The following is a 72,089-nucleotide window of genomic DNA, read 5'->3' as shown; positions in this document are numbered from 1 at the left end:
TGTTGCTTTGTGTTCACTCTAATGTTTTCTGTTAGTAATCCCCCTTGGCTCTGATGTTGTATTAATAATAACTTTGTTGTTTGTGTTTGTTTGTTTGTCTTGTTTTGTATTGTAATGTATTGTAATGTTTTCTTGCCTTCATTCAAGGTTAATTAAATAAGGTTAGGAAGCGAAGACGGTGGATTCCATGTTGCTCCCTGGAAGGAAAGAAACATGCGCAATTGAGACCAAGGAAGCTGAATGCGGAAGTGTTGGCTGCATATAGCCCATTGTGCATGTTATGTAATGTTTATTATACTATATTATGTCATTTCGAGGAAGCAATCTGATTGGTTGAAACAGCCTTCTAGCCGTGGTTCAAACAAGCACCACTCCACACCTAATCAAAACAAAGAATTCAGCTGCTCTGTTTTCCCAGAGCGCAGCAAACTCGGTGGCTAGGCTATCTAGTTTCTTGGGACATGTGTGGTCGTAGTGACTACATCTGTCATTGAAACAATACGTTTTTTTTCAGCAATTTTCTTAGTTTTAAGGGTAACTGTTGTATAATTGCAATATTACACTCGAGGGTGTGGTTTAACATGATTATTGCCATTTCAGTGATGCTTGCGGAACTCGACTATGTCTCGTTCCTGACCGCATCACTGTCGTGGCAATAATCACGTTAACCACACCCTCTTGTGTAATATTGCTTAAGCGAACTCGAGCAGGCTGCACACACAGCGTAGCTCCTCCAGCAGGCTAACTAAAAATGTAATACCCGGCCATTAGTCTTATAAAAAAGGAGGGAGGTAACAGGGTGCACACAACTAATAAATGTGCCACCCAGCTTTGGCCTGGAAAGAAGCACTCTCCCCACTCTCCTGAGTGGCATTTCACTTGAATCTAATCAAGTGTGAAGTGTCTAAAGAGCAGCACTGTGATTCCGGTGGCATGGAGAAACCAGACTCGTCCCCGCAACCCTAGCCTCGGGACCACAGGCGAGCCCAGCAGGAAAAGTGGCATAGGAGTGGGAGTGAACCTCTTATTTTTCTATTCCAATAAGAGTTGCAGAGGGGCGTCGCTCCACATTTGGAGCCTTCAGTAATCTCTGTTCTCCTGTAATTTGATGACCGGTAGGAGACTGATCGAGTCTCCTACTGACAGATGACCCGGGCATCAAAATATTGGCTCAGGATGTCAGGAATGTGACAAGAACCAAAGCAATCTCCATGAATTCAAGGCTTCATGGGGTGTGTAATTGATAGAAAATAAGTCATTTTAGGGGTGCAGTGACATAGTTTGTAACGCTGTCGACTCACCGCTAGAAGGTGTGTTCAATTCCCACCAGGGGCGCTGTGGGCAAGTTCATTCCACAACGTCTTCAGCGCCCATACCCTTGGTGGGGTTGGCGAAAGGGCCTTTCTGTGTGGAGTTTGCCTGATCGCCCGGTGTCCCCTCTAGGGTATGTACAGTACCATAACAAAAAACACCCTGGTCTCTATACTGCCTCCCCCTGGTCAGCCTGATGGAGGGGACTGGTTGGAATAACATGTTCCTTCCACACGCTACGTCCTACCGGGAAAACTCCCCCCTGTCAGGTGATAAGAAACAACCTGCTCACTCCTCATGCATTGAAGGAAACTAGAGCTCAGTTCGGGGCTTTCGATCCCCAGGTTGGCAGAGGGAGAGTAGTGCCCCAGAATTACAGTTTAGGCAATTTGCACCGGTTGAAAACAATGGGGTATGAAAATTGTGGGGAAAACATTAATACAATGCTCTTTAGGTAAGGACCAGAGAATGCTTGACCGTGAATTCGCTGCCTTTATACTAGGGGTGCACAATTATGGAAATTATGACCAATCTCTGATTATTTGCAGGGTCATATCTTCCAAGTCTGACCGATTCCGATATTTGCGAACGCAGTGAGCACTAACTATGAGACCTAGCAGAACATGTCTGTCTGTCTGTGTGTCTGTCTGTCTGTCTGTCTGTCACGCTGTAACACCACATGACCGCCACCAGAGGGCGCAGCTGTATCACACACAAAACATACACACACACACACACACACACACACACACACACACACACACACACACTTTACAAGGTACGTTCGCTTCCCACGTTTGCGCGTCTTACTTGTATACAGAGGACCACAATGAAAACAAGCCTAGGGGCTTGGCCCAAAGCCTGTTGATACTGTATTCAATCAATCAATAAATAGCCTATATTATTTTCCAAGTGTCAAAAATGATATGTAGCTTGCAGAGTTAGTTCAGTCAGATATACTCGAGGGGTTTCATGCCGTGCTCAAGGGCGTATTCATATACTCAAGGGGTTAATATGCATTGCCGGATAAACAAGTGGAAGCGATGGCACAAAGTCATGAGCAGATATGAATTATTTTGACAGGACAGGACAGGACAGGACAGGACAGGACAGGACAGGACAGGACAGGACAGGACATGCAGGAAAGGTGGCGGCCAAACAGAGCCTCGTCAGTGTAACCCAGGCCAAGGGGCAAGGAGTAAAGCAACCCAGGGGGTCATAAAAGTCAGGCAGCCCGTGTTGGTCCTGTAAACGTAATCTGTGGAGTGTTAATTACCAGCTGGCGCCTGTGTGTGTGTGTGTGTGTGTGTGTGTGTCACCATCCACAACACCTCTCTCTCTCTCTCTCTCTCTCTCTCTCTAAATTAATTTTAGTTCAATTCAGTTCAACTCAAATTGTCGCAGCAGTGGCAGCCATGGGTTTAGGGTTGGATGTGGTGGGGGGGGGGGGGGGGTTAGGGTTAGGGTGGACCCTCTCTCCACCGGGGGACCCCGGGTAGGTTTGTATGAAGCCCATGACTTTGAAGAGAAACGAAGAGCCCATGCAGGCACAAAATGCTAGTGTTTGTGTCTGTCTCTCTCTCTCTCTCTGTCTCTCTCTCTGGGTTTGGGGTGGGTGAGGGGCGAGTTTGAAGCCAGGATCCCTGTGCTGTTGTTTACTGCCATTCATAGACGGGCTGTGGGGGGGGGGGGGGGGGGGGGGGGGGTGCATGGTTTTAGTGGTTGTTTACCACACACAACTCTCTCAGGGATGATGACACTTGTAGTGAAAACCCTTTAGGGGCCACTTTACGGTGCCATTCATTCATTCTGTGTGCACTGGTCTCAGTGGTCTGGTCTGTGTACTCGGTTGGCACGCCGTGTTGCGGCCCCGGAAATAGCATATCTTAGATCGCACTATTTTTATTTATTTTTTACCCATAATGAAGCTCGTCACCTTCTGGGGCACGAACATTGGGTGACATCGATATATCTACAACTGGGAGAGGCTTAATCGTAATAGAAAAAAAATCACACTTGTGTGAAGTGAGCAGTGCCTTTTATCATGATGATGATGTGTTGGGAGTGGTTAGCACCGCTCAAAAACTCTCTCTCTCTCCCCCCCCCCCCCCCCCCCATTTCTTGTATTTGTAATGGCCCTCAAAAGGTTTGATGGATGTCTCTGCGCAGGTCTCCCTGAGAGTATATAGGACCCCTCTCTATCTGGGCATTAATCTAACCGCTGTGAGACCAGACACGCTTGTTTAGCAGCACAAAGCCCAGTAAGCTGTTGTCTCTGAGAGGAGGAGGGAGAAAAAAGAGAGAGAGCCGGCCAGTCTCCAGATCCACTGGAGGCAGCGATGGCTGGAGCAGAGTAATGACCTGTGAAATCCACCGATAGAGATGTCCTGTTGCACACACAGGTCTGGCCTGGCCGGCACCGGCCCCTCGTTTGTCCTCGGGCCCCGGCCGTCCGTCTGTCCGCTAGATTTATCGGAGCGGGGCCTCCGCCGGTGCCAAGCGAGAGCTTACGGCGGGGTTTTTATGTTTGTTGTTGGCTCAAGAAGGATCCCAGTTCTCGAGGAGGAATAATCCATATTTTTCTCTATCCTCCCCCCCTGTCCAAGTGTGCGTACGTGCGTATCTATGTGTGTGTGTGTGTGTGTGCGCGTGTGTGCGTGCGTGGGTTGGCAGAGGTACCAGTAGCAGGCCTGTGTTTTGTAAGTGTTCCAGCGCGTTGAGGCCGGTTTTATTTGCACAGCAAAATCCTCTGTGTTCATTTAACTATCTGTGATTCAGAGAAAGCACAAATGTAACCTTTTTCTTTGTTAGCCCAGTGGTGTAAATTAACTCATTTTACCCCTATATCAGATGACGCTGCCTGGCACCGTGGCACGGCTGCAGCCGGATGTTTTACTCTGAAGACGCCCAAATTCACACCACAGCAAAATTGCCTAAACTATTTTCTTGGCTATGTCATTTCATATTGTCATCCGAAGTGTTAATATTGTAACCACGAGGTAGCGACGAAAACTAAATTAAAACTAAGCTAAGATTACTAAAACTAAGACTAGACTAAATGTTAGGGAGGGACCTTTGTAGAAGAGAATCCAGTGGAACTAAAAGCCAATTTACTGGTTTTGTCGCCAGGCCCCCATCCAGGCTTGAAGTGGTTTAAACTAGTACATTTACTTAATCGTATAACACTAAAACTGTCACATCATCCCCAAACCAGGTATACCATGTAATATATTCCATAAATAATATTTCTCATCAAAATATATTAAGCAATACATGGCAATTTGAGGTACTCTTCTTTAATATGTCAACATAAAATTTCACAAAACAACACAAAATAGATCATGGGGGGGAGGCAAAATCAGTGAAAAGTGTAATATGTAATGTAATGTAATATTCATGAAATAAAGAATAATGGAGCTGGGAACCTCTCCTTTGGTCCACCCATTCCTGGGACATGTGAGAAAGGTCCAGTAAAAAATATATACAAATAAATAAAAAATAAAAAATAATATAATATAATGCCTATTGAAATTCACCCGAACACCTGCCTGTAGAAAAAACTGGGCAGGGAAACAAACCTATTTTCTATGATATCACTGTGCATCATGAATGTATACTGAAAGACCCACCCACCTCAGACATCAGCAACATCATGACAATTACATAAACATCACCCGGATTTAGTGTTCTATATTAATAAAACATTTATAATCGGTCACGTGACCCAGACATGATGGTAACTATTTGTAAAAAATAAATAAAGCAAGAAAAATGAAAAAGAGACTTTGAGCACAAACTACATTGGGAAGGATGGAGGACTGGTTTGAGGATTTATTGTTTACAAATAGTTACTAATTTGGTATGTGTTTGTTTGCTGCTTGTTTCAACGATTTTGTGTCTATAGAAGTGTACATCCATATCTGTGTAGTAGTACTAATTGCATTTGCACAATGCGTTAAAGAGTAATTTTAAACAATGTATTGTTTATTTAGTTTTAGTTTGTTTTGTATGTAAAGAATGTACTTTAAGTACCAAAGTAGAACTCATTGTGAAGAATATCAAATGGTCAAAATGTATATAGGGCTGAAGTGGTTAATATATGTTTTGATGAAAATGTGAAATTCCCTTCAGTGTATCGCTCAAAATCCTCATACATGGAAAGCCCCCATATATGGTGCCCAGGTCTCATGACATCACTATGACATCTGATGTCATAGTAAATACGATCTGCTGTCGTAATTCAGCCCATATGGAAGCCCATATGGAAGCCCATATGGAAGCCCATATGGAAGCCCATGAATGTCAGAACAGGTTCTGACATTCCATATCTTGATCCTTCCCCATCCATACTTTACTTCCTCTTCGATGTCTCCCTTTTGACTGATACCTGTCCATTCAAACTCTAGACGGGCCTGCCCCAAAGTTATTAGTGCAGCCGTGCCCGGTAGCCGTTCTAAACAGGCCCGAAATGAAGGCCCTCATCAACCCTGTACACAAGAGAATGTCGCCAACCTTAAATCTACATCACCCTTAAATCTCCATATATGGAGCTGACCTGTTCTGACATTCCATATGTTGATCTGACCTCATCAAACCCTGTACACTCAAGACATGCTCCTTATATGGCCAGTACAGAATTCATTCCATGTTGATCTGACCCCCATGCCAAAGCGCCAGTGCTCGCCCAGCAGTCTGCCGTCAACGAGGCGGATGCATGCATGCGACCTCGCCCTTTAGGAATTACTCAAGTAAATAAGGGGACACGGTGGCGTAGTCAGTAGCGCTGTCCACTCAAGGCTAGAAGGTCCTGGGTTTGATTACCGCTGGAGACGCTGTGGGCGTGTTCTCTCCTCTGCGTCATCAGACAGCGCCCATACCCTAGGTGGGGTTGGGAAAAGGGCCTTGCTGTGTGGAGTTTGCATGTTCTCCTCGTGTCCCTGGCCTAGGGTAAGTACTCTCAGAAAAATAACATGCAGTAAACCTGGTCTCTATACTACCTCCCCCTGGTCAGCCTGATGGAAGGGGAAAGGAACTGATTGGAATAACGTGTTCCTTCCACGTGCTACGTCCTACCTTCTCATTCCTCATGCATTGAAGGAAGCATGAGCTCAGTTCTGGGCTCTCCCCAGGTTGGCAGAGGGAGAGCACCACCCAGGATTACAGCTTAGGCAATTGAATAATTGTTCAGTACAAATATATCAAAAGTGTACTTAAGTACAGTACTTAAGTATGTACTTAATGACTTTCCGCCACTGATTCTCGATGGAGTGATGTCACTTGGTCACATGCTGAAAATAGCCGGTCTAGAAGCTGACCGCCATACGCTGCAGTATTCATCCGTCTTCACAGGTATTGAGACAAGGGGAAAAAAAGAAAAATGTGTTTATGGAACCACGATGACATCAGATACCGTGACCAATCAATATGCTCTCTCTCTCTCTCTCTCTCTCTCTCTCTCTCAGGTGTCTGTGAGTGGAGAGACAGTTTGTGTGTGTGTGTGTGTGTGTGTGTGTGTGTGTGTGTGTGTGTGTGTGTGTGTGTGTGTGTGTGTGAGTGTGTGTGTGTGTGTGTGTGTGTGTGTGTGTGGGGGGGGCGGGGGGTCACTCAGCGTTATAAAGCAAAGCCTGGGAATAGGGGAAAATGTGAGCGATGCTGAGGGGGGGGGGGGGGGTGCTCTGTGTGTGTGTGTGTGTGTGTGTGTGTGTGTGTGTGTGTGTGTGAGAGAGAGACAGAGAGAGAGAGAGAGAGAGAGAGAGAGAGAGAGAGAGAGAGAGAGAGAGAGAGTGTGTGTGAATTGTGTGTGCCAGCCAGCCAGTAGTGGTAGGGGGTGAGAGAAAGTAGTTTTTTCGGGGACTGGACTGTCAGACATGTGGTCTCCGGTGCGGTGATGGATGGAGAGTGAGCTAAGACGGATGACATCGTCTGTCTGTGTCTGTGTGTGTGTGTGTCTGTGTGTGTGTGTGTGTGTGTGTGTGTGTGTGTGGAGGAGAGGGGGGGGGGGTTGTCACAGCGGAGGGGGACTCAATATCAGAGGGCAAACCAAAGTTTGTTTACACTGTCGCTCTGGTCCGAGTGATTTAGAAAAAAGAAGGGAGGGGGGGTGGTGGGGGGTCAGTGGGTTATTGGGAGGAGGGGCTACACTCCTTGCCGCTGCAGGGGTCAGATCGAGTTTCTAAACAATCCGACAACCCACTTTTTCTTCTTATATATATATTTTATTGAATGCCGAAGCCCCATCCTCGAAGTGTTAAATAAAAAATAAAAAATATGCCCTGGTTGGTTGTAGGTATGTGAAACACATACATCTAAATAACTTTAAATTAATACCGTGCACAGTTTCAGCATTTCTTGTTATGTTGACTTTACTTTTTTATATCCATTTGTAATAGCTAGTTATTAACAGTGATATCGCACCATTATATTTATTTATTTATGATGAATTGAACATGGTGGACCCTATTGTAAACAAGTGTAATGCTTTATGGTGTTTTCCACAGTTATCAGCTTTGTATTGAGTTGTGCTTGAAATGTAGGCTACTGTAATTCTCCAATCTGTTAATAAATCTTTCAATAAATCTTTCAATCAATCAATCAATCAATCAATAAATGTTCTAATTGAACACAACAAGGCAGGCACTCTGGCTTCAATAATGAGGTGTTGACCCAGAGGATTAGATTGAAACCCAGAGGGTGATGACAGATGTAACCATGCAAATGGACCCTTACACTTGAGGCGGGAAAAGATTAAGAAACAAACTGCCAGTTAAAAGCAGAATAACGCAAACTGTCAGTTTCAGTTTCGTGGATTTGTTCCTGAAACAATAACCTGTCCTGGAAAAAGGTCCCTGGAGATAAAGCCACAGTCATGTCTGCAAAACAACACAATTTGGGAAGGGTGTTATTGTGAAGATGGATTGGAGTCTGGGTTATTTTGCCCCACGAGTCAGGTGTGTGCGTGTACTGTATACTCATTACATTTCCATCTCGGCCCGAATGTGAGGGGCGGGGTGTCTGTGTGTGTGTGTGTGTGTGTGTGTGTGTGTGTGTGTGTGTGTGTGTGTGTGTGTGTGTGTGTGTGTGTGTGTGTGTGTGTGTGTGTGTGTGTGTGTGTGTGTGTGTGTGTGTGCGTGCGTGAGCGGGTGGGGGGGGGGGGGGGGGGGGGGGGTTACACTGTCACACTGTTCATAGTGTTTATGCATACCAGGGCCACTGTGTGAGTGTGAGTGCCTCTTTGTCGCGTAAGTGTTTACTCAGAATGTATTTTGGGAGAATTCCACGGGAGCGCGGGGGGGACGGGACACAGGGGGGACGGACGACAGGACATGTGGAGGGAGGGGGGGTCTCATATAAATTATGGAATCTTTTGTGTGTAATGATAACTTCTGTCAGCTAACCATTCTTCCTGACAGAGTGTTTGTCAAGGGGCGTGTAAATACGTGGGAGGGTATGGGGGGGGAGGTGTTGAAAGGTGGTGGGATCCGAAAGCGGGAGAGTCTCCTGGGTAAGCCATACTCATATGTTGTCAGTCACGCAAAAATAGGCAATCTATAAGCTATTTTCGGCGTGTACCGCCGCTGTGCCGTGCAGTGTCGTCAGGCGTCATCCCAACTTCTTCCCCTTCGACTGAATAACAATGCTTTAAAAAAAGAAAAAAATCATGCAGACCGATCGCACTCAGCTTTGCGGGCCGCCAACGATGCGGTTCTCCGGTGCGGTTCTCCGGTGCGGTTCTCCGGTGCGCGTTCTGCCAGGGCCCTTGCATTTAGTTGCATTTAGTTTTTTATTTCAAAATTGCTGTGTAACATTATTGAGTTTATTAATTGAGTTGGAGTTGAGGTAAATTGCATTGAGTTGGACTTCAGATGAATTGAATTGAGTTCAGTGGGGGTTTATATTAATTGAATTGAGTTGAGTTGAACTCTGTGTGCAGGGCAGGCGGTGTGCTAAACTGCCCATGATCGTTGTCGGTGAGTTAGACGGACGGGCACGCGGACCGACCAGCGCCGGCGACTGAGACTCCACCCCAGACACTTTTATGCCCCCCCCCCCATGATCTATGACCCATAAAGCCGCCATAAAGCCCTGATATACTGGCCTGTGTGTCGCTGTGCCCCTGTGTAAGGAGACTCGCTCTAAGAAGAACACACACACAGACGCGCACACTCACTCACACACACACACACACACACACACACACACACACACACACACACACACACACACACACACACACACACACACACACACACACACACACACACACACACACACACACACACACACACACACACACACACACACACACACACAGGGGAGACAGGGAACACAGCACTTAGCTTATCGGTCTACGTGTCTACAGCTCCCATGCTGCCCCCTTGGGTCAAGTGTGACACTATAGCCACCAAGGGTTAATACAGGGATCCTCAAATGACTTAACCCGAAGGCCACGTTAGGAAAATGGCAAGGGGCCTGTAGTAAATATTATTAGATCGTGAAATTCCGGTGACTGCGATCATAATGGTCACACCGTATAGAGAAATCAAACACAGTGCTAAATGACTGGCATGTGATGATAAAAAAGGGGGGAGTTAGGGGGGAGTTAGATGGTCATTGGGGTTGCGTCTGAGATGTTGGTGAGATTATTCAATTAGAAAGAGCTAAATGCCAAATCAAAAGCAAAATTATTCTGCGGTTTTCCTTTGCCGTTGTCTGGCGCGCTGTTTTCAAGGAAATACTAATACCGCAAGCTTGTGGTTCTTCTCTGGGACTGGGAGGGAAAAAAACATTATTTTGTACGGCCAAGTCATATACTGCACCCTACCCCCTATAGCTACCCTGCCCCCTAGCCCTGCACCCTACCCCCTAGCTCTGCACCCTACCCCTGCACCCTACCAGGGTGGAGTGTATTTTATAATGGCTGAGAGGCGTGGTGAGGCACGAGGCAGAGTGGAGTGTATTTTATAATGGCTGAGAGGCATGGTGAGGTACGAGGCAGAGTGGAGTGTATTTTATAATGGCTGAGAGGCATGGTGAGGCACGAGGCAGAGTGGAGTGTATTTTATAATGGCTGAGAGGCATGGTGAGGCACGAGGCAGAGTGGAGTGTATTTTATAATGGCTGAGAGGCATGGTGAGGCACGAGGCAGAGTGGAGTGTATTTTATAATGGCTGAGAGGCATGGTGAGGCACGAGGCAGAGTGGAGTGTATTTTATAATGGCTGAGAGGCATGGTGAGGCACGAGGCAGAGTGGAGTGTATTTTATAATGGCTGAGAGGCATGGTGAGGTACGAGGCAGAGTGGAGTGTATTTTATAATGGCTGAGAGGCATGGTGAGGCACGAGGCAGAGTGGAGTGTATTTTATAATGGCTGAGAGGCATGGTGAGGCACGAGGCAGAGTGGAGTGTATTTTATAATGGCTGAGAGGCATGGTGAGAGCCAAGGCTCCAAAAACTGACAGAATCCAGCGATACCATTTAGAGGGTTTTATTTCTCCACGATGCAGCAGTATTTACAGTGGAAGGCCTAACAAACAACAAAACACTGAAGACTAAACTCACAAAAAGACAGATGAAAATTAGCTTGAAAGCAAATTAGGAAACGAAAACCCAGAACGTAAGAAACTGTATTAGGCTATAAACCCTTCCAAAAAGGGACCCCTAGCAGCTCTCCCTGGGTGTTACCTGCTTGTTGCCCAAGCCACTACTGAACTGAACTGTCCTCAGCATCCTGCAGCCTCCCTTTTATACTAGGTGAGACCATACCAAGACACATAACTAATTGGTAACAACTTATCTCAAATAAGGCAAACTACGGCCCATGAGTTGATTTACACAATTATATACGGTTTTACTAAACCTATTCCAAATACATTTCAGGCACCAAATCATTGACATAAGAGAACATATAACACAAGAGCTCTTGACACATAAGACAGACACCCCTCCTGCTCTATAGCACTTGGTACCTCCCCCCACTCAATCAAGAGGATCACCAGTACTGCAGGAGAGCCAGGTGCCACGCAATCATTAAACACAATACCCAATCAACAGGAATGCTGTTAAAACCCATGCACCATCTTTGTGTCCTTTTATAATTCATGTTTGTACAAATAATAAAATAAGAACAACATGCACCACTAATGTCCAGTCACACAGTCCTCCAAGCTGTTAAATGGAAGCAGCTGTGTAGTAGTGTATGCCTGTTTGTTCCTCTTTCGTCTATAGGGCACGGCCCCGTGACAGTGTTTGTTGTGTGTGTGTGTGTGTGTGTGTGTGCGTATATATATATATATATATATATATATATATATATATATACATACATACTTCCAATTAAGGAAGGGACTGCACACTCCAGAGAATAGACGGAGCACTTATTGCATCATCAACTTATTTATTAAAAAGATAAAAGAAAAGAAAAGTGATTTATTAGGAGATCTGGATCAAATAGCCAAATCAACAGGAAGTTGACATTTTTGTATTAAAAAGAATACCAAAGTGTCCTGGCCCTTTAAAAAGAAAAGAAGAAGGAAAAAAACAAAAAAAAAAACATCTTCCAGCTCTGCATGTTAAACGTTCCAAGGAGCTGAAATAGAATCAATGGCTTCATATTTTGACGGTTTGGATTGGGTGAGCTGGTCAGAGAGACTGCTTATCAAGATGAACGGAGAGACAGCGGTGTTTGGGTCAGGTGGATTTGGCTTATTGCCAAAGTGGAACAAAATGAGTCGTTCAAATTCTCTGAAATGGAAAATTGGCAGTGGTAGAAAGTAACTTATTCACGTAGCCTATACTGTCGTAGGCCTACTTAAGTACTTTTTTGGGGGTAGGCTAATATTATTATTTATTTTTTATATTGTATATGCTACTTTTACACCACTATAATTATTTGAAAACTTTATTACTATTTTACTTGTCAGATTTTGATTTTTATTACAAAACATACATTTCTATTGTGGATTTATGCCACACCACACACCCAATTGGAGAACAATATGTGTGGCGGGTGTCTTTCAGGATCTCACTGTAACTGCAATACTTCAGATCAGAGGCGACTCACTCCAGACTAGGGCCACATTACATATTGTCGTAGCAAAAATAGACGATCTACAAGCTCAAAACGCGCCGCGGGTCATGTTTGCATGTTTGGAATTGTAACAGCTGAAATCAGTAATATTCAGTATTCTGATATTAACCTATTAAGTGATGGTCGGGGCTTGATTGATTGATTGACAGTTTGCAGAATTACAGTACATTTTAAGCACAAACTAAATACAAAGACTGTTAACTGTGAGTGGACGACCCAATTAAGCATTACACTTGTTTACAACAGGGTCCACCTTGTTCAATTCATCAAAACCTTTAGAGACATGCAGCTACAAATAGACACTTCTATATAGTTAAAGAACAGAACAGGAATTCATCATAAAGGAAGCAAAAAGGGGATTCAGATTTTACAGGGGCCAGTTTCGAATTGCAGCCGTCCGTAGAGCCCTTTGAGAGCCGCCAGGGCCCGGGCCGCCAGTCGCCCATGTAAGCTTCAGATAACCGAATGCACGCCTCCAGTCCAGAGAAAGGTAAATAGTCTGACTATGCTTCATTACAAGTGCAACATCACCATCTAGTGGCCCAAAGTGCATACTTGCATTTTAGTTCAGTTTCTATTGCATTTTAGTTTAGTCTGGGAAATTACAAGCAGTGATGGCAGAAGTAGCCTACTCACATGTATAGACTATTATTTATGTAGAAGATCAATACGATGATGTAGACATACTGTTTCCTGTATTCCTACTTGAGTAAGCTAGATACTGGCATCAGGATTTACATAAAGTAGTAAGTAAAAGTACTCATTATGCAGAATGTCCCATTTCAGTGGTAAAGATTTATAATAATAAGTTTGAAAATAGCAGAAGTAGCCTATAGGCATGAAATGGATAATGTTTGTTTTGTGTGTGTGTGTATATATATATATATATATATATACATATATATATATATAATATATATATATATATATATATATATATATATATATATACGGTATATAAAAAGAATAGGCTGTACAAATATAAAGAAATGTACAAAGCAAAAAAAGTATTTGAATATTTGTAGTGGAGTAAAGGAAGTGCAATATGCCTCTGAGATGTAGTGGGGTAGAAGTTAAAGTACTGAATATTGGAAATAGTACAGTACAGTACTGGAGTACAGTTATTTCCCCCACTGACTATATGCAGCTCTATACTAACCCTTAAAACAGCAATATGGGGACATTAAAAGTGAAATGTACCTACTTGACAATCTAATAGTTAATTGGCTGTTACGGTTCAAGTTTGATATTATGCTTTGGCAATGTAAACGTATGTTTTCTCATGCCAATAAAGCCCTTTGAATTGAATTGAATTGATCATATTACAGTACATATTGTCTCTGTCGGTTGGAAAACTCATATGGACCTAAAGTTTATCATCATCATCCTGTCCAAAACGTTGTCACGTTTCAACCTTGCAGATCTGCTACTTTTCATCAATACGGCGTTAATTAACCCATTCAGGCCTGACGTCAAAATAAATAAAAACGTTCTGAAAGATATACCTATTCAAAAATAGCAGACCTACAAGTTCTACAAGCTATGAGCTTGTAGATCTGCTATGTTTCAATAGCTAACGTATAACAAAATGGGTTAAAGTGTAAAGTCACTTATTTTGCTTTCACACTGAAAAACAAAATGATGAACTGAGAGAAAATGTCTTATAAAATTAAACAAATTGCCTGTAAATGAGCTTATAATGGCAATATATATACAAGTTAGAAAGAAAAAAAATCTTGATGAAAAACAAAAACAGGTATGTTTAAAGAACATTGGTAGTAAAAGTATATCCATAAAAAAGAGGGATGTCATTAAGGGAGGTGGTCAAATGGAGTTGTTTTGGAGTTGTTTTGTAAAAACTGTAAAAACTGTTAAATGCCCGGATGCAAACTGTAACCCAGATGAAACCATAGAGAACCTGCTAGTGGACGGTCTAGAGATGTATGGGGGAAAATGCCACACATCGGTTTTTAACATTAACGTTACTTATAATGCAGTATTGTATGGAGTCTTTGATGAAAAACATGTCTGCTATGGAACAAGACTTTTATTGGGCTGTGGTTTGCACTGTGGTCAATAAGATCTGGAACACCAGGAGTGATCAGGAGGGCCATCTCTGGAGAGGTGGTCTTCATACAAATAGTAACTGAACTGAAAAGACAGAGAACCCTGGACTCAAGACAGAAAAACTGATACCAACACTCTGTGTGTGTATTAAAATTCCTTACTACTGTACTGCCAAACTCAATGTAATAGGAGTGCCATGAATAATTTAAATAAAGCATATTTAAAAAGGAATCGGGTCACAGACAGACAGACAGAAAGACAGACAGACAGACAGAAGGATGAGGCTACATGCAGAGAGAGAGAGAGAGAGAGAAGGATGAGGCTACATGCTTGGCAGGACTTAAGAAAAGGCCTACATTGACAGAGGTGTTGACACAAGCCAGCGTCATATGAACCAACCAGAGAGAGAGTGAGAGCAAGAAAAGAAAGAAAGAAAGAAATAATTATGGCCACGGCGGGCCATGAGGAATTGACCAGTACATAGAGATAAGTTTTGCCGTCAAGCCAGTCATTAAACAATAGCCGTCACAACACACAGCATCTTCAACACACCCACAACACAGCAGCCGCACACTTAGTAACAATAACTAACTATCTACTAACTAACTGTAGTGTAGATGAACATCAGTCTTCATTTTTAAATGATGGCTGTCGTCATGTGAAAGCCCAAAACATCTAGCTTGAACTTAAAAGGCTAATTGAAGTGGCCAAGATCCACATGATAATACTATTCTCTGTTACAACAACTCAGTTTGTTCAGTGGCAAACACAACACAACACAGACTGCAGCATCCACCCAATCCCAGAGCAGACACAGCACAGACTGCAGCATCCACCCAATCCCAGAGCAGACACAACACAGACTGCAGCGTCCAATCCCAGAGCAGAAACACAACACAACACAGACTGCAGCATCCAATCCCAGAGACACAAACAGTCACTGACCGAACATGTTTCATTAATTGCCACCCAATCATTGCGTCCTAAAAAATGACAGCAACAGCTTGAAGTGTACACACAGCTTAATTTGCTTACAACACAAGCAGCAGCAGCAAAGATGGGGAAAAGGGTTCGTACCTTGAGCTGTCTTCTACTTCAGTTGTAGAAGAAGGGATGGCGGCCAGCAAGGTCAAAGTTTGGAACCCACCAATGGATAGAGAGAGATAGAGCAGTCCTCTTTTAGTTCGTCCTCAGATGAGCCCTCCAGCGGGGTCTCCAGTCCTCTCCATCCTCCATACATCCCGACTGTGGCTCAGGAGGTAGAGCAGGTCCTTGGGCAAAATTGCTCCCGATGTGCAGGTTGGTACCTTGCATGGCTTCCGCCGCAATCAGTGTATGAATGTGTGTGTGTGTGTGTGTGTGTGTGTGTGTGTGTGTGTGTGTGTGTGTGTGTGTGTGTGAGTGTGTGTGTGTGTGTGTGTGTGTGTGTGTGAATGTAATGCATATGTAAAGCGCCTTGGATAAAGGCGCTATATAAATGGCACCGTTTACCATTTAATCCCAGTGTCAATGGCACCGACCAGCCTCATTCTCCTCCTCCTGGAGGCCATCTTCTCTCACCCACCCTCGGTATCACTCCATACAGATGCATGTTGGTAACGTGTTCATCCTGATTGATGTTTAGCACTGCACGTAGCATTCTGGTGTAGCACAGTGGGGCCAGGGACGGTAGAGCAGGCTTCAGGGTCCAGCATTCACAGCTATATAGGAGAGCGGACATCATGAATGGTAAATGGTGCATTTATATAGCGCCTTTATCCAAGGCGCCTTACATAGATTGTGCATTACATTCACCCATTCACACATACATTCATACACAGATGGCAGCGGAAACCATGCAAGGCACCAACCTGCACATCAGGAGCCATTAGGGGTTCATAAATCATAAATAATAATAACTTGAATTTATATAGCACCTTAAAAAAAGGACACTTTACATGAATATAGTAGAGTATTATTTTTTTTACATTGTATGGTTTTATTACTGTAAATTGTTTGACATTGACTTAAAATAATAATTATAGTTGAAATACCTGTTCAGTTATTGTTATTTTAGTATTTAAAAAACAACATTTGCACATAGCTTGTAGAAATGCCTATTCTCATACTTTAGTGTGACAGTCAAGTCTTGTATGAAGAAGTATAGGGCATTAATAGCCGCAATTTGCAACTCTAGATTTTTTTACAATTGGCTGAATCTAGAGTTGCAATAACCTCCATCGACTTCCTATGCATGGTTTTGGTTTTGCATTGGTTTGTGATCTCCTGGTCTTAAATTACGTTAAACTCACCAACATTGCAGCTGCAGTCCAAGCTTGAATTATCCTCTTTCAATCTGGTGTCGCTTGTTTATCATAAAAGTCCCCCGTAAAGATGTTATGAGCTACTTTCTGTCCAAAATATTCCAAGAGTGACAATATCGAGCTGCCATTTTGATTTTTGCAACGTGCCATAAAACAAGATGTGAGGGGGAGCGCTTGTTTAATAGAATCTTACCTGCGCAGGTAAGACACCCAAAGAAGAGGCCGACGCCCTAGGGAGGGAGGGACGCTATTAAACAAGCACTCCCCCTCACATCTTGTTTTATGGCACGTTGCAAAAATCAAAATGGCGGCTCGATATTGTCACTCTTGGAATATTTTGGACAGAAAGTAGCTCATAACATCTTTACGGGGGACTTTTATGATAAACAAGCGACACCAGATTGAAAGAGGATAATTCAAGCTTGGACTGCAGCTGCAATGTTGGTGAGTTTAACGTAATTTAAGACCAGGAGATCACAAACCAATGCAAAACCAAAACCATGCATAGGAAGTCGATGGAGGTTATTGCAACTCTAGATTCAGCCAATTGTAAAAAAATCTAGAGTTGCAAATTGCGGCTAGGGCATTAAGACATTTTGGCGCGGGAACCCCTTTTGGTGTTTTAAACATTGAAAAATAGCAGATCTAAAGCTCATAGCGCGCTATGAACTTGTAGGTCTGCTATTTTTTAAAAAATAGTGAAAATTTGCCTCAAATCTTTGAATATATATTCTTTCAGAGTTTCAGTTCAAATCTTTGCTTCTGGGGGGTCTCTGGAACAACATATTTCCAATGGGGGTCGGCGGCATATTACATATCATTTTTGGGGTCCTTGACATGAAATATTGAGAACCGCTGATATAGAAACATGAGGTTTTTCAAAAGAAAAAAATATTTTTTAAATTTCAGGCTTAAATGGGGGATATGATATTTCTGCCTAACAGCAAACAAACACATTATTATTCACTTCACAGGCACAGCACACAAACAATGCTTTATATCCTGACTAGTTCTTTCATTTTACTTTTTGTAAATATAATTAGTGACATGACATTACACACAAACAAACAATTCACCTCTATTAACCATAAATGCTAAAGCAGCTAATTCATTGTAGGTAGTAGCTAGGTAAGCTAACGCACCTGGTCTCTTGGGGAATGGACGATAATTAAACTTCTCCTCCTGCTGTCACCGTCATGTCTCTGGGCAGTTTCCACTGCCTGACAACACTGACAACTCTCCTCATCTTCCATGAGGTGGAAGTTGGTACGTTTTAATTTGTTTATTTCACTGTTTTACTAACAAACACTCGTCAGTTTAGAGAAGGTGTGTGTGTGTGTGTGGGGGGGGGGGGGGGGGGGGGGGGGCGGGGGGGGGGGCTTAGGGAGTGTCTGCCAATAACCTGCATCACAGAATAGAGTGGGCGTCTGCCTTATTACGTTTTTAACTCAAATCTATGCTTCTGGGCCGGGGGTCCCTGGAACAACATATTTTCAGATGGGGGTCGGTGGCCAATTACATATAAGTTTTGGGGTTCCTTGACATGAAAATGTTTGAGAACCACTGACATAGAAACATAGAGTTTTTCAGAAAACTGTCATGATTTAGAAGACATTTTGTAGAATCGTTCTCACGTCTAAATGGGTTAAGACATTTAGGACTGAGGCTGCCGGTTCTACAAGATGTCTTCTAAATCCTGACACTGGTGCTCGAACTATAGTTCATGTCAAGGACCCCCAAAAAATTATAATGTAAAAATGATCTGCCGACCCCCATCTCAAAATATGTTGTTCCTGACCTGCAGGGACCCTCTTCACCCCAGAAGCAAAGATTTGAGTTAAAAACGTTCGCTGTGAAAGAATATAAAATTCAAAGATTTGCGGCACATAATATTCACAAAAAAAGCTAAAGTTTAAAATAATTGGTTAAAGTGGTTAAGAGCTATAAAGGTGACACAGATGCGTTCCAGGTCTCAATGGGTTAAAAAAAAAGGAAAAAAAAGTGTTGGTGTGAATATGGTTTCTGAAAGGATATTGTATACAACATCAGAGTTTTTGTGTTCAATTATTAAAATAGATTAAATTTGTTTATTGCCTTTTTTATTTCATGCAGCATGGGCTGGTGGATTGGTCCAGTGATTATCAACAATTTCTTGTTTGTTTTTTCAGGGACTATTTGGTGTAGACCCCAATCTACTGGATAGATTAGTGTTAGTTCAACTCTGAGTGTACACACAAACTGAGTTACAGACCCATAAGGTTCCATTCGTCCATTTGGTTAACCATTGACCGTTTTGCTGTTCACGACCGCACCTTGGAAACCAGTGCATTTAGATCAGGCAAAGGACCCCTTAGCTGAGAGAGATGAAGCAGTGACCCCCCCCCCACCCCCCCACTACATATTGAATACAATTGTCTTGCAGATTAAACTTTTACAGCTTCACAGACTTGTTTGACAGCACTGTCTTCAGTACATGGGTTCATGTTATTGTGCAATTCCAGACATGTAACTACTGAAACCCTCAATACTTGGTAAACTTGGCCATCTGCTCGCAAAGCCTGTAATTAGTTTGTACAATACAACACAATCATTTCTTTCAACTTTGAAAACTGAGTTTTCATTGTGACATACCAATAAATAGGAAGTTATCATGGTATAGTTTCACTAATCCAAGCCGGGCCACAATAAACATGCTCTGAAAAGGGCATTAAATTTAGTTTCTCGGTTCCAGAGAAATATTGTGAAAATAGCCAAACTATAAGTCTCACAGTTTCGTTGTGAGCTTGCAGATCAGCTATTTTCACAATGTTTGACTCTTGTCAATTTCATATTAAAAAGGCCACAAACACCACAATTATAGGAAGTACACTTTTATTCCAGGAAATTATATGACACACACACAGGAACAGTGGGATTGACAGCAATGTCTTCCCGAAAGGCTCTTCATTTGTAATAAATAGATTGTAAAGAGTACAGCATTCCATTTCAGATGGTTGGTTAGTACCCAAATAAACAAACTAAAAGAAAACCAGAATTATAAGACCACAATTGTAAACAGTGGCAAGAAAAAAGCACTTTCAGGTAAATAATGCTAAGTATTTACTGGTACACACAGCTAAATCCCATGCCTGATTTGTAGTCTTTTAGACGGCGCGGTTCCACGATTTTTTATTCATCCACCTCAATCATTAAACTATTGAAATGGGCATCATAAAGGCTCATACATAGTCTGGATTTTCGGTGGTTAGGTGACCACCGAACTACAACATGACGTCACGAGCCGCAGTGAAGAGCAAACCACCGCCACCGCTCCAGCCCTTCTCTCTGTTTTTACTCACCACCGCTCAACGTTATTTCAGCTCCGGTGGTCACCTCACCACCGAAAATCCAGACTATGAATAGGCCTTAAGTCTATTCAACATTAGTGATACATTAGACCAGTAGTACTCAACCTGTGGATCGGGACCCCTGGGGAGGGGGTCCGTCACAGTAAAGTGACAAATGAAGGACAATTTAATGCATTTGTAATAACTCAAAAAAGAAAAGAACAAAAGACCATTACTGGATCAAACAATCAACAAGTTCCAATTAATCAAGTATTACTTAAGAGGCAAACATTTTGAAAATAGCCGATCTATTTTCACAATATTTCAATAGTTTCAATAGTTCAAATTATTTTTTTGAGGGGTCCCCAGTCCCACAGTTCAAATATGATTATTTTGGGATCCTGTTCAAATTATTATTTGGGGGGGGGGGGTGAGCTGAGATTGAGAACCACTGGATTAGACAACACCCATCACCACATTCACCATTAGGAAACTTTTGCCCTTAACCACAGTCATTTTGACTACAGGAAGGTCCCACCACAAGACGGGTTACACCGCCACACAACTACTAGTATAAATCATGATTCATATAATTTCATATGGTGTGGTGAGAAGTATTTGGATGATTGAACTGAAATCTTTTCACCACCTGCCAGGTGCATTTCTGTAAGGTCAAACTGATTTAGTAGCTCCTCTTGACAGAAAGCATTTCTCACTTTTTTATATTTCGAATTCGGATGAAGCCGACAGAGTCTGTTTCTTTCTCTTTTTTTATGCAGTGCTCGCTCACATTAACTTGCATTTACTAAATATATTTTTTATTTATATATGATGCATTTATGGTTGATCTCAGGAAATATAAGACACCATTTGCAAGAGCAGGATCAGAGTGAGGAGTTCAATGGAAGTGCTTTGTTGCCAAAGTTGTTGCAGCAGAAGATATTTGGTTGTGGCTTTCCGTCATATTAGATAAAGAGAAGAGGGTGGTATGGTTTCTGAACCATTAGATAAAGAGAAGAGGGTGCTATGGTTTCTGAACCAATGCTAGGTAAGTGAAATCACTCGTCTCAACAGCTGCCAAGTCAGATCCGGCATCTCAATGATACACTTTGAACGGCTACAGCTACGGTTAAGCCTGTAGTTAGCTATAATTGGGCTGCCACTGTGGATTATTTTAAGGATTAAGAACATTTTTGTTTCTTATGACAAAGAAACCATGTCAGGAGTAGTCCATTTACCCCGGTATTGATCATACCGATGACCAGTTCGATGGGAAGAATGTCCCGTCATGTGGGGAGAAGTGACCTCGACCCATATGGGACATCTTATCAGATACTGTATCTCTCTTCGCCTTGCCCTGAGCCCCACACTTGGACTGAGGAATGAAGACTCCTTTTCAGCCTACGAGGAGATAATGGCGCGTGCCACAATGCAAACACTGGGCTTCACTGTGTTCTGGACACTAGGGCCTAGCCTCGCACTGGAATTCCTTGCAGTGTGAGGTGTTGCGAGCCTGTAGGTCTGTTATTTTCACAATCTGCGGAACGAGTCAAACTAAATATAACGCCTCAACTCACAGCCTGAAAAGGTTGAGAACCACTGGCCTAAAAAGGTTAGAGAAGCACGCTTGTGGCCAGGTTCCCTGGTTCGATCCCCCAGACCGGCAGGAATAAATCTGGGTGGGGAACTGATTGAACTTCACTTACTCCCTCAACACCACTTCAAGTGCCCTTGAGCAAGGCCCTGACAGACCCAAATGCTCCAGTGGAGATGCTTATTCAGTGGCCAACCGTATGTTAGTAAGGCTATGGTTGTAACGGGCAGTTCCCAGATATTAATGTGTGATTGTGCAGGGCATTGCTGAAAAAGAGCATGTGTGCTCAACATACCTACCCTGGGAAAATAAAAAGCTTGAGGCAAAGGTTGTTGTTCTTTTAACATAAAACAAATATAAGAATGTACAGCACGTGTGAATACAAATAGAGAGGTAGCTAATTTATAACATTTATCAAAAGGAAACTTCACTCGGTAGGTACTACAACAAAAAAACTGAAATGCCTGCACTTATATTAGCTATCGATATGAGATGAGAACCACCAACTTGGTAAGAGCTAACCGAAAAATCAGCTCGCCATGAAAGCCGGCTACAACTGCTCTTGTTGAAGCCTAGCTTTTACGACGGAGGACATTCCTAGAAGCCTGCGAGTCCATAGGCTTGCTTTGTGGAACGTGCCACACAAACAATCTGTAAAACATCACTCTAGAAGGAATAAAGCACTAACAATAGATCACAAAAGCCTACATTAAAAAGAACAGATCTACAAGCTGGCAATGCTAGATAAGAACCCAACGGGATACTAGGAAATTATATCCACAAGATTCAGAGATGAGATTCTGCTGGAAAATAGTGTAATTACATTGTAAATCATTGAAATCATTTTTTTCCCCTTTAGTTGTTGGTGGCTGTTAGTTCTCGTTATTAGCTTGTAGATCCGTGTTTTTCTTTTGGCATATAAATTAAGCTCAATACATTGTAGGAGGAGTAACATTTAAGCCCATCAGCATAGATGCTGAAGAGAACTTTTGAGATTTAGAAATAGAAAATATAATAAAGAAAATATGCAAACGAGGCAAAAGTACTACCAGTCATTGATTCAAAAGAATAATTTTGAAGGACAAAAACAAAAGTACAACCCGTTTCAGCTATACATAGGCACAGAAGCAAATCTCATCCAGAGAAGAACTCACATTCTTCTACATGCCTCTTTCATGCCACTGCTGCAGTTATGACCCGTTCACCTCACCAAGATTCCTTTCACCAGCAGGGATACATGGTGGCTAGAGGTTGCCTGGCTGGTAAGCAACTTGCTGGCTGTAAGTCGCTCTTTTAAGAGCGTCTGCTAAATTGTATTGTAGGCTCACTGTAGCCATTGGAGATCTCCGCCTGACTGATGCAATGCAGGGAAATCTAAATTCAACGTGTAGGCTGGAACAGAGGTTGTCAACCTTTTCTGGATCAGGGTCCACGTGAACATCTCAAAACTTAAGTGGTGGGTTGGTGGGCCAGGTGCATTAGTAGAGCATGTTTATTATAACGACCGCATCGATCCGTTAAGTCAATTGCGTTCTATACTTTAAGTTCATAGTTATCAGTATCACAATGACAACTCATTTCAAGGGCCTAAAGAAAAAATAAAATACAATGGGTTTTCTTTTACGCAATATTTTATATTAATGCTATATTATCAATAAAATCTTAGTCATTTCTTAAATTGTCTATTTCCGCCTAGTTTTAGCCACAGTCATTGAGGTTTAGACTTCTCTCTTCATCTAGACTAGGTGCCTAGTGGCACAGACCATGCATTCCTTCTGATCCATCTAGACTAGTGCCTAGTGGCACAGACCATGTATTCCTGGATGCAACACTGGGGACTTGGGTTCGGACCTGGCCCATGTTATCAGCCCTTTGTTCCGTCTTTCTACACTGACCTATCGGAAATAAACCTGAACACAAAAAACATAGTATATTAAAGCTGCGATCCTGAATAAATTTTAACCCATTAAGACCTTCCCCGGTGGGTTAATACAAAGATTTTTATCAGCCATGGTCTCATTGAGACATTTTACAACCTTGTGTGGAATAAGACACATACTGGCCAACGAGTAGTACTGCCTGAAGATTATAAGCGCCCCCTATGCCTTTTGGATGAGCGGTGGATTTGGTCTCTTACGCAAGGACAGGAAAGACATGTGTCGCAGCTAAAAGAGATAACGTTTACATGGGTCACATCAATGTCCTAAACTACCGTTGCCATTGCAGTCCGGCAGAAATGTCTACGAAAGCGAGCTCCATTGTTGAATCTATCAAACAAGATGACCGGAACTGCCATTTTTCTTAACAAGTAAACTAATACATAACAATAAATAGCAGACAGTCTGTACTTTACCTCTGATCCCCCCCCCCCATCTTCAAATTTCACATTTATACTTAAAAAAAGGAATGGTTTCACTCCCTCGTCCTACATGGTTTCAGCCAACTGCGTTCCCGTTCCTCTCGCACCGACAAACTCGAATTCCCTCACTATAGCCGATCCGATGCCACCCTGTAATTCATGGGGAAAAAACGTCCTCGTTTTGGAAGTTGTGAGTGGGTGAGTGTTGTTGCATGCATGCGTTCAATAGTTGCGGATGCTGAAGAAGCCGACGCTGGTGGGGGACTCCTTGACGGTGACAGTGACCAGGTTGGCTGTCACGTCGGTGACGAACACGTGTTCGATCAGACTGCGCGTGGGCTTCCAGTCCTGGCTGGTCTGCACAGAGATGGACAGGTCCTGCTGACCGCCGCCCGGGTAGGACGCGTCCTGGTCTGAGTCCGAGCTGCTCTCCTCCTCGCCCGCGCTCATCTCGTTCACTCGGCCCTGCTTGCCGTCTTTGGAGGCCGACCTCTCCCGCTTGGCCGGGATGATCTCCGCAGAGGAAGAGTTTTGTACTCCGCCCTTGTCAAACCTCCCTTGGGCCCTGGTGGTCAGCCTGTCTCCGCTGCCGACGCCCGTTTCGGTCACGTCTTTGCCCTTGCTGTCGGCTCCGGGCTGGCCTTTTCTGGGCTGCTGTCCTCCGTGACCCGGGACGAGGTTCTGCTTCTGGACCGTGCCGACTGCAGTCTTGCGAGCTGGATTGACGCCGCTTCTCAGGGAAGGAGACACGGTGCCATTTGCGGGAACGCCGTTGCCCGGTGTTGATCTGGTCGCGCACTGAAGGTTGAGTGGCTGAACGGGGCTTTTGGGGCCATTCTGCGAGGGAAACGAGGCTGAAGCTTTGTTGTTGGCCAACCGCTGTAGTGGCGTCGACGCAGCGGCGGCCTCCTGTTTCTTGTGTCCGTTGGGAGAGCTCAGTGTGTGACGAGTGGCTCCCTGTGTGTGTTTAGTGGTGTTGAGGTTCAACGCCGCGACCCCTTTGGATTTACTGGGCACCGCTTTCAAGTCGAGACCGGTCCCACCGCCACTCGCCGCAGAGACGGACAGCTTGGTGTCCGAGGCATTCCGGCCCTGGTTGGACTTGTTCTGGGAGGGGGAGGCCGGCGGAGCTGAGCGCCCTGTTCCCGCCGCGCTCGCAGAGTTTCTGAGAGCAGCACCCTGGATGACAGACAAGGTAATTGTGGTGAACAAAAACTAGACAAAATAATGAAAACTAGATTACATAATAATAATTTTAACAAGTCTGGACTAAAATAAAACATTTTCCTATTTATATTGATCTGATCCCAAATGAATGGCCATTTGCAGAATTGCCCCCTGTTGTCCAGTTTCCACAGCAGCCCCCACAGCATAGAGTGGAGCCCATAAGCATATCGTGTTGTGGTCAAAAGTGATTTTCTATTTGCATGAATCTGTTACTAGTCGTCATTACACACGCATCCATGCCTTGGTTGTGGGGGCAATTCTTTCAATTCCATATTCTGGTGGGGAACATTAGCCCAAAATATGAAGCGTCATGAGCTTGTAGATTGGCTATTTTTGTCAAAGAGATTTGTCGTAGTGTATACAACCAACCAAGTGTACAACCAAATGCAGTTGCGACTCATTTTCGTTTTACCATGTGGTTCAAACTAAACTGAAATTGACAACAAAAAGTAAAAAACGGTATAAGCACCTGGGTGACGGAGGGGCTCCTGCCCCCCGGGCCGCCCGCAGACCCCCGGTGTAAGCCCATGAAGGTGAAGCTAGCTGGGTGAACAGGCTTCTTGATGGCTCCACGGAGGTCCGCCGTGGACACCTTGGCGACTGCCTTGAGGACCCTGCGAGGGCCCGTCTTGCCCTGCTGGAAGGCCTTCAGCTCCGGGGACAGCGGCTTGCGCCCGCGCTTCTTCGGGGGCTCCTGTTTGTTTAGGGGTACAAGCGTTAAATGGAAGTAATTTAAGCGAATGTTCAGCAATTTGAGGAAGTAATGGATTCAAAACAAAAGCACCAAACAGTGCGTAAAACTCCCATGTTCTTTTCCTACATTACAACAATATACATATTTCAAAAGATAATTTTTATTAAAAAGAAGAAATAATAATAATCTAAGACATTATAATAAGAAGTAGTGAGAATAGCCGTACAAGCTCTGCTATTTTACTAGTCAAACGTCTAATCTCTCTTTTGGGTCTCGCAAACCCTAAAAAGGTTTGGGAACCATTGATTTAAACCATAAAGCTCACAACGCGTTCACATGGCCTGCACCTGTTTGGCCACGACGATCTGGGCCTTCTTCTGCGGGACGGGGTGGAGCTCTCGTGCTCGGACGGCCGGACCCGCCTGTTTGACGTTCTGCTCATCTTCGTCGTCGTCATCTGAGGAGGAAGACGAGGTGGAGGAGGAACACGAAGACGATGACGAATCCGATGACGATGAAGACGAGCCTGACGAAGAGCTGCTCGACTTTGAAGGTTCCGTCACGTCTTCCTAAAAGAGGGAATGTTTAATAAACACCGTCATCATGAATTTAGAAATAAAGATAGTATAAGTCACTGGTCACCGCAACCACTTACATTTCGAGGACCCCTGAATATATATTTTTTGTCTCTGGGATCTACACTGTACAATGTGTTAATTTAACTCAGAGCAACAAATGGAACTGTGAGCACGGTTCCATTTGTACACGCTCAGAAGTTACAGACCCATAAGAGTCCATTTGTTTCCCCAACTACCAATCATTTAGCTTGGAACCGGTGATCCAACACTTAAAAGATGTTTCCTTTAGAATTTCACTTACAACGACTTTCCGAGGTCGACCCCTTGGTCTTTTCCCTTTCTTGCGCATGAGAATCTCCTTCTCTTGCTGCCTGTAAAGATGCAGAAAAGATGCTGAGTTGAGGAAGACATTCGTAATGAATCTTCAGACAGCAGACAAATCATATTTGTTTCTCACATCTGATCTTTAGGACTGACTGTCCACACTGTCATTTGCAAGTGATCAGACACCACCAACAAATCTGCATTGGTTGCTGTGGTAAAAAATAAAAAATGAGTGGTGCAACTATACATTTATTGTTATTAGTTACTGTACTCTACTGTGCTCTGTACTGTATTGTACTGTGCGGGGGTACCCGGAACATCCAGACCCCCAGGAACTCACCCAGAAATCTAAAAAGAAAAAAGGCACATGCACACAACAGGTCACAGTGTGACAACGCTGTTGAGCTCGTCGATTTTCTGTGAGTGACACAAACTTTAAATCAGGCTTTGGTGTCCAGACTGACAAACAGCTTCAGAAATTACACTTGAATCGCCTCAAACCACCTAGGGATCTGGTTCAAAATCTAATTCAGTATAACCCATATTGTCTCGGCCGGTTGACGTGTCCAAAACTGTGCCTTTTCAGGATCAAAATTCAAAAATAGCCAAAGGAGCTTGTTGATACTTATGTGTACTTATTGATACTTGTGTGTATGGCACTGTAGTATGATCGTATGCTCTCCCTCAAGATGTCAGAAATGCAAACTCCCTGGACATTTTTAAGTCAAGGCTAAAAACACATATTTTTTCTATGCACTACGGTTCCGCCTAGCTTTAATCTGTATGATCCATAACTATGCACATTTTACCATGTTTTACTATGCTTTTTACTGCTATGTTTTGTGTCATTATTAGTTTTTGGATGTAATAATGTGCACAGAGACCCCTTGGGGTGATTTTGTACTATAAATAAAATAAACTGAACTGTATGTGTTAATTTACGAACAAACTAAAATATTTGAATATGGAGATAAGAGGTTTCTGCCCGACAGCAACAATGTGTTTTTTTTGCTGTTCAGAATTGATATAACCCGATTCCAGTCTGACTAGGCCAAAATTAGATCAGGCTGCCAATGTGAACATAGCCTAATGATGGGCAAAACGCTGCTATGAGCAGCAAGTCACATGCACCTGCTGTGCATGACAAGATATGGAATATGGAAAAACATTGTTCAGATTACATCTTCATGACAGCTTCAGGATGTATCCTTTGGCTCATTCAGTGGTGAATAACAGAGGGACTCACTTCTTGTTGAAAGCAGCCAGCAATCTTGGGTCAAGGATGTTTTCTTGTGGCTCCCAGCTGTTGTGTCTGGAATACGTATTAGAAGAGGCACAAGTTATTTCCATTTCACCGGCTTTCATTATCCCTAACAAGAAAATAATTTGAATGACAAATAATACATCACAGGCATGGATCAAACATAGACGAAACAATAGCGAAAAAATGTGCTTTAACCCATTTTGGGCGGGAACCCCTTTTGGTGATTTAACTAAGCATTATGTTATACTTTAGCTATTGAAAAATAGCAGATCTACAAGCTCATCTTTTTACCTGTGCTACGAGGTAAAAAGACATTGTCCGTGCTTGTGGTATTGTATTGCGTTTAGCCCAGTATTTCCAGCTAGATTTAGAGGATTAAAGCACAGCAACAACATAACCTTTTTCATCCAAAAATAACAGGTCCTTGATGGTGTTCCTGGGGTCCCCGATTCCCCTCCCAAATGAGCAGTTTAATTTATATTATTAATTTTATTCAGATCACTATCTCCACCAGGGAAGATGTAGACAGATGTAGAATGCTGTACTAAATCCAATTTAACAATAACAGTCTCCTTTTTCTCCCTTTGCACAAATGTATTTTATAAAAGGTGGTTAATTCCACTGCATAATACTTAACGTCTTGGAGGTCCTTGACATGAACATGTTTGAGAAATACTCAAACTGCCATAGTAACCCGACCGTTTCACAAGTGCTTTATTTCATTGAACAGCGTCCAGTCCCCTAAACACTATCTATCTGTCTGAAGTACGAAAAGCTGCAATACCGCTGGCAGCTAGCCAGCAGGTTGAGCAGCCTGCACGGCTCAGTTCACATGGGTGTGATTTTTTCCCCTTCTACATGAGATCTCTTAAGAAATTAATAAAAAAATAGCCGTTGAGCTTGTAGGCTATTTTTCATTGAGGTTAACCAAGAGGAGCTACATACCATTGTGAAATACATGATCTCGACCGTGGTCGAAAAATTATGATGACATACCATGGCTGTCAGGCACAAACCTCTTATCTTTTAAACTTATAATTCTTTCGTAAATTAATGTCTTTCTTCATCCCATACTCCAATATTAAACAAAAGTAGCATAACGCGTTTTGAGCTTGCATGATCAGCTTCTCTCTTCTTTATTTTGTTATATTTTTGGATATAGGTTTCCAACCGTCAGTGACGATATCTGCCAGTATGGTCTTCATTCGCACGTGCGTGGCACCTCTAGCGTGCCATGCACTGCCACTAAATCCCTCAGGGCTGTTTCGTAATGTACCCAAAGTTCCCAAACCCATCCTAAACATCTGAAACACATTGTTGACATTCCAAAGGTCTGCTTGATCTCTGACCCTGGCCCTAGAAAAAAAGGGGAAAAAAGTAGTTGAAAGCGCCAAGTACGGTGCTCCCGTTCCTCCGCGTAATTACTGTGCGTAATTGCTCTGGAATGGGTTTACGACACTAGATTGTTTACATGGCCTGTTTTTCTTTCATATGGTAGGATCTGAAAAGGGCCACAGTTAGGTTTTCAAGATCTGCAGAACTGCTAACAAAATCGACATTAGGATGGCATCAGGTTAAGGGAAACAAGAAAAGCTATTCATTGTGATAAATATATTTACTTTTACTGTAGTGGTTTTAGTTGTGGTTTAGGCAGTACTGATGGTACAATTATTCAAACTAACATCTATAACATCTACAAATATTAAAAAAGACCATCTACAAGCAAATAGAACCCTAGCACAATGTTGTCGTTTTTTTTAAATCTGCTTCTTGATCAAACAAAACATAGTTGATAGCTGCAGAGCAGACTACTATACAATGACCCTAGTAAGCACATTGTGGCTAAATATTCCAGACAGCTGAGCTAAAAGCTCTCAGAAGGCCACTGGACCAAGAAGGCCATTTGTGGGAATGGAAACAACTGCAATTTTAACCCATTTTGGACTGAGGCCGATTCTAAAAATGCCTTCTAAATCTGACCTAGGTTTTCTGAAAAACTTCAAATATTTATATAGCAGCATGAAAAAAATATATTTTTTTAATACTGTACATATTGTACAAAACCCCAAGAGGGTTTCCCGTCCAGAAGGGTTAGAACACCAAAAGGGGTTCCCGCTCAGAATGGGTTGGGGAACGACTTTGACAGGTAGGCCTTGAGCATACATTTTAGGATCGTAAAGTTCTATAATCACCTCATATCCTTTCCCATTTTATCTTGGCCTGGTTCATTCCTACTGGAGTGGCCACGGGTTTTTAGTCTCGTTTGAAAAATAGTCACTGTCGGGTAGAAACCTCCATAACGACATTTAGTTTGTTTGTATTTAGGTGCCTGGACGGTTGAGCTAACCGTTCCCTTCTTTTTAAACTAATAACAAAAAAGGAATGATTTTGGACATACAAGGTTAGGCTAGTAACACAATTGGAAATCTGGCTCCTCATTTGTTGGTTGAACAGGCTACTCTGATCACCCAATCACCAATGCAGACACACACACACGGTTGGCAGGCGATAACCTGTATTGATGGCAGGATTATGGGGACAATGCAGAGTGAATAGAGGGCAAGTGACAAAAAACGTGAAGGGCGCGCACACACACACATGCACAGCACACAGGCAGCTGGGCCAGTCCTAAGGCAAGCTGCTGCCTAAATGCATTATTATCTGACAGAGTGAAGCTAAAATGCATTATACAAGACCTAATCACTATAGGAATACTACTAACAGTGTGGGAAAATAACGCAAAGCCATTCAATCCACTATAAATCAAAGACTGGGAAGTTTACAAATCAACTAAAGGCAGCTAATCCCGCTATTTGACTGAAGAAACCGAATACTAACACTGTGGGGAAGTAACACAAAGCTATTCTGAAATCCACTATATAAAGTCACTGGAAGAGTACAAATAAACTTAACTGCCTTTAGCTTATTTGTAAACTTCCCTTTCCCCCCATACAACTCTGTGAATCACATGATGTGTAGCTTACATAAAGTTTAAAAAAAAACACAACAAAAAAATAGTAATAATACAATTAGACGTTAAAAAAATATTCATCGGTGGAGTAGTGGCGTAAAAACCCAGGAGTTTATGGAAGGGTTTGCCATGGGAACTTCCACAAAAAAAAGGGCAACGAAACAAAACAAAAGAAAACAATTTATAAACGTACAAAATTATAATAGAAACAAATAGCCCATCGACCCTAAAATCAACATGCGTTTGTAATAAAGACGATGTTCTAAAGGTCTGATAGCTGTTTGTAAACGTTGTGAGGGAGTTTGATGGCTCCGAGCGAGCAGAGAAGAAGCAACAAGCGACACGTTGTTGTTGTTTTCATTGTCTGGAGGAGGGTTGGTTTGTACTTACTTAGAAGACCAGCCCCTCCACTTCACCAGATACTCCAACTTTCCCTGGAGAGGAGAGGGGGGAAAACAACTTCATAACGTTATTTAAAAAATCATGAACAGTAAACGTGGACTGTCTGTGCTGCCTGCGAGGCGATCCTAACCTTTCTCAGTCGTTTGTTTAAGATGCACTCGGCATCAAAAACCTGCTCTCCAACGGCGCTCAGTTCCTCCATTTCTGACTGGCTGCCTGGCTGTGTGTGTGCTGTAACACAGCACAACTTTGCACACATCGGTGTTGCCATGTCCGCATGTTATTATAAGCGATGTTGGGCTTTTTCTTTTTTCTTCTAGCACTTTCTAGAAGCACTAGGCCTAGAGTCCCCTACTGACCGATAACACATCAAATTATTGCCTCAGGAATGCTACAGAAAATAATAACAATATAATAATAATAATAATAATAATAATAATAATAATAATAATAATTGGGACAGCCACGGGCCACAGGTCACATTTACTATGAACTTGTGCATTTCCCGTCAGTCAGTTGGTCAACCCCCCTTATATGGTCATGCCTCGTGAGTCGTGACATCACGTTATGTCATCAATATTAAGCCTATATAGAGCGTCACAGTCCCGCCCCCTTTCATGATGACGCCAGGCCCAGGAAATAATTCCCAATGCATTTTTCCCATAAACATTTCAAAAACTATTTATTTAAAGTCATACAAAGCCAACTCGAGTTGTGACAAATCATGACAACAAACACAATATTTTGGACCAAAGAAATTATTACAAAGAAGAAAAACAACAACAAAAAGTGCCCTGCCATTTTCTTCTTTGTTTACATATCGAGTTGGCTTTGTGCGAGGCTTAAAAGGTCTTTAAATAAATACTTTTTGAAATGTCTATGAGGAAAATGATCATCAAATCATTTCCTGGGCCCTGGTAGGGGACTGCAACGCTATAGGCCTTTGATGTCATCAATATTGTCCAGCAACTCTACCACTGACCTCTTAGATCTCCATATAGAGCTGACCTGTTCTGACATTCCATATGTTGATCCTTCCCCTGCAGCCTTCCTCTTCAATGTCTCCCTTTTGACTGATACTTGTCCATTTAAACTCTAGACGGGCCTAACCCAAAGTTATTAGTGCAACCGTGCCCGGCAGCCGGCGAAAACTAGAGTTCTCAACAGGCCCAAAAATTAAGGCCCGGCCCTACCTGGGCCCTCATCAGAGGGACACTACCCCCACTGGCACCCTTAACGCTCCATAATGGAACTGATCTGTTCTGTCATTCCATATGTTGATCTCACCTCATCAAACCCTGTGTAATCAAGACTCGCTCCATATATGGCCAGTACAGAATTAATTCCATATGTTGATCTGACCCCTCATGCCAAAGTGCCCAGCAGTCTGCTGTCACCCAGGCGGATATGTTAATCTGACCCCCCATTTCAAAGCGCCAGCTTGGTTAGGCTGATTGGCTGAAGGGGTTGTCTGTCAACGCTAGTCCCGAAAACAGAGTCAGACTCCATTGGCATGTATGGAAATCGCGACGTGGCCAAAAAAGGCTGAAAAGTGCGGATAGCAAATCATAACACATTTTTCATCGATACATATAAAGGTCAGATGTCTTTTGATGAATCAGAGTGAGCTTCAGGTCCTGAGGGATCCTCACGGCTCTCTACCATATTGCTGAATATAGTAAAAAAAAAAAAACTGCCAAAAAATCCTTTAGCTTTAGACTTGACCCATAACAATCATAATCATGATCATGATAATGTATAATAATATTAATAATAGCATAATAATCCACAATTCTTTCAATATTGATTTCTAAACAGCCAATTAATGTAATAGGGTTAAACATAAATAGGAGTGCAGTACGTGGCTCAGGGATAGAGAGTGACCGGATGGAAAGGTTCCTAGTTCCAACCCTTGCTCACCCAGAGTTAGTGTCACACTGTCCTTTTGCAAGAATCTGAATCTGAACCCTGCTCATTTCTCCCAATGTGTGCAGGTCGGTGCCTTGCATGGTTTCCTCCAGCATCGATGTGTGAATGTGTGTGTGAATGGGTGAATGTAATGCACAATCTCTGTAAAGCGCCTTGGATATAGGTGCTATATATAAATGCACCATTTACCATAAAACATAGGGTTGAAAAGGGTTTGAAAATGTATTAAACTGAAGCAAATTCAAATAAACAACTCCACTCCACTTATAATAAGCAGACTTGGCAACAGTGTACCACACACACACACACACACACACACACACACACACACACACACACACACACGCACGCACGCGCACACACACACACACACACACACACACACACCGAGAGGAGGCGGGACACGCTCTGCCATGCGTGTCCCTTCACGACTGCCGTCTTTCTTCCCCTGCCTGCCGTTTTGTTCGAGCCCCTCAACGGACTCCACCACATGAACCGACACGCGCGCAAGCCGCACGCACGCCCACACACACACACACACACACACACACACACACACACACACACACACACACACGCACACACTTTTATCAGATTCAGAGAGCCAAATGTATTCTAATGCAGTGGTTCTCAAAGTGGGGTTTGAGCTGAGGAACCACTTCCAGGGGTACGTAGGCTATCCACATAGTTATGAAAATAGCTGATCTAAACCAGTGTTTCTCAACCTTTATTATTAGCCAGTTTAGCCTACTTGCATAAGTAAAGCAGAGTGCACAAGTATTGTGGTCAGCTGGACATATGCACGTATGCGTGGTAGGTATACTGGTCTGGATGTTGATGGTGACGTAACCAAGATATGTTTTAATGTCGGGTCTTAATTACGTCACCATCAATATCTAGTATACCTACCACGCATACCGTACATACATATGCCAGCTGGCCACAGTAGGCTATATAGTACTTTCAACTTACATACCCATATTGAAACATATCGCAGTTTATTTATTAATAAAGAGAGCCTACTGTCAGCTATCCAGCAGTCCAAATATTATTAAATTACATTTCAGAATGGTATACCTGAGGCCTACCATTGCGTGGCACATCTATGCACGGAATGTCTATGTTCACATGCTTCTGTGTGCGGCCTAGAGGGCATCTGAGCATGTGCAACACCATACCTCTTATACCATGTGTCCTTTGGGAAACCGGGCCATTACCTCTTATCCACCCGACATTGAAACATATCTTAATTATTATTAATAGATGTGAGAGATGGCTAAATTGCCTGGCCTTAATAATCCTATCACTAATAATGATGCATCTTTTTTAAATATTACTGAAAGGTTGATAACAGAGTTACGGGACCATATAAAGCATCATATTTGAAAACAATGTTAACTAGTAAAGGAAGAACTGTGTAGCGTACAGAAGACACTCGACTTGTTTTTTATATTTGGCTTTAGGTGTTATTCGGAGAATGAATAGTCATGCATGTTGAGTATCCAACCACAACCATATCAATCAACCATCTATCGCGATTAATTAATCGGTACAATAATGTTTCCAGCCATGGTGAGACTACATGCGGTTATCAGCTGCTGTTCGGTGGAGAGAACTGTATGAGAGTGGTATGCAGAAAAGACACGGATCAAATTCAAGTCATGTACACATAAGCTAGGGCCTGCCACCATTATAAAATAATATAATGGTGGCGGTCTGGCAGGAAAAATAAGTCAATGAAGTTTATAGGGTGGTTTAAAAAAAGTATAGTAATCACAATTTGGTAGAGTGAATATATTGCATAATGTAAATACTCCAAGTAAATATTCAGAACAGTGTATAAGCCCAAAGCACAAAGTAAATGAAAAGCACATGCACTCATAAATGCTGCGCAACGGAAAACTCAAAGTCAATGAGACATTAATTCTGCCTCAACCTTGTTTAATGTTGTCTTTATTCAGATTCCCACTGGCTATATTATTTTGGCAGCTATTCTCCCTTGGGCCAGGCGGCGGGCGTACACAGCATAATTTACAGTACATTATAAGGACACACAAAGGGATATAACATATAAGTTAAAAGAAAAATAAACAAGTGAATTAATCTCGACTCTAGTCCTTGGCTCGCATTAGCATAAGAAATGCATTACTGCAGTCAATCAAACATGTTTACAGTATCTCATAAAGAAGGTGACTGCACAATCACAAACTTTCTGTGCTTCAAGGGACCACAATGCTAAACAGTTTGCAAGAAAAGTACAGAAATACACACACACACACACACACACACACACACACACACACACACACACACACACACACACACACACACACACACACACACACACACACACACACACACACAAAAGGCAGCTTATTTCCATTGAGGTCCTGTGCAGTGTGTTCATTTCATTGAAAGACAGTGAGGACCAATTATAGGCTATGAACATAAGTTGAAAAAAACATACGTTAAATGGTAAATGGTGCATTTATAGCTCCCTTTATCCCTTTAGATTTATCCCTTTAGATTGTGCATTACATTCACCCATTCACATGCACACACATTCATACAAGATGGCGGCGGAAACCATGCAAGGCACCAAGCATCACATCAGGAGCAGTTAGGATTCAGTGGCTTGCCGTTGTCATTGTCTTGGGTTTGAGAACCGCTGGTCAATAGGATGCACGTCTTCATGCAGAGCTGCAGCAGCAGCGTGAGTGTAGACATCCTCAGACTAAGCTCTGTCTATACAAGCCCTGAGAGCAGTGGTGGAAAGTAATTAAAGGACCACTTCACCACTTTTCAACCTATCTTCATATTATAGGTCCTCACTAATAAATAATAATAATAATAATAATAAACTTTATTTGTATAGCACCTTTCATACATAAATGTAGCGCAAAGTGCTTCACAGGGCAAAAATAAATAAATAAATAATCATTCTTTTCTACTCGGTCTGTGTCTCATAGGAGGGCTGTGTGGGCATTTCAGAAACCGTCCTCCAGTGACATCATCGATGGGGAATGCAAGATAATAGACAGGCTTTCTAGTCCTGAAAAGTTGCAATGCGAAAATGGAAGCCATCGTTCTCAGGATAATGAAAATCAAAACAATGTTGTAAGAAAAATCTTGTTTAAAAAAAAAATCTGCCTAATGATGATGTCACTTCAGCCCTATACATTTCGTCCATTTGAAAATAGCCAATCTACAAGCTCACAATGCAACACATTGTGAGCCTGTAGATATGCTATTTTCAAAATATTTTCATACATATGAAAACTTGTGAAATGGATGTTCTGCATAATGAGTAGGTCTACATTTACTTTTGGTACTGTAAATGAGTGTACATTTTGATACCAATACTTTTGTACATTTTAGTATTTCTATGTTGCAGCATTGTTACTTATAGTAAAACAGGTGAGTACCTTTTCCCACCACTGCCTGAGAGCCACGTTCACAATGTCGTTTGCTTCATGTCGTCCTTCTCAGCGGGGCGCGTCAACCTTGCCAAGAAAGAAGCTTCAGTTTAGAGGAAATAATACTATTAGATATTTGGGATGTTTGGTCCTCAGGCAGAGACTCTGTGCCTTATTGATCTTCATTTTTCATAGAAGGTGCTTGTTGCTGCTTCCTGCACTATGCAATTAGGGATGAGACGGCGTGTGTGTCACTGTTTAGGTTGTTAATGGCACTCTAACTTCACTAACTGTTTAGGTTTAGGTCTAAGTTTGTTTAGGTTGTTAATGGCACTCTAACTTCCAGCAGCTGTCACAAAGTTTTGGGTTGGAACTAACATGAACGCATTTGTGAAGAAAGCTATTGTAAACATTCATTTTCCAGATTGGTCCACAATTCAGTTAACTTTCCCTAACTAAATGTTCCCCTCAGAATATGGATGTTGGGGTTTAAGTGGATAAAGTGACAATACTTTTACTTGAGTACACCCACCCCTGCATGTTTCTGCTCTCCCCATTCTTGCGTATGCTGGTTGCCACGGCGACCACAAACACCAGGAAGAGGAATCCCACCACGGCTGACAGGCCGATGGAGGCGGTCTGCTGGTCGCTTCTGTCCCCTGAAACATCTGACACACACACACACACACACACACACACACACACACACACACACACACACACACACACACACACACACACACACACTTTTAAATAGGCCTAGCTGTTCTACAAGCTCACAACGCAGCGCATGCGTCACATTGTGAGCTTGAAGCTCATTTTGAAAAGATCTTTATACATTTGAAAACTTTAAATGGCACAGAATGAGGACTTTTACTTTTAGTACTTGAATTCCAGGCTTTTACTTACTATATTGCAGTATTGATACTTTTACTTAAGTACTAAAAACCTTTTCCACCACAATTATAGCCAATGTATGAAATATGGATAAAGGGTGTAGCCGTATGATTTATGAGCATCGTGTCTGTCACAGAGTAGAGCAAGTTCAGTCAGGAAACCGTTCATTGGGCCGCCTCAGCGCCACATTCTCATTCACATGATTCACTTCATCCAATTCCATCTTCATACTGGCTATTTAAACTGGAAGTTTGCACCGCTCAATCTGCTTGCTTGTTTGCTGCTCCACACACTGATACTGCGGCGCTGCTGTCTGCTTTAACATTTGCTGCTCAGCTACCACCTGTCGCTTTGGGTCTGCTGTTTAGGTACGGGGGATTCGGAGTCCCTATGGTTGGGACTGATGCGCTTCATCTGAGTACCTAAAACGCAGATCCAATTCACACACATAGGGACACACATAGTTGTCTATAGGAATGGCTAGCACAACTCAAAACATAAAAAGTTCAGAGATTTCTGCCTGACAGCAACGCTATGCTATGAAGTGGCATGGTAACGATTCAAGGGGCAGGTGCTAGAGTGACATACGTACTTTCAGAGCCAGAGGTACAACGAGGAGTCATTAGCCTGATATGTTCGCTATCGAGCATTATTTTAACTTTTTTATGTTGTTTTGTACATTAATAGATACTTTGTTCCCTGACAGTCCAGCAATAGCAGCAAAAAATGGCCGATCTACAAGCTCACAAGAAATCACGACGCGATGCGTTTTGTAGATCAAATATCTTTTAATAATGTATTTCCGTCACAGCCTGCTCCTCATCATTGGACATGGGCTTGTAGTTTTGTATTCCTGTGTTGTGTATGGCATCGCGCTTCCTGTCTATCCTTGTTTGCTGTACCTGTCTTGTCTCTCCACCCTGATCATTTGCCTATCATTGCCACAGCCTATCGCTGTGTCGATTGTAAGTTGATTCACCTGTGCCAGAGTATATATTAATAGAGACGGCACCGGATTTCTCCTCCCATCCACTTGCATTAAGTTGCTCTAAAGCACATGAGGCGATTTCAATCCTCCTTCCGGGTAGGAACAGAGTGCATTCTGGGATTGATTGGCCCAAACACATGAACGTGCTGGCCGTTGACTATCATTGCACGCGTTCACGTATGAAACAGCGTTCACGTGTCATCATGAACGTGCGCAATGATAGTCAACGGACCAGCGCGTTCATGTGTTTGGGCCAGCGCTGCGATACCAAATTCGGCCACTATGTCCATTTCGCCTCAGGGTTTCCGTCGGGTGCCGTCTCTATTAATATATACTCTAAGATTTAAACTCACCTGTGTAGTCAGTTCACTAATCGGTTCATCCCGTCGCTGGAAGGTTATAGACCTACTTGTCTGTGTGTGTTTCTGGAGAACCATAGTTTATTATCTGTTTTGGTCAGTCTATTTAGGGCTTGTAAATCTGCTATTTTCAAATGGCCCAAAAATATATGGCTGAAGTGGCTAATTTTGTTTGAATAATCACAATCTACGAAGTAACTAGTAACTAAAGTTATCAAATAATTGTAGTGTACTAAAGTACAATATTTGGATCCGGGATGTGTAGTAGAAGTATTGAAAATTGGAAGCTCTCCAGTAAAGTAAGAACTTTAAACTTGAAGACGCGTGCAAGTGTCATTTTCATCCACCAGCTGTTTAAAAACCAGGAAGAGACGCCTGCTCTAGGCGTTTTCTTGCCGCCTCTTGACGCGACAGTGTGGGTACAGTGATGTATTTATATGATGACAAGCAGCATATTTTCTTTGTATGGATTTCCACGTTTTGATATATGTAATGTGATGACTTGTAATTTTGTGGAAATTTAATAAAATACTTAGAAAAAGCACTGCTGCTGATGTACAATAATCTCACCGGGGGTAGGCGTGGTGGCCTCGGAGGCCAGCATGTGTCTGGTGGCGTCCAGGTGGCCGTCATTGGCCTCGGGCCGGATGCCCAGGATGTGACACATCAGGGCGTAGACGTTGACCGTCTCGAACGGCGCCACCTCCAGGCCCCGGTGGAAGGCCGGCCCCACGGCCCGGAAGAACGGCTTCATGTCCAGCTCTGCGTTGTCGAAGCCGTGCTCCCCCTTGTGGACCTGCACTGGAAAATACTGCACAGGCACGGAGAAGAAGAAGGCAGAGTCAGACCGTTTGATCCCAACATGATGCTATTGCGTGCATGGGCCCCCATAGAATTGGCAAAACATTATGATTTCTATTATCTGCAGTCTGTCTGTCTGTGTACACACACACACACACACACACACACACACACACACACACACACACACACACACACACACACACACACACACACACACACACACACAAATGTGAATATACTTAGTTACTTTCCACCCCCGTTCTAATATAGTACTGGAATTCAAGAATAATTTAAAACCCATTGGCGCCCAACCTGATAAACAGACAAGTTTGCCTGCGGTTCCCCCACTCTGCCAGCAGAGGGAGACATTGTCCAGCTGAAGGGATGTTCCCTTTTTAATCATTATAGCTCTTGCCTCACGTTGTGAGGTTGAAGATAATGCTACTTTTGACTGCGTTTGTGCAACACTCTCGTGTGAGGATCAAGTAGAGCATTACATTTACAAATACATAAAGTTGAAATAAGGAGAAAGGTTAATTCTGCCCTGATTAAAGGGATAGTTCAGATCTTTTGAATTTAAGTTGTATGAAATACTTGCCAACTGCATTGATTGATTGCCCGAGTCCCGTGGTGGGAGTTCTGCTCTTGTTTTGGGGGCCACGCATTAAAAATAAATGAACCCACAAAACTACGTCATTTGTATTGTTGGCCTATTTCTAAAATATTAGTGGAACTTTCGTTGATTTCTTTTACCCGTCTATCACACGGAACTACGTTTTTGTGTCCATAACACTGCCCAAAAAATAGTTCCATGTAATGGAGGGGTCACAGTTGAACGAAAGTTGTGCTAATATTTTAGAAATGGTTCAACAATACAAAATAATGACGTTAGTTTTGTGGATTAATTTACTCTTAATGCGTGGCCCCAGTGTCCCCCATAAAATTACCAGAACTACTTAATATTTACCAAAACCAGAGCAGGCACTCATACAACTTAATGAAAAAAATTGTGAACTAAAGGCTGTTCTGTATCCCTCCTTTGTGTTGCCATGTCTTGTTCAAACGACTGTCATCAAACCAGTGGAAGGAAGACATTTAACAGCAGCTAAATGAGATATTGTAAAATAAATAAAAAAAGGATTTTTTTTTATACGTCTCCAACTATTGTCTGGCCCCCACGTGTTTATTGAAACCGATAAAACTATGTTAATCACTTTAGAGCATGCACTACCTTCGAACACGGAATATTATATCATCCCGTTTTACTGCGCTCATTAATTGATAACAGCATGCAAAGCAGTGACGAATAGATGTTCTCGTAAGGCAGTATTTCCCATCCATGTTGTTCCGGGCCACCAAGGAGAGGGGAGGGGGGGGGGGGGGGGTGGGTTCGGGGATAATTGTCTGTCAAGTTTTCAAAACATAAAAAAGCTGACAATGTGGTACATTGTGACACTGCATGCTATTCAGTTTTCGTCATCAGAAAATTATATGCATGCGTGACTGCGTGTGTGTGTGTATGTGGGGGGGGGGGGGTCTCAGATGTAGAGGTCAACAGCTTTTTTTGTTTATTCATAGAAGTAGAAATGGAATTATCCATAGGCACCCTCAGGGGCGCAGATAGCATTTTATAACTGGGGGGACATATTTGGGGGCTATCTGTGGACGCAAAGCACGTGTGAAAAATGTCATGAGGAGGATATCCCCCCCACTTTTGTGCATAATTACGCAGATTTTCTGCGTTTATTTAGCGGATTTCACGGCAAAACACTGCCAACAGAGCGAAAAACATGCAGCCACGGTGACGGTATACATGGCTTTTATTTTGGAGGGGATAATCCCCCCTCCTCATGAAACTGAGGGGGTCGATCCCCCCCCCTATCTGCGCCTGGGCACCCTGACCAAAAGGCCTGCAGGGAACCACGCTGTAACCCACTTAAAGTTGTGACCGTCGGCCGTGTTCGGCTGAAACGAGAGAAGTTTCAAACTAAGTGCTGTAACGAAGTCGAGATGACACGAGCGGATAATAATAAAAAGCTCATGATGATCACGGCACGCATTTAGCCCCAGATTGACTTCTCTTGATAACCCATTTCATCAGTGGCTGCACAAGACTGATCGTTCCGCACACTATGTCACGTTCCGAGGACGCGCTCATTCTCATTTCGGTAATTTGCTCTTCCAAAAATGAAGTCACCATTTGATTGCTCTGGATATTGCGTTTGCTACATTGCACTTTTAGCTGCCAAAACGAACTGCTGAGTGAAACGACCGTACGAGTGGGACCAAATGTGAATGTTATTTTTTTAATGTTTTTTTTTACACACATCAGATCTGTTCTCGAAGCATCCAAGTGCTCCGTGTGTCATCAGCCCCCCCCCTGGCAGCCCGGTAAAGCTAGATCATCCCAGTGACACGCAAATGTACTCCATTAATGTAGCCTATACTAAGATTAGATTTTGAGTTTGAGTAAAAGTAGCCTACCGCAATTTAGCAAATATTTTAGTAAGTAAGAGTCTGGCGTTCATAACTTCATAATGTACGTGGGCAAAAGTACAATGAGTGTTGTTGACATCAAAATATAGCCTACTTAAAGTACCAAAAGTTGAAGTAGCCTACTCATCATGCGAGATGTCATATTTCACATGTTTCCAAAAGCATAGGCTAAATGTGTAAATATCTGAGGTTATTGCCATGTTGTGGTGGACATTTTTATCAAAATAATCTTTTGCCACTGACATACTTGAAAACCTGGAGACTTGACATGCAGCAATTGGGTTTTATGATCAAAATTATAATTGTGTGTTTTTAATGGTGTGTAAAACAGAACATTTGCCACAGACAAGACCAAGTCTTATGACCCACTGTTGGTAAAAAAAAATCCTTTGAAAATAGCAGATTATGAATTATTCACCTAAAAATTGTCCTTAATACTTGAGTAAATGTACTTAGTTACTGCACACTGGATTATAATTTTGCTCCTTCACAGATTGTATACTGAATAGTAGCCTACTGATGTGTGATATCTGTCAATATATAGTAAAAATATCTCTCTCTCTCTCTCTCTCTCTCCTCTCTCTCTCTCTCTCCTAGTGGGCCGGGGACCACCAGTGATCCTTGAAGGGATTCCAGGTGGTCCCCAGCTAAATGATGGAGTGTTGGTATAACCAGCTTTGGGTCTGAGATGCAAAATCTCATCACATGGTAGTCCGTGGCTCAAATGCTGAATAAATAATGGGCTTTGATATGAAGAACGTTGAAAACCACTGCCCTATACAGTACGCATATCCGTCTCTCTGTCTCTCTCTCTCTGTACCGTATACGCACCCCGTTGATGACATATCCCGGGTCGGCCCACAGGACGATGGGGAGGATGCGTTCGTGGAGGGCAAAGTGCATCCTGGCGGGCATCTCCTCCTTGCGGTAGACGTGCAGGTGGGGGTGGGCACCCTTCAGAGCGTTGTACACCTTCTCCAGCCGGCCCGGCCGTGGCAGCAGCATGCCGGACGGCCCGAAGTCCAACAGGTGGAATGAGAGGTCGCGGAACTTGAAGCCGGGGATCTTGTACAGGGTGATCTCCTGGCAGTGGTGGAGTAAGGGGTACACTCGGATATTTTACTTTAAATAAAAGAAGTATAGCATCATATATATATATATATATATATATATATATATATATATTACAAGTAAAAGGTCTGTGTTGAAAATGTTAATGTTAAGTGCAAAAGTATAGTGGCATCAAAAGTATTGGCATCATCATCATTAAAAGATGTAAAAAGATGGTTAATCCGAAATTCTCCTTTAAAAACACATTGGGCTGTCGGCTACCGCCACCATAGACTCTCGTTCTATTTCACTTGAAAAACAAGACAATTTCCGGTCGCCTAAAAATCGTCATCGGCTAAAGCTAATGTGATCATCGTCTATTTAAGAGACTTCAGTAGCATTAATATTTTAATGTAGTGGCCCCGGCATTGTGTGCGAGCCGCCATGTTTGGGAGGGCAAAACACAGCGAGCTAAGTGTTGCCTAGCGACCAGGAGCCCCGTTTTTTGGTAAATATGAGCGAGAAGATTATTAATTAATACAAAGCTCAAAAACACGTTAAAGACGTTCCTGGCGCCATGGGATTTCATGAAAAAAGACCTTGATTAAATCCTTGGCGTTTACTGTGGTGAAAACGGGGATCATTTGGTAGGTATAGTGAGTGAGATAGTAACCTGGACGGCACCGTTGCGGTACACGCTGCTCATGCCGTGGTCGGACGTGATGATGATGTTGAGGCGGTCAGTCAGGTTGTGGCGCCCGGCCGAGGCGCGGATGTAGCCCACCGTCCGGTCCACCTGGCGCACCATGGCACGACGCTCGGGTGAGTCCGGGCCATACCTGTTCCGTGGAGGAAAGTATAGCAATATAAGTACATTCACTCAAGTAGGTTACTGGAACTTAGTACAATTAGTATAGCCTATGTATTGTCTACTTTACTTGAGTAGCCTATCAGGTTTTGATGTTTTTCAACATAGTTCTACTGCACTACACCTCAGAGGCAAATATTGTAGTTTTTACTCCAAGGCAAATATTTTAAAACTGTAGTTGCAAGTTATTTTGTAGATCTAGTCTAGACTATATATTATAAAACATACATTCACCAATTAAACCCTTTTTTATACTTAATCGATTCAAAGGTAGGCGATTTGAGACACGCTGTGCCCCGCAGCCACTTTCCTGAGTCTCCTGTCCCAAATCAGTGGGTCAGGAGACTCAGGACCCATTTGTGGCTCGCGGACACATTTACATGGGTTCCTTAATTCAATGATTTATTTTCAGTAACAATCTCACAACACATCACTTTCAGGAGCAATTAGGGGTCCAGTGTCTTGCTCAAGGACACATCGACACTAACTCTGGGGGAGCCCCGGGTCGAACTGGCAACCTTGCGGTTACCATCCAGCCACTCTAACCCTGAGCCACCACCGCCGCAGATTGTAGATCTGCTATGTTCACTAGTTTGGTTTGCGCGCGCACACACACCCACACACACACACACACCCACACACACACACACACACACACACACTTGCTTTTTGTGACAAAGAATTGTCATTATACACCAAATATCTTCGCCAAAAAAAGTAGCCGCTGTACAAATTTCTCAGGTATAGTTGATCGATCCGTAGACAGTACCTGTGGCCCGTGCCGTCGGGTTCTCCGAAGTACATGGACACAAAGTCCAGCTCCAGGTCTTTGAACCAGCCCATCACCTTGTCTGCGTTGGCATGCCACAGCGTCTCGTTCTTGTAGTCGTACAGCGGCGGCTCCACGTCCCTCACCATGACCACGTCGCCACGGTAACGGGAGCTAGTGCCAGGGAAGTGGAGCGAGCCGGCCTTCAGGCCCTGGGAAGGTTTTTAAAAGTATCAATACTATAATCTAGCGAAGGAAAAGTCCGGAATTCAAATTGTGCTTGAGTAAAAGTACATAAGTATCGGCATCATAATGTACTTAAAGTAGGTACCAAAAGTAAAAGTGCTCATAATGCAGAATGTCTCATTTCAAGTCTTCAAATGTATAAAAATCTTTTGAAAATTGCAGATCTATACAAGCTCACAATGTGTTGCATCCCGGGCACATTATGAGCTCGTAAATTGGCTATTCAAACGGCGAAATAGGGCTGAAGTGGTTACTGTATGTTTTGTAATGAATATTGTAAAAGTACAATATCTGCCTCTGAGATGTAGTGGAGTAGAAGTACAAGTGCTGGTAATTGGAAATACTCAAGTACAAAGTACAAATACCTCAAAATTGTACATACTGTACGGTAAGTACAGTACTTGATTTATTGTTACTTTACACCACTGTGGGGATGGGCCCGGGGGTAACAAGAGGTGACATGAGATCCTTAAATACCAGTAAAAGACGCCTTAAAGGCGAGTAGCGACCGCAGGGGCTGAGACACTCTACTTCATTATAATTTTTTTTTATCAAAGGCTACTTAATATCCAAGTGCAGCAAGTGCCTATATGAGGTGTCTTCAGTGTCTATATGAATACTCAAATGTGCTTTACATGGGGGGGCATGAGAAAACATTTTTTCTCATGCTTTTCTCAAACTTTATTAGGAGGGAAACAGTAAGACAAAGGAATAAAATCAAAAACTGTGGAATTAACTAGCTGGGGAGTGCATTTCATATGGGTTTGGGGCAGACCATTGTCTGACCACGGACTTCCACACTTGCTGATTCGCATCGAGGACAGCTTGACGGTGTGGTGAAATCACGGCGAGCTTCCGGTGTCCTCTGCGATGTTAAACTGAAGCAGCATGGAAGCTAACGTTGGTCATATGGATTATGGAACCTTTCCCTCCGATATTGCACACAACCATGCTGTTATCCATGCGTCCATCCGATAGCTTTTAAATGTAAATGTCCCATCCACAGAGCAAAAGCGATATAAGTGGCTTCTTCATTCATTGATTCGTTTGGGCTTTGTTGTTGTCTGACTGACAAGTGCTGCAGGCTGCTGCTGCTAGCCAGGCGTGCAGCAGCCTATTCAATACTTGCGCCCAGAAATTCGCCCAGTGAGAAACGTTCTGCAGTTTTAACGCCATATTTTTCGTTCATCGTTCATGTGTTTGGCCCAATGCTGCTCGAAACTGTGTGTTTGTGTGCAAAACACGTGTCGTCCGTGTGTGTGTGTGTGCAGCAGCAGCAGCATTACATGAACGTGATGTGACGGATGCAAGCATTACATGCTTCCTACATGCTTCTTTATTATTCTAAATTAAAATAAGTTAAGCATTCATCAAATACCCTGGTATGAGACAATGTCAGTAATCAGTGATGTATGCAGTGTATGGATGTATGGAGTGTGCTGTGTGTGAGTGTTGTAAAAGGTGTGCAACTGCTTGAAAGGAAGGTAAGATAGCTGGCTTAAGAGCATGGAAGGAGAGGCCCTTATATACTCTCCCAAACCACACCCCACTCAGGTGTACACAGTTGGCCTGACGGCCTGCTCCACTCTGCCCTAATCACCCAGGCTGCCAGATAGCCTACTGTGCAGAGGCAGAGGGGGCAGGGCCACGCACGCACGCACGCAGGCTAACCATTAAACAAACACCTCATGAAAAATGCTCCTAACAATGCCTATTCATCACAATCTACTGTATTTGTCCGTAAATGTGGCCCTCACAAGTACAGTCAGTAATACACATGCACACACACGCATGCACATGGCCCAGCATGTTCACACACACACTTGCTTTTTGTGACAAAGAGATGCCATTTACCATATCAGGTGATAGTGATTGATGTGATTAATTCAGCGTTGCAAATTTTTACAAGGTGGTGTAGAAAATTAACAAGGTGATGCATTGTTTGGGGAGAACCCTGTAGCACGCACGCACGTGCACACGCACGCACGCACACACACACACACACACACACACACACACACACACACACACACACACACACACACACAGTGCACTCCCTAATTATGTAAATTTCCATGCAGCTAATGCAATAACGTCCACAGATGTTAATTTCCATGCTGCAGTATCGCTCTCATAATAACCCGTGGCTGGGAGGTTCATATATTTATTCTCTTTGACCACAGCTGAACTCGTGGCTATAACGCTGCCAGCCCACGGTCACTTCACTTGCAAATGTATGCTGTGCACTTTGACTGCAAAGCCCTCTGGCGCTGCATCTTAAAGCCGGACTTTCTGACAGTGGTGGGAAAAAAAACTGTTTTACTTAAGTAAATGTATCAATACTGCAATGTACGAATACTCCGCTACAAGTAAAAGTTCAGAATTCAAAATGTGCTTGAGTGAAAGTACAAGTGCATTGGCATCAAAAATTACTTAAATTACCCAAAGTAAAAGTAGCCTACTCATAATGTCCCATTCCAAGTTTTCAAATGTAGGCCTAAAGAATCTTTTGAAAATAGCAGATCTAGAAGCTCACATTGTGTCACACGGCGACACATTGTGTCCAAATCCAAGCTGGAACCATGGGCGTGCGTGCGTGCGTGCGTACTGACCTGCCTCTGAGCAGTGATCCAGATGGGCAGGCTGCCGGTGTCCCACCACTCGTTGACAAACTGGGTCTGGTAGTAAGGCTTCTTCTGACCCGTGCTGCTGTTGAACCACATGTTGTGGATGACGCCATGGTTCTCTATGTAGCGGCCTGAAAACACACGCACACACACACACGCGCGCACAAGCACGCGCACGCGCACACACATTAGACCAGGGTTCCCCAATTAATTTTCCTCAAGGTCCATATTTTGACTAGGGTATCAGGCTGGGGCCCGAGTACACACGTGCAAGGTCGAGGTCTTGCCCTGAAAATTAATGTTCAGGGCATTGAAAAGGATGCCCAGTTTGACATGCATAGGCTATTGACCCCCCTTTAATGCCATTTATATCTGGGATTTTTTTTTTTTTTTTGGAAATTCTTCCAGGGGCCACAAGGGGGCACTCCGCGGGCCGCAAATGGCCCGTGCAGGGCCGCCTATTGGGGAACCCTGCATTAGACCCTCCAGAACAAAGCCATTATGCAATCGCATAATAATCAGCCAAATGGCGCAGGTTATGTATGCAGGGGGTCATTTGTTTTAAAAAAGGGCACATAATCGCGCAAACTTCCTGCATATTCCGCAACGTCCTGCATATCTCACGCATAAAATTACATATAACCCTGCATATTTTTCAACTTTTCACACATTTGGCATATTTCACAGCTGAAATATGCGGAAGCATTCCGTGTATTTCATCACATAAAATCAGTTAAACGCGGGCTAAATCAAGGATCTTAGCCCGAGATTTTCCGGAGGGTCTAACAAACCAGTTTATCTATGTAGCGGCCTGCAACCACACACACACACACACACACACACACGCACACACATTGCATTAAGCAACGTTAAACTCACTTTGCCACTCACTTTGCCACTGGATTTTCCATTCACTTTATGCATATATACTCTATACTGCAATGTAGAAATACTCTGTTACAAGTAAAAGTCAGGAATGAGAAAAGGCGTCACTGTTAATCTGCGAGTGCTTAAGACAATCTATCAATGCCTGTTAGACAAGGCTTTAAGAGCAGCTATTGAGATTAGAGGAATTTAATTTCAAGCCGGTTAAAGTTCTTTTGAACAACGACACTGATGATTACAGAGTCTAAAAATGATAAAATTAAGTCTTCTCTCTCAGCTATCCGAACAGACTCATCTTACTCTGCTATGAAAGCTGGTGGGCATATGGGTACATTCAATTACAGCTAATTCCATATTTTTGTGTTCCAGAGAAGAAACTGAGAATGTTTTCTCATTGCGTCGATAGGAAATCAAATAACACACGGAAAGTGCTCCGGTGGCACAGTGGTAAATGGTGCTCCAGTGGCACAGTGGTAAATTGTAAAGTGCTCCGGTGGCACAGTGGTAAATGGTGCTCCAGTGGCACAGTGGTAAATGGTAAAGTGCTCCGGTGGCACAGTGGTAAATGGTGCTCCAGTGGCACAGTGGTAAATGGTAAAGTGCTCCGGTGGCACAGTGGTAAATGGTAAAGTGCTCCGGTGGCACAGTGGTAAATGGTGAAAGTGCTCCAGTGGCACAGTGGTAAATGGTAAAGTGCTCCGGTGGCACAGTGGTAAATGGTGAAAGTGCTCCAGTGGCACAGTGGTAAATGGTAAAGTGCTCCGGTGGCACAGTGGTAAATGGTGAAAGTGCTCCGGTGGCACAGTGGTAAATGGTAAAGTGCTCCGGTGGCACAGTGGTAAATGGTACAGTGCTCCGGTGGCACAGTGGTAAATGGTAAAGTGCTCCGGTGGCACAGTGGTAAATGGTACAGTGCTCCGGTGGCACAGTGGTAAATGGTACAGTGCTCCGGTGGCACAGTGGTAAATGGTGAAAGTGCTCCAGTGGCACAGTGGTAAATGGTACAGTGCTCCGGTGGCACAGTGGTAAATGGTGCTCCAGTGGCACAGTGGTAAATGGTACAGTGCTCCGGTGGCACAGTGGTAAATGGTACAGTGCTCCGGTGGCACAGTGGTAAATGGTACAGTGCTCCGGTAGCACAGTGGTAAATGGTACAGTGCTCCGGTGGCACAGTGGTAAATGGTGAAAGTGCTCCAGTGGCACAGTGGTAAATGGTACAGTGCTCCGGTGGCACAGTGGTAAATGGTGCTCCAGTGGCACAGTGGTAAATGGTACAGTGCTCCGGTGGCACAGTGGTAAATGGTACAGTGCTCCGGTGGCACAGTGGTAAATGGTACAGTGCTCCGGTGGCACAGTGGTAAATGGTGCTCCGGTGGCACAGTGGTAAATGGTACAGTGCTCCGGTGGCACAGTGGTAAATGGTGCTCCGGTGGCACAGTGGTAAATGGTACAGTGCTCCGGTGGCACAGTGGTAAATGGTACAGTGCTCCGGTGGCACAGTGGTAAATGGTACAGTGCTCCGGTGGCACAGTGGTAAATGGTACAGTGCTCCGGTGGCACAGTGGTAAATGGTACAGTGCTCCGGTGGCACAGTGGTAAATGGTACAGTGCTCCGGTGGCACAGTGGTAAATGGTACAGTGCTCCGGTGGCACAGTGGTAAATGGTACAGTGCTCCGGTGGCACAGTGGTAAATGGTAAAGTGCTCCGGTGGCACAGTGGTAAATGGTAAAGTGCTCCGGTGGCACAGTGGTAAATGGTACAGTGCTCCGGTGGCACAGTGGTAAATGGTACAGTGCTCCGGTGGCACAGTGGTAAATGGTGCTCCAGTGGCACAGTGGTAAATGGTACAGTGCTCCGGTGGCACAGTGGTAAATGGTGCAGTGCTCCGGTGGCACAGTGGTAAATGGTGCTCCGGTGGCACAGTGGTAAATGGTACAGTGCTCCGGTGGCACAGTGGTAAATGGTACAGTGCTCCGGTGGCACAGTGGTAAATGGTACAGTGCTCCGGTGGCACAGTGGTAAATGGTACAGTGCTCCGGTGGCACAGTGGTAAATGGTACAGTGCTCCGGTGGCACAGTGGTAAATGGTAAAGTGCTCCGGTGGCACAGTGGTAAATGGTAAAGTGCTCCGGTGGCACAGTGGTAAATGGTACAGTGCTCCGGTGGCACAGTGGTAAATGGTACAGTGCTCCGGTGGCACAGTGGTAAATGGTGCTCCAGTGGCACAGTGGTAAATGGTACAGTGCTCCGGTGGCACAGTGGTAAATGGTACAGTGCTCCGGTGGCACAGTGGTAAATGGTACAGTGCTCCGGTGGCACAGTGGTAAATGGTGCTCCAGTGGCACAGTGGTAAATGGTACAGTGCTCCGGTGGCACAGTGGTAAATGGTACAGTGCTCCGGTGGCACAGTGGTAAATGGTGCTCCGGTGGCACAGTGGTAAATGGTACAGTGCTCCGGTGGCACAGTGGTAAATGGTACAGTGCTCCGGTGGCACAGTGGTAAATGGTAAAGTGTTCCCATCATACTCACCGGATAATCAGAAAAGAATTCCGAATTTGAATAACGTACGGTTTGCAAGACAGAGAAGCCTGAAAGGCCCAAAAAGTGTGGTCCTTGAAGTAAATTGAACGCTTGTTGCTGTTGCCATTATGAAATTATATTTACGTAATGCCCTGTAATGCCATAATGTGTGAAGGTTTCTCTGCTGTGTTATTCTGAATGGTGCAGACAACACAACACCCATGTGATGGAATATTTGCGAACGCAGTGAGCACTTACTATGAGACCTAGCAGATCATGTCTGTCTGTGTGTCTGTGTGTCTGTCTGTCCCGCTATACGTCCAAATATGGAGTGTAATGGAGTCCCAAATGTTTGTAAACAAATCCCAAATGTTTATAAACAAATCCCAAAATGTTTATAAATAAATCACAAATGTTTATAAACAAATACCAAAATGTTTATAAACAAATGCCAAATCCCTTGGTCCTACCCCCCCGACCAATGTAGGCATAGTTTTACTGAAGTTATAGGTTTGGGATTAAGGTTATAGCCAGGGTTAGGCATAGTTTTACTGAGCTGGGTTGGGATTAAGGTTATATTTTACTAAAAGGTACCCAGTCTTCCGAGTTCCCACCCTTTTCACATTGTCCACGAAAAGTGAAGACTGCTCGCCCAGTAATTTCGAAAAGTGAAGACGGCTCGCCCCAAGCCGTGGATATATTTTTTTTTAATTTCCATTTCTGCTAAGCAGCCATCTATATATGCTTAGATGATTTTGATTTATAATGGGATAAATTGCACCACTGTAAAGATGAAACGGAAGTGGGGAGGAGGCTTCACTTCCGCTTTATCGCTTATACTCATGATCAAATCTTCCGTGCTCCAGACTGTATGACAACGGCATTTGAAAATTGCGAGAGGCAACAGTCTGGCCACGCAAGAGTAGGAACTATAGGAACAAAGGCCCAGAGCATTTTACCTGTCAGCAGGGTGAAGTGTGAGGGGCTGGTGATGGTCAGGTACGGTGGGGTCACGTACCGGGCCTTGACCCCGTCCCTGGCCATGGCGTCCATGTTGGGGGTGTCCACATCGCGGTCGTAGTCCCAGCGGAAACCGTCGAAGGAGACGAGCAGCAGCTTGTCTCTGGCGGCGGTCGGGGCCGCCAGCGGCGCGGGCAGGGCCTGACGTGATGCCAGGAGGAGGCCGAGAACGGCGGTCCACTGCATAGGGGGACTGTACAGGCTCTCTGCGTGAGCTTCTGAGATGGTTGTATTCTGTCAACACGGCTGTGTTTCCAACTCCTGTATGACATTAGCTGCTCTGAGTGAACGACTGAACGTCCGAGCAAAGTTGCATCAGCTTTATCTTATCTGTTGGCTGCCGTTTTCTGCACACTGCACACTAGATGCATGATTTGTGGTGGCACTTATTTTACAACTATATTTATTAGAGCTGGGACTTGATTAAAAAAATTAATCTAATTAATCAGAGGCTTTGCGATTAATTAATCTAGATTAATCGCATTTTAATCGCATATCATTATTTGACCCGAGAACAGTGAGAAAGCAATTTTTTCAAATGGATTTTGGTATTATGACTTTATGTGTAAAGGAATGAATAGTGAATACATAAACTTCAGCAACAAAACATTGTTTATTTTCATCAGGTGGTACTTAAACCAAAACCAACAAATCAGTGCCATTTTTGCCATAAAGTGGTCGCAAGTGGTCTACAGTTGACTGCAACCCAGTAAGCCAGGGAGTTTGTTATTTTGTCAGACTTGGACTTAGTCATATTGCCTCTGAAACCAGGCATCAGGTCGAGTGTAGGTTGCGACGTTGAAGAAGACGGAGTAACGTGAACTTCCACGCTAGCAGCAACATGTTTGGCATTGATGTGATATGTGAGGGACGATGTGCTGCGGTGATAGGCAAATTCTTTGTTGCATAATATGCATACAACTGCATTTCTGTCCACGCTTCCATCCGCTCGCTTTTTAAATCTAAATTTCCCACTAAATTTCCCAAGCTGCGCGTTCTTATTTGGGTCTGCATTCATGCTTAACGTGTGCCGTTTCAGTTTGTTGTTATCGTCTAGTACTAGCGGAAGTGAATGCTCAGACAGCAATGTTGCTGCTGGGTGCGTCAGCATCTTAGGTAAGTGGAAACGTGCGCCCAGTGAGAAACGTTCCGGTTCGGCGGTGAAAACAAAATATGCGATTAAATGCGTTAATTATTTTAACGCGTTAATTTTTCTGTAGTTAATTAATCTAAATTAATCGCAATTAGTCCCGGCCCTAATATTTATACCACATGACCACTTAAACCTTCTAGATACAATGGACACATGTTGGCTCTGTGCTGCACTGCTATTTTAGGCTAATGTACCCCTCCTCCCCCCCACTCCTCTCAGAATATGGATGCTGAGGTTCAAGTCGTGAAAGGGATTTGTAGCCTATAGTGCTTTCTTTCTTGATTAAAAATTATGTTCAAATTTTTGTTTGAAAAGTAAAAGCACTATATTCTGGGGAGAATGTTACCATGCTGACGAATGCAAATACTACAACAACAATTGCTATCCAAATATCAAGTGACTTAACACTTATTTTAGAAATATTATTACTTATATAACACCTTTAAGACTTATACACTTCGTTATACTATGGACAACGCAAAACAGTCGATTCATCATCAAGAGTCAACAGTTCTACCATCTAATTTGGTTGACATGCGTGCCGATGTCCATGGCACATTCTGCTCATGCTTCTCAATTAGGTTTATGAGTTTCATTATTGGGTTAATAAGTCATCATGATTACATGTTGTGCAATCATAATAGCCAAGGCAAATAATTCGATCGTAAAGGGCAACAAAGTAAAAGCTTAGTTCTTTATCTGGCCAGCATCTAGGCTTGTAGTCGTCGTCGTCAGAGCCTTAGTTGATAAGGGGGGCTTGATACCACTCCGTCTCTCGGAGCGAGCGTCAAGACTCGCCTGTAAATCATTGACGAAGGGGAATGGCACGTCTACGCGGGGTTCACCTTGAGTTGGGACGGTACATGATCGATCTGACACCTAGAAAATGAAGGGGAAAATGAGAATATATATCTCTTCATCGGGCCTGCAGTGGTCTCTTGGGGTGGGGGGTGTGTGTGTGAGAGAGAGAGCACTCTAATGGACATATCCATTTTAATAACTCTAATGTGGGCTTTTAGCTCGGGGGGGGGGGGGGGGGGGGGCTGTTGTTTAAAATATCCTTTCGAATCTGCATTGATTTTGGCCGTGCATATTGTGGACAAAGAGCCGGATAATTCAACATGGTCTTATGGCGTTTGTAAATAAATCAATGAGAGTCAGGGAAATAAGTGAAATAACTCAAACGGCCCCGTAGTCAGTCCATGCCATTCCGTCTGTACAGTCTCTTAAAAGTTATTTTTCACTCAGTCATGGCACTCCCATAATGGGATATCACAGCTGCTGCAATTAGCCTGTCGCTAATTTAAGTCCCACCCAAGCCCGTTGTTGGCCAATACCACATTAGCAACGGTTACTATAGGTTAGGAAACTCGGTCAAGCTTGCAATGCTGGTCAAAATGGTTTAGCAGTGTCAATACATATATTTGCTGTACAGCATGTGTGGGTTTGTTTTCTTACCTTATGAGCAAATTAGTCCATTCCATGAATTATTTCGCTCCGTTGTGCAGTTTAATAGTATCTATAAAAATAGGCTCTCATTGACTTCCATTGTAACGGGGAAACAGCTCTCAAAATCAGTCAGTTAGCACATAAGCGAACACAACAAAAGCTGATTCTGACAGTTTATCAGGAAAACTCATGCCATCTTATTTTCGTCTTTTGATAGATTTATAAAGTAACTATATTGGTTGGAGATAAAGCGGTTCTGGTGTTCCTCGTTTGTAAACAAGTCGCTTTTGTTTACAAATTTGTTTACATCCAACGTTCTGGATGGTAAGTCTGGGACCGAGGCTACTTCAGACCAATCAGATCGTTTTGTAGGCAAACAGGAACTTCTTTCCACACAAACTTGACAGGGTTGCCAAGTCTGCTTATTTCCCGCTACTTTTGGCTTAAGGCTAATAATTAGTACTGTAATACATTACCAAAACATTAATTATCATAGATATAGGCCTACATAGTATTTATAATGATAAATGCATACAATATTTTTATTAGGATTATATATGGTCATATTATTGTGTTTGTTTTGGCTTGTTTTTCCTTATTTGGCTTTAAGAGTTGGCTTGTTTTTGGAGGTGGGTTGGGTTATATCTCTTACACAATGTGGCAACACCGAAGTCAAAACAAAAACATTACAACGTTGTTTATTAAAAATAAAACGGTCATAATCAGCTTAGTGTTCTAAAAGAGTGAGTTTGAGAGTTGTTTCCCTGTTACAATGGAAGTCAATGAGAGCCTATTTTTATTTCTAATATGTAGGCTACTATTAAACTGCACAACGGAGCGAAATAATTCATGGAATGGACTAGTTTGCTCATAAGGTAAGAAAACAAACCCACACATGCTGTACGTCAAATATATTTATTGACACTGCTTAACCATTTTGACCAGCATTGCAAGCTTGACCGAGTTTCCTAACCTAGTAACCGTTGCTATTCTAATGTGGTATTGGCCAACAACGGGCTTGGGTGGGACTTGCGACAGGCTAATTACTGAACATTAAATGTTCAGTAAACACATTTAGTTCAAAGACTTTTGGACAACCACTTCACAGGCTATATATACTGTACATCCAAGTATGATAGCAGCATCCTAAGGTTGGCAAGGAATATCACCTCACCACACTAGCCATGTGCTGTATGGAGAATATAGGTTGCTACCTTCAGGGAGGAGATATGGTTTTCCAGCATACAATATGAGGTCAGACTAAAGAGGTCTTTTGTCGACCAGTCGACTTTGAGGCTTAATTAGGAGTTTGGCCAGGGGTAGGCCATTGCACTTCTTAACTGTACTCTTTACTGTACTTACTTTACTGTAATCTTGTTTTTTTTGTTCTTCGTGTTATGTCAAATATGTGTACAGCTAGGTGTGATTCTGACTTAAGAGGCGTTCAGTCATAAGCCTGTATGGTAGTGTTGCCACATTGGCACTTCAGCCAAACACATGCACCACATGTCTGCATTCTGAGGTTCCTCTCCTACTGAGCGGGATTACTTATTTCCTATTGCAACAACACATCATCAGTAGGTTAAAACGAATCTGTGTTTTGCATACATGGCTGCTGCATCGCAATAAAGTAGGCTACTATACATCATATCATATCATATATGGACAAAGAGGTAGCAGGACAATTCAATGTGTGAATGCTCATGGCGATAGGAACGTAATTGACCCTCGTGGGTCTATTTTGTTTCCATTATACTCTGAGCTATTTCCCTTACGTCCTTGAGACATGTCTTACTCTGGCCATGCCTGTGTGGACAGAGAGCTAGCAAGACATTCAACAGCAGTGTTGTTTTTGGCAGATGTTGCGAGAGAAACAAACCTGCATGATGATCAGACACACAGGAGGCCCCCAGCTGAATGTGTTAATGCATCAACATCAGTTTTGCATCAACATCACCACTTGAACCCTACATGTAGCCTAGCTACTGCATGGGGGGGGGGGGGGGGGGGGACATTATTCCCAACATTATTCGCAACATTATTTTCAGATGCGGGTTCATAGCCAAATACAAGTATGTTAATATGGAGGTCCTTGACATGAAAATGTTTAAGAACCACTCAACATTAAGGAGCAAGCCCAAACAGCAACTGCCGTTTGCACTTTAGAAACACTCCCAACCTGCAACTATACGGATATTTAGGCTACAACAGACATGGCACCACTGGAAATGTGTGTTGTGCGTGTTCACACATTCAGTGGGCCAATCCACTAATTATACAACCACTGCTTTTAGTGCTTTACTTAACCTTATCAACGTCTATCAAATTTCAATACAAGCTCACTCTTCAAATTTGTTCTTTACTGTGTGTGTGTGTGTGTGTGTGTGTGTGTGTGTGTGTGTGTGTGTGTGTGCGCGTGCGTGCGTGCGAGTGCATGCGCTTACGTGTGCGTGTGTGTCCTTGGAGTAGGTTCAAGGGAAGTGGCTAATCTTTGAGGAGATAAGGGATAACGTTGATCAGCTTTCATTTACCTCATTCATATTCATTAAGCTTTCTCATATAAACTTCATCCCCACTGTCCAGTGTCAGCAAGATCCGCCTGCAAGCAAGAGACTGTTTGGGAATGTTGAGGGTGTGAGGAAAGTGTCAGATCTATGAAAACTCTATCAACATACGCACGCGAACACGCGCTTTTACACACACACACACACACACACACACACACACACACACACACACACACACACACACACACACACACACACACACACACACACACACACGCACACACACACACACACACACACACACACACACACACATATATACATACATTGCATGCACACATGCACATGAACTTTGGCGGCGAGCAAACTTCATCTAACCCCCTCTCTCTGAACATAATTTCCACAGGGAATGTACAATCTTTCTACAGTAGAAGAGAAGAAGTCAGTCTTTTGCTTTTAACGCTCCCCGGTGGCCATTTGCCACCACTGCATGACACATTTCAGTAGAAGCCTGTCTTAATATTGTTTAGATGATGTGATTATTTAGTTTAGCATTTATTTCTAAGGTTTTTAAATACATTAATCTATTTAAATAAATAAACAATTGCATTGACCACTTAAACCCTCAATACTTTGTAAACAGGAGCTTTGGCTCTGTACACAGGAGCTTTGGCTCTGTACTTGAACGCCTCGCACTGTGATGCATTCTGCTTGTGATGCATTCAGCTTGTAAATCTGCTATTTTTGGCTAATGTTCTCAGAATAGGGATGCTAGGATTTAAGTTCCTATATCACACAAAGATTTGACGATCTTTGACCTATAAAATGCAAGGAAAGACATTCAACTAAGTTTGATTGTCTACGATCCATGTTTTTTTTTTCATCTGCTGACATCAGAATGAATACAGATTGTGACGTGCCCATTGGTGTGCCTTGCAAAAACACTGGGTCAGACTGAAAGGATTGTCTGACCTAATGCCATCCTTAGAGTCCTGCCACTGTAGCCTCACACCCTCGAATATACCGTCTGTCGGTTCCTCACAAAGCTGTTTCTTTTCAGGATTCAAATAAATAAATAGCGAAAGTAGCAGACATACTGTACAAGCTCGAAGAGTGTTGCGACGAAGCGACGTACTTTGAACTTGTACATCTGCTACTTTTGATGCTTTTGTGTGACGATGTACTATGGTTAGTATAGTCACTATACTATAGTGCATTCATTATGGGAAAAAACAAAACAAAGAACAAACACAAGAAGTTAGAATATTATGGAGATAAGAGGTTTGTGCCCCCGGCAGCGACGACGATATACTCCCCGATGACTACAAGCACAGAGTCAAAGGCCTGAGCAACTTGACTGCATGGCTCTATTCATGTCAGCCATCGTCCTCCCTCGCCATGCACTTCTTCCTGGGAGAGGGAGAGAGAGGGGGAGACAGGGGGAGAGAGAGCACCACAGCGGACTGCCTGGGCTCACGCTTACTGACAGCCACTCTCGTGGAGCTGTCTCGTCAGGGAAATAGACTACATTTCAGTGGCTGGAGAGGACATACCCCTTCCCTTCTACCACCCCCCCAACCCCCGAAGTAGAATAATGGCCACCATGCCGAGGGGAGAGGACTCGTTCACACCTGTCAGACTGCCACACTCCAAACTGTAGTGTGTGTGTGTGTGTGTCCGTGCGTGCGTGCGTGCGTGCGTGCGGGGCACTACACGGTGTCACCGCGTCCTGTGTAAACTGCCGGTGACAGCACTGTGCCCGGGAGGCACTGTCCCGCTGGCCAGGAGTTCAACCGACAGCCACTTTCAAACTGGCAACCTTGTTCTGTCCTATCAAAATTAATAATAATACCGGTAACATAATTAGTATTGTTATGTTATTATTAATATTATATAGCGGATATATAAAGTTGTTCATGATATCGTTATGTCGTTTTCGTGCACATATCCGAAGCTGTCACAGCTTGGGGACAGTGAAATGACCCGTCACGTCACTTGGCTGAATGTAGGTGTCAGCACTTCATCAATCAGAATCTGCGCGCCAAACACTGGGTGTGACCTTCACTGTGTGCGCGCGTGCCTTCACGTTAGGTCTGTGTGTGCCGGCCGGTGTCAGAGCCTCTTGACACTGATTTGGTAACAGCGGCAGGTTAACATTTAGAGAGGCGTAGTGCCGTTGAGGTTGACCTGCGCGGCATGCTGGGACCGTAATATATCGCATTTCCATCAAACTTGGGGGTGGGTGGCAACGGATGTTGCTCTAGCTGACATTAATTCGGTTAAAGATTTGAGTTTTGGGGGTTTTGGGGAGTCCTAGACGGCCTATTATTGATGATCGAGTTTGTAAAAAGAAAGACAGGAAAATACATTGATTTGATTAAAGATGGAGTGCCACAATTTTTTTCCACCCTAAAACCTGATCATGTTTTAATGAGTCGCACTCTGTAAAGCCTTTACAGAATTCCCCAAGTGCATGTGGCATTTTATGTGGGGGAGCTGGGACACTGCTGGAATCTGTAAAGGGTAGGGCCAGGGGATGGCTTTTTGAAATCCATTTAAAAGTAGTGCTACAGATTAATAACTTTTTGAATGATTGATGATCAATTGTGAAGAAAATCAACATTTAACTGTTGTGCGCACGTGTGTGTGTGTGTGTGTGTGTGTGTGTGTGTGTGTGTGTGTGTGCATGCGTGTGTCAGCGTGCATGTGTGTGTGTGTGTGTGTGTGTGTGTGTGTGTGTGTGTGTGTGTGTGTGTGTGCATGCGTGCGTGGAGGTGGAGAGAGTGGGTGATGGCGAGATGGAATGGGTCAGGAGCAAAGTGTAGGAGGTTCAGGCATGTGGCTGATGTGCGTCTCCATGCAGCGTGGGACCTCTCTACCTGAGAATTTCTCCAGCAGAGCTATACTCTGCTCTACAAGGCCAGAGTGCAGTAACTATGCTCAAGGTGAAACTGAGATAATTTCTGGCCAGTGCATGTATTCATGACATCATTCTCATGCCCAAACATCAGAATGACTGATTTGACCCTTGGGGTCACCTTCACTTCCCTAAACTTCTTTTCTACAAGTTCATAACGTGACGATGTAGATTGGATAGCTGAAAAAATTGAAAATGTTTTTAGAAATAGTAAAATGTGGCTAAAGTTTAGCGATAAGGGGTGAGGCGGTATGCAAGATATAGGGCCCTTGATCTCCAAATTGTACTGCACTCTGACTTGGTTTTGAGTTATAGGTTTTGAGTTACTGCAATTCTTATAACGCTTCTTTCTCTAAAACAAAACAAAATTTAAACTTTGTCACAATATAAATCAGACACCAATGAGTTCATTTTAAATTATAACTCAATTTCAAACAAAAATGTATTACTGCATTTTGGCTTCTCTTCTCTTCTCTTCTCTTCTCTTCTCTTCTCTTCTCTTCTCTTCTCTTCTCTTGTGTCGGTGGGACCTGGATGGCACCAGTTTTACACCTTCACCAGGCGGTAATTGATTTCTTTAATTTGCTTCAAGAGAAGCCGCCAGCCAACCAGGCAGACATTTTTCAGGCCACTTTAATTAAATGCCAGGTCTTTAGGTGTGATATGAAATTCGTTTGGCTTCTCTGATCTCGTACTCCACAGACAATTCATTAACATTTCCTTCGCTCCCCCTCTCTCTCTTTATGTTTCACACAAAAGCATCAAGAAGGGTTTCATATACGTGACATTTTCCTTCCTGTTCCATATTCACTAATTTTTTTAAGGACATTCAAACTATTACGATTAATCATAATGTGGCTGTTTCGCTTAAGATAATATAATCTGTGGAGAATTCCACTCTGCAAAGGTCTTTGAATGTACAAGAAAAGCAGGCCTGTGTCATATTTATTGCAACAGATTCTACATACTAATTAAAAGTAGCATTGGAAACCAATATGTGGCCCATAGGCCAGCTAGTTTCAAATACAATATTTAAAGACAATGAATATGTTAGCTGTTCAAAACATGAAGATGATCAAAAGGAGTAGGCAGAAGCTAAAAGCTTATAAATGCCTATCCTACTTACAACATGAATCGTAATACTCATTACATTAACAGATTCACAAAACAAAAGTCAGATACGAATTCCACCCTACACCAACCCCCCCCCCCCCCCCCAGTGTCACCGTAGAGATAGCACTACATAACCGTTAGATTACACATTATTATTGTTGTTATTGTTATTTTTTTTTAATTTTGAAAAGTTACTACTGTGTTTGATTTCCTCTGGTAGGGCATTCCAATTTCCAGATCTTAACCCCTCGGACAGAGATACACATACTCTTCCAAGTGGTCTTGGCACTGGGTTGTTGGAAATTTAAGTCTGTGTCTGTGTAGCATGAGGCGCTTTGGTGTATATCTTTGGTCTAACGTCCTAACAGTCCGACACGCAAGAGTCCGACACCCTAACACCAAGCGAAAGCCACCGGTGAGTCTTAACCGGTGACTGATGTATGTCGGACAATCGGTACGTCGGACCCCTGGTACACCCCCTGAACACGACATACAAGTACACCCCCTGAACACGACGTACAAGTACACCCCCTGGACACGACGTACAAGTACACCCCCTGGACACGACGTACAAGTACACCCCCTGGACACGACGGTGACACTAATATGTCGCAGAGACCCAAATCCAATCCTTGATGCTGAGTGCCAAAAAGGGAGGCACTGGGTCCCATTCGTTATAGTCTTTTTGGTATACTTACTTACTACTTATGATGACCCGGCAGGGGAATTGAACGACACTAACGACATGCACTTAACCCTAGAACACTAAACATGTTGTCAAACCATCACTAAACACGGGTATATTTTACCCTGTAATATATTCCATAAAAAAATAATTCTATATTTCAGTAAAACTGCAATACTTGGCAACTTGAGGTGCTCTTCTTTAATATTTCATGATCACTTTTCACAAAAAAAACAAAACAAAAAATAGATCAATATTCCTAAAACAAATAATGGACCTGGGAACTTCTCTTTTGGTCCACCCATTCCTGGGAATGGTCGGGTGAAGGAAAAAAAGAAAAGAAAAAAAGCTCATTGTGGGTATAGGATTTTTCTCTTATAACTTATCACTAAACTCGAGTGAAGAAAATACCAGGGATGTGGGCAGGGAAACAAGCCTATATACTATATATATGATGTCACTGAGCATCATGCAGGTGCTGAAAGACCCACCTACCTCAGACATCAGCAACATTATGAAAATTATCACCCGTGTTTAGTGTTCTATAACAAAAATTATGTAAATCTCATTGTGTATCCCTATAGGCCTTTGTTGATTGGTTTGCATCCAACTTCATAAAATTTCTATATGCTACCTATCAGGTGAGCTAACGCAGTGCATTCTGTTGCAGTGGGTCGGAGGGGTATAAAGCATGCGAATCCTTTGCTTAAGCCATCATGGCAGCTAGAGAGCAGCCCAACCTCCCTAATAATATAGTCCTGATGCCTCCCCAACCGTTGTGACTCAGAGAGCTCCTGAAATCCCCCCCCCCCCTGTTATGGAAATCAATATAATGTCCATCCGGGTGAATGTATATCTTAGAAGTTTATTCAGAAGAACAGCAACAAGCAAACAACATCTCTCAGTTCCATCTCTCTCTCGTGGTCTTCCTCCCACCAGTCTCTAGAGCACAACCATCTTCCAGCATGTCGGATGACTCAACTCCAGAACAATACATGCATGTCAATTTTATACAGTCTTACTCAAAGGAGGAGGAGGACCTGTTGGTCACATGACCAGACAGGTAGCCTCCACATTAGACAAGTGGTCGAAGTCTAGTAAACTCGAATGGGTATGAATAAACTGTGATGAATGGGCATGACCACACAAAAGAGGCTGGGCTGGTGTTGCTAAACAGCTGGAGTCCAGGAAACTGTCTCACTGACACTTTGGTCATAACAAAAGCCTATTGATATGGGAAAACGGTTGATTAAGAGTAAGAGAGGCCTATGTAGTACTCAGTGTGAACCACACCCAGTTTGACTAGATATCAGAATAAGTAATTTACAATTAGTGGTGTGAATGCACAATTTCATATTTCCCATTACATTCCCCCATTTCGACAATTTTGTCGATATAGAAATATATTTTGACAATTTTGTCGACATTTCAGAAATATGAAATAAAACGAGTTACATACAGGCATTAAGATTACATACAAACAAATACATGCCTAAAATCAGAATTCAAAATTAAGTTCACGAGAATACATAATTGAATATGGACAAAATAAAACATAAATTAACATTCATTTTCTAAAGGGAACATATCAAATATTGGCCACATATTTGACTGTCGAAAACCCTGAAATCAATGTAAATCATAATAATAATACAACAGTCCAACAATTTGGACTATGATAAGAAGCTCAAAGATAAAACATTAATGAATTCATTCCTATTCTCACAATACAGTTATGGAACGATTCACCTGAAAAACATAATTACTCTATTAAATGTACCTTAAGTTTACATTTGATCACCTATGTGAATACATACAACATTAGCGTCTGACCATGCAAGTAGAACATGTAACATATATGACAGGCATTCCGCAGGTTTATTTTTGTATTGGTATATTCCATATATACCTAATCACAAAGATAACAGACACTGATAAACGGCTTGAAAGTCCACAATTCCATACACCTCTATTAGATGTCTAATATTTTAACCAAGCCAGGCTGCAAAAGTCCACAATTCCATACACCTCTATAGGTTATAATTTTTAAAAGCAGCCATTTCCCATGTCTATGCATTGACACTGTCCTTTTACTGTGACTGTCACTCCAAGTTAACTCTTATGTTCTCCTTTCTAAATAGACAATGGCCATATACTGTATATTCACAAAACATGGATCCTTTGACATAAATCAACCCATAAGTTAATATAATATATGTCAACCAAGTCAGTATCACTTAACATAACAATCATACAATAGGCTACTCTATTAAATATTCAAAATGCTAGATAGAATCAATTCCCTTCAAAAAGTCAAAAGCCTACAGTATGTGCACAAGAAAGGGTTCTGGACATGACAAATTAACATCTGCAGTTTGTTCATTTAACATGGTCCAGAAAATCCACTCATGTGACACACAAATTATTTATTATCTACCTTACAATTTCAATGTAATTTTATTCTCAAATTTTATTCTCTGTTCCCCCCACTCTCACTTACATACACAAGTGTCTGTGAGTGAGAGTATAATTTCCAACATAGCAAAAATAGCAGATCATATATTGAGATTTTAAATTGCTCACTGGTAAATTTGAAAAACACTGATCCAGCAGGATAAGATCTTAGTATTTTTACATTGCTTACTATTAACTAGTACCTACACTTGTAAAATGGGACTATCAATGTAAAGGTTGTTTCACTTTGTAGTACCCTAAATTCCTTCACCCTACTATGACATAAAATGGGTGTCACATGGATCCCAACCGCAAACGGTTTTGGTGGAGTGACAATGGTCTGATTTGAATCTCTATAGCTTCACAAGAAAGACTTTGACAATGCTTTATAAAGGCTTGAATCCGTGGCACACACATCCTTTTGTCAAAATGTCATCTCAGGAATCAGGATGTTTAAAATGTGATTGAGTCAATGTGTTCTTGCACATTGGCACAAAATAAATGTATACAAACAATTTGTGTTATTCGTCTCAGAGTCCAGCTAAATAACTTTAGTGACAGTAGTACGTTACTGGTTGGAAAAACTGGAGGTTGAATCAGCAGGATCTCATTGTCCCCTGACCTTTACTAAGCAAATGCAGCAGGGACTCCCATTTTGAATAAAGTCACTTGTCATCAAACTTGCTTGAAATGAGGGCGCTAGACAGGTTCAAATGTACTGGTCTGGTATTGTTGTTGTATTAGAATGGAAAACAACAAAGATGTTGGCATTTACCTCCCTTGGGTTTATTTCCTGACTGCTTGTGTGGGCAGTTGTGACGGATATGATCCCCGCTACCACAGTTGTAGCAAAGTTTCCATCGTCTTCTCTCTCGGTCTTGCTTCTGCCTTTGATGAAAACGCCATCCATCTTGCCTTTCGTGATTCCTGCACTGTTGTTGTTGCTGGAAATGCATCTGTCGTGCTGGAACCTGCTTTTGTGGAACCAGCTCCTTGCAGACTAGCATCTGTGGTGTTGTCATAGCATGCCCCTCATAGTACATCAGTTGTGCCGTTTCCAGCTTCTTCTTCCGCGTATTTTCCTGTGTGATCGCGTGTCGTTCAGCGTGTTTTGCATGTGCCCAGACAGGGTCCAACTTCATACTCTCCCAGCCTATGCATGATGTCACGACTCTGTCATGAATTGATGGCGACAATCCATGTACCAATACAAATTTTAATAGGTGGTTGTATGCTGCAGTATCATGGGTCAGGCCAGCATGCCTGTTGAAACATTGCTCCATCCTCGTTCTGTAGATGTCACAGCTTTCATTATGTTCCTGCTTAATGGAATGGATTTTTTTCCAATCTGTACGGACTGGGTAGGCCTCCCTTATTCTCGAGAAGAGGCCATGTGCATTCTGTAACTGTCCTGTGACAATTTCCTTCCTTGGTGCTTTTACATCAAAATCGCCTTTCAGGTGTAGCCATTTCAGTTTGAAAACTTCGCGAAACACTGTTTCCAACTCTGTTGCGGATGGCTGATACATCGATATTAAATCCAACACGGATGTACACCAGCGTTCCACATTTTCGGTTGGACATGGAAGATCCTCCACAATTCCACTTAATTCTTCTGGGGTCCAGTTGTGTCGGACCTGGACTGTTTCAGAGTAAGCATCACAGATTTCCTCTGCAGCTTCAGCAGGATTTGCAGGATACGACAATAATGGAAATGTCTGATGTGGCCCAGCTTGGCTGCGTGTCACAATTTTGTGGTTGGTTTGGTGCGAAGGCTCCACCTGAGGGTTGTCATGGATAAGGGGACCACCGTCGACTGTTCCCTGCTTTGTGTTGCCATCCGTGATGGGGAAGACCGCTGCTGTTGCTAACTGCAAAGCTGCTTCATATAGTGCCTTCACTTGATCGAGTTGCACTGCCCGTGGCTGGGCTGCTGGCAGTACCGGAGTGGCACTGTCTGCTTGTCGTTTGATCTCCCCCCTGGAGTGTCGTGGAGAGCTCGCCTGCCAGTCTGCAGGGCCCCTGTAGGTGTCGGAATGTGTACGGGCTCCACTGTCCTCCTCCTCTTCCTCCTGTGACTGGCTGTCGCTATTGTCACTGCCACCAACAGAAAAGGTGCTCACTGCCCGATCGGGGCTTGCTGTTCGTCTGTCACCTCCATGTAAACTGTCTCTGTGGCTGTGCGCAGCCTCTGCCTTGTCCTGCAGGTCACCCAAGTCGAGGATCAGATGTGCCTCCTTCATCAGAATTTCACTCAATTGTGTCTCTATAGCACGCATAGATTGTCTTTGTGTCCTTAATTGACTGGTCAAATCATTTTTCAGGCAACGTACCTGTTCCAGCTCCCTCTTAACAGAGCGTCGAGTGTCGCTGTCGTCTGGCCGTTGCTCTGATGTCCTCATGTCTCCACTGTCATGAACTTTCACCTCAGCCTCAGGAAACATCGACTGTAACCATTCGGCTACTGGATCACTGACATTGGGGCCTTCCTTACAGAACATATCTAATACTGATAATTCAGTCTTGCGTTTGCGTTTCCGCTCATTCGTTTTCTGATCTGCTCTGTATCCATGCACAAGAACCCTTATGGCATTGATGACTTCTGCATCAAAAGTACCCTCCAGAGGCCATGGTCTGTCAATGTCCGGCCAACGCTCGTTAAATTTCTTTGAAATCTTCAAAATATCCTTGCATGAAACTGAATATTTCTCTTGGACAATGTCCACTGGGATTATCCCTGCGTCCATCATATCTACTAAATAGTAAATAATCTAGACACTAGACACTAAACTTTCACAGTCACACTGTGACACACTCATGCTGTGTCTCCTCTCACTCAGTCACAGACATGCACTCATTTGCATACTGTGAGTACAAACTCACTTCAAAACAAACTCTTCCAGCTCTATTTCCCTCCAGCTCATAAGTTTATCATGTGCACAAGGATTGGCAGTGTGTACATCTCCGTCTTCCAGTCTGGAGTTATCACAACTAACGGTCCTTGCAATTGTGTGGTTGTCTAACTTTTGTAGGGCTGTGACAAACTTCCCCAGGGTTCTACTCAACTTATCCTGTAGAGAAAATACTGTGGCTTCAATCTGTTTCCTTGTCCTTTGTTTCTCTTCAAACTGTCCATTTCGCTTATAACTCAACTTGCCTCCCATTGTCCTCCTAGGTATGGTTGCAAAAACATCTACTTCACCTTCATGTCTTTATTTCAGTCCTTGTGGTTGTGTCGCCGTAGTATGGTTAGTTTCCCTTTTGCTTGATTTGTCTTCCATCTTCTCGAACTGTTCCTCCAAAAATCGTCAGAAAGATTTGTTAGTCCTGAGGTTCACTTGAATGGAGTTATCCGCTTCAGCAGAGTAATCCAGTCCCATCTGGGGTGCCAAATTGTTATGGAAATCAATATAATGTCCATCCGGGTGAATGTATATCTTAGAAGTTTATTCAGAAGAACAGCAACAAGCAAACAACATCTCTCAGTTCCATCTCTCTCTCGTGGTCTTCCTCCCACCAGTCTCTAGAGCACAACCATCTTCCAGCATGTCGGATGACTCAACTCCAGAACAATACATGCATGTCAATTTTATACAGTCTTACTCAAAGGAGGAGGAGGACCTGTTGGTCACATGACCAGACAGGTAGCCTCCACATTAGACAAGTGGTCGAAGTCTAGTAAACTCGAATGGGTATGAATAAACTGTGATGAATGGGCATGACCACACAAAAGAGGCTGGGCTGGTGTTGCTAAACAGCTGGAGTCCAGGAAACTGTCTCACTGACACTTTGGTCATAACAAAAGCCTATTGATATGGGAAAACGGTTGATTAAGAGTAAGAGAGGCCTATGTAGTACTCAGTGTGAACCACACCCAGTTTGACTAGATATCAGAATAAGTAATTTACAATTAGTGGTGTGAATGCACAATTTCATATTTCCCATTACACCCCCCTCTATCTCTCTCTCTCGCATGGAGATATCTTCCCACCATATACATGCATCATCTGCGTCTGTCTGTCTGTCTGTCTGTCTGCAAAGACCACAGAATTTACAAGAAAATTCCAAAACCTCAACAATTTTACTTTACTTACTTTACTACATTTATCTAAAAATACAAAACCCATAAAAAGATGGAGATACAAGGTTTCTGCCAGATAGCAACTATATTCTGTGGGAATAATATCTCTGCATTTTTTAATTGCCTTATCGGCCCCAAATTAGCCAGCGTGTTTTTTTTCCTAAGCTCCAGCTACCCCCCCACCCACCCACCCACGACCCATCCTCCACTTCCTGTGAAACTGCTGATCCATAACCCTCAGTGTTGCACTTCTACATCAGCAAAACAAATTAAGGGGAAAAAAGTTCAACATTTTGACATCCACCGCAGCCAAAGGAATAAACTACACTGTCATTTCAGTGAGTGCAGGGCCCTTCATCTGTGTGTGTGTGTGTGTGTGTGTGTGTGTGTGTGTGTGTGTGTGTGTGTGTGTGTGTGTGTGTGTGTGTGTGTGTGTGTGTGTGTGTGTGTGTGTGTGTGTGTGAGAGAGTGTGTGTGTGAAATTGTGACATTTACCAGACAATTTTCTCGAGAGGTAAATGCAAGGTAAATGCACGTACCAAATGTAGAGAGACAGTGTATAGTGCCTCATTAAACTAGGATCCCGTGATCCTATTGTTTAAGTCAACAAAAAACCTATAATAGCATCAGTCTAAACAATTTCTGTCAAAATGATGCATTGAAACTATTTGAATACCAGGTAAACAATGAACATGAAACTATGAAAATTAGATACTATATGCAAAGGTCATTTTTAAAATTGCCGTGACGTGACAAAGGATTTCTTTGTGGCATAACACACAGGTACCTGTCACGTGTCACCACTGCAATTAACCTGTTCATGTATATATATTTTGTTGATGTCACAATTCAAGCTTTTTAAAAGGATTCCTACCGACACATGCAGTGAAGGCTTTTATGAAGGGCATCTGGGGGGGGAAAGTTCTGACCGTGAAATGGCGCAGGATGTGACATAAAATGTGACATTAAAACGGAATCCCCAACCGATTTCCCCCGACCCAACGCCGCATGGCAGGAGTCACTTTGTCAAAGTAGCCGTGTGATTATTTTTTATTTTCCATTTGAAAGCAATTAGCTGAGACGATCCCTCCCTTGAGTTTCTGTGGCTGTGAGAGTGTGCAGAATGACTCAGGATAATTGCTGTGAAATGAACAGAGCGCCAAGTCGAGAGAGAGAGAGAGAGAGAGAGAGAGAGAGAGAGAGAGAGAGACGGAAAACTGCAAGGGTTCCCTTCTCTCCATGGAAACGCCCTCTGCCTTTGTTAGAGCACCGGGAAATTAGTCGGTAAGCGATAACGGGGCTTTGAATGAGTAACAAACGCACAGGGGCCGAGTGATATTTACTCCATTTCGAGCCATTAGAGAAATTGAGTGTTTCCTCGCGTCTCACGCTGTGCCGGCTGAGTGCTACGTGCGCAAGGAGGAGAGGGCTGTTACACATGGCAGCCACTGGTAACAACCAGTGCTGGAAAAATGACTACTGTATAAAAGTATCAAGGCAAGCAATGTTGAAATACTCTGTTACAAGTCTGGTCTTAAAAATGTACTTCAGCAAACGTTCTAAAGTATTGGCAGAGCAGATCCAGCTTGGATCAATATAGAGTACCACAGACGAAAAACAGTCTAAGTCCAAATTTCATTCTGACCCCTCCACGAAAAGGCCTCGATGTCCTCGATGTATCATTTATACATTATGGATCAATAGTGTGGACTTTGACTGTTTTTCGTCTGTGGTATTCATAATGTGCATTAAGTTTCTTTTAAAGGAACTTATCTTCATATAATATAGGTCCTCACTAATATCATGATAAAATGGCATGATTTTATTCTACTCAGTCTGTGTCTCATATGGGATTGTGGGCAGTTTAGAAACCCGTCCACCAGTGACATCATCATTAGGCAAGATTGTTTTTACAGATTTGTATTATCGTGAAAACGATGGCTTCCATTTTCGCATGGCAACTTTTCAGGACTAGAAATCCAGCAGTTTCTACTAGCTAACAGCCCTAACAGCCCTCCTATGAGACACATGCAGTAGGAAAAAATGCGCCATTTTTTCATGATTATTAGTGAGGACCTATTATATGAAGATAGGTTGAAAAGGTGTGAAGTGGTCCTTTAATTTGTATTACCAAGATGTTATACTATATCACTAAAATCATAGTGCTTTGCCAATAATTTGGGGGCCCACCATATTTCGTTTGTGGGGGGGGGGGGGGGGGGGGTGACACGCAGCAAAGGTCATCGGGTTCGGGACTAAAACCTGCAACAGACTGCGTTAATATGTCAGCTGGGAGAGGAGGATTGTTATTGTCACGACTCTCGTTAGTAATTAAACGGCTATTGACTTTTGGATTTAGTGGTTCAGGTCTTCCTGAAGAGCCTGTCTGCCTGCCTCGCCGGTATAGTGTTGGAAGCAGTACAACGGGCAACAACTGTTCCTGCCTGATGTTCCTATTAATGGCCCAGCAGATGTCCTTATTTCATCGTCCGTACTCACAATACATTATATTCTCTAGTGATCTGTCGGAGGCTCCGACAGAAAAGGCTCCATATTTCTTTCGGGGTCTATGTGGCTATAGAGGAAATAGTTCTGGCGGCGAGGTATAGACAATCACATTTCGAAGCTCGGGAGGATGCTTTTAAAGCGGCGAGAGGAGAGTCTGTGTCACCCCGTCATGCTGCTGTGTCCTCATGGCTGACACCGCCGCAGCAGTAGTGCCTCCCCAACCTCTCTCCCAGAGGTGTATGGCAAGCCGCTGAGATTATTAGCCAAGCAGGAATGTCATCATCAAGAACCCTGCCGAGCGAGCACTCAACGCAGCCCCTAAGAGGTGGAGGTTGGGGAATCATGCAGCCGTCGGTTTGTGAGGAGAAGAAGCATTCACTGAAGGGGGGGGGGGCATTGGGGAATTCCCTTTGCATTGGTGGGGGGAGTGACAGAGAGGCTTGCGTTAAAATGAGTGTGTGTGTGTGTGTGTGTGTGTGTGTGTGTGTGTGTGTGTGTGTGTGTGGGGGGGGGGGGGGGAGACGGACGATTACAGAACACCCTTGTCCGTACCAACCCGTGGGGGGGATGGAATTCTGTAATCGTCTGGGAGTGACAAGAACCCAAAAGCAATTCCTGACTGAGCACTAATCCTCACTTCTTTTTTTTTGCGTGGGGACGCAACAGAGAGGGAGATAAGCCCGGAGGTTAATGCCTCCACGGCTCTCCCCTCTCTCTGTCCTCGGCAGTGACAGGGGCCCCCCTGACGGGGGTGTGTGGGGGTGCCCGGCGACGCACCGCGGCTTGTTTATGTTAATGTGGGCGGTCCGGGGTCCAGCTCACACGCTGTGAGTTCCACCA

At 43.3% G+C, this 72,089-nt stretch overlaps 2 protein-coding genes across 3 annotated transcripts; both read right to left on the bottom strand.

The window, feature by feature from the left end:
* Positions 1-19,621: 19,621 nt before the first annotated feature.
* cbx2 (chromobox homolog 2 (Drosophila Pc class)) lies at positions 19,622-31,715 on the bottom strand. Of its 2 annotated transcripts, XR_013964812.1 has the most exons (8): positions 31,637-31,715; positions 31,495-31,538; positions 28,116-28,181; positions 26,847-26,916; positions 26,315-26,536; positions 25,743-25,967; positions 24,219-25,225; positions 19,622-24,144 (listed from the first exon to the last, which is right to left on the bottom strand). XR_013964812.1 is itself a non-coding variant. In XM_080774929.1 (7 exons), exons 1-7 carry the CDS (start codon positions 31,706-31,708, stop codon positions 24,269-24,271), a joined length of 1,656 nt encoding a protein of 551 aa, XP_080631055.1. In that variant the 5' UTR covers positions 31,709-31,715; the 3' UTR covers positions 19,622-24,268. The 2 variants fall into 2 exon arrangements, 1 of the variants encoding a protein (XP_080631055.1); XM_080774929.1 differs by having other exon boundaries at positions 19,622-25,225.
* Positions 31,716-39,627: 7,912 nt separating this feature from the next.
* LOC308323340 (ectonucleotide pyrophosphatase/phosphodiesterase family member 7-like) lies at positions 39,628-52,430 on the bottom strand (the record flags this gene model as incomplete). The annotated part of the gene is made up of 6 exons (XM_080775061.1): positions 52,322-52,430; positions 47,941-48,086; positions 45,083-45,294; positions 44,119-44,284; positions 43,227-43,478; positions 39,628-39,906 (listed from the first exon to the last, which is right to left on the bottom strand). The coding sequence occupies exons 1-6, from the start codon at positions 52,413-52,415 to the stop codon at positions 39,628-39,630; spliced, it is 1,149 nt and encodes a 382-aa protein (XP_080631187.1). The 5' UTR covers positions 52,416-52,430.
* Positions 52,431-72,089: the final 19,659 nt, after the last annotated feature.

This window comes from Protomyctophum bolini (assembly GCF_963924005.1).
Source record: "Protomyctophum bolini genome assembly, chromosome: 11".
In the NCBI taxonomy this organism is placed as follows: domain Eukaryota; kingdom Metazoa; phylum Chordata; class Actinopteri; order Myctophiformes; family Myctophidae; genus Protomyctophum; species Protomyctophum bolini.
This window is presented reverse-complemented; position numbering and strand designations above follow the sequence as displayed.

Excerpts from the sequence above, each read along its gene's own strand:
- cbx2 (XM_080774929.1), bottom strand. The coding sequence starts at position 31,708 with ATGGAGGAACTGAGCGCCGTTGGAGAGCAGGTTTTTGATGCCGAGTGC. Across the intron at positions 31,539-31,636 it reads TAAACAAACGACTGAGAAAG|GGAAAGTTGGAGTATCTGGT; the intron begins GTTAGGATCGCC and ends TCTCCTCTCCAG. Across the intron at positions 25,226-25,742 it reads GGAGCCCCTCCGTCACCCAG|GGTGCTGCTCTCAGAAACTC; the intron begins GTGCTTATACCG and ends TCTGTCATCCAG.